Genomic DNA, 72,089 nt, shown 5'->3' on the forward strand with positions numbered 1-72,089 from the left:
ACCCTTTTTGAAGAGTGGAACTACTTTAGCCTTCCTCTAGTCTCTGGGGACTTCCCTCATGGTCGGAATGCATTTGAAAATTTGTGTCAAGAGTCCCTGCGATTTCCTGCTTCATCTCCCACAGCAGTCTTGGATGCAATTCATCCGGGCCGGGGGATTTAGTCAATTCTTAGGCAGACAGAGCCTCCAATTATATCCTAGTTTCTATGTCAAACTGTGCAACTGTTTCACAGTCCCTTTTCCTGAATTTTGTACCTATGTTCTCCTCTTCCACCACAAAGATCAAAGAAAAGTATTCATTCAACACCCTTCCAATACCCTACGGCTTCACACACAATTTTCTCCCTTGTTCCTGAATGGGCCCTACTCTTTCCCTGGTTAACCTCTCCCCTTTAATATCTTTATGAAATAGGTAAGGATTCTCCCTAGTCCTGTTTAGAAAAACCATTCTACAAATATCTTAGGGACAAAAGGGTGACTAGGGAGAGAGTAGGCTCCTTAAAGATCTTCAAAGCTGCCTATATGTGGAACAGCAGGAGTTGGGGAAGATGCTAAATGAGTATTTTGCAGCAGTGTTTACTGTGGAGAAGGATATGGAAGCTAGTGAACTTGGGAAAATAAATAGTGACGTCTTGAAAAATGTCCATATTACAGAGGAGGTGGTGGCTGGACATCTTAAAGCGCATAAAAATGGATAATTCCCCTGATAAATCACCTGATCAGGAGTACCCTAAAACATTTTGGAAAACAAGGGAAGAAATTACTGGGTCCCTTGTTGAGGTATTTGTATCACTGATAGCCACAGGCGAGGTGCCAGAGTACTGGAGCTTGGCTAACGTGGTGCCACTTTTAAAGGTAGAGAGAAACCAGTGAGCTATAGACTGGTGAGCCTGACGTCAGTGCTGGGCAACTTGGACTGAATCCTGAGGGACAGGACTTATGTGTATTTGGAGGGGTACGGACTGTTTGTGGATAGTCAATGTGGGCTTTGCATGTGGGAAATCGCGTTTCACTAACTCAATTGAGTTTTTTGAAGAAGTGATGAAGAGGATTGATGAAGGGCAGATGTGCTCAATATGGACTGCAGTCAGCCATTTGACACATATTCACATGGTAGACTATTAGCAGGGTTAGATCCCACGTGAAACTAGAAAGGGTTCTGAAAAGATTTACAATGATATTGCCAGGGTTTGAGCCATAGGGAGAGGCTGAAAAGGCTGGGGCTGTTTTCCCTGGAGCGTCGGAGGCTGAGGGGTGACCGTATTGGGGTTTATAAAATCATAAGGGGCATGGATAGGGTAAATAGACAAGGTCTTTTCCCCAGGATAGCAGAGTTCAAAATTAGAGGGCATAGGTTGAAGGTGAGAGGGAACAGATTCAAAGTGGACCTAGGGGCAAATTTTTCACTCAGAGGGTGGTGTGTGTATGGAGTGAACTGCCAGAGGAAATGGTGGAGAATGGTACAATTACAATGTTTAAAAGGCATCTGGGTGGGTACATGAATAGGAAGGGTTTAGGGGGATATGGGCCAAATGTTGGCGCATGGAACTAGATTAATTTAGGATATCTGGTCGGCATGGAGGAGTTGGACTGAAGAGTCTGTTTCCATGCTGTACATCTCAATGACTCGACATAGAAAGTAGTTAAGAAGGCATTTAGCATGCTTACCTTTATTGCTCAGACTTTTGAATATAAAAGTTGGAACATTAAGTTGAAATTGTACAGAGTGTTGGTGTGGTCTCTTCTGGAGTACTGTATCCCATTTCTGTTCTCTCTGTTATAGGAAGGATATTATTAAGCTTGACAGGGTTCAGGAGAGATCTACCAGGTTATTGCCAGGAACAGAGGGTAGTTAAAAGGAGAGGCTGGATAGGCTGGGATATTTTTCACTGGAGCATAGGAAATTGAGCGGTGACTTTATAGAGGTCAAAGGGACATAGGTAAGGTGAATGGTAGGTGTCTTTTCCCGAGGGTAGGGGATTTCAAGACTGGGGGACATATTTTTAAGGTGAGAGGAGAAAGATTTAAAATAGACACAAGAGACAATTCATTTTCTTTCTAAAAAAGATACTTAGTTAAGGACATGATTAGGAAATGTTTAGAGGGATATGAGCCAAGTGCAGGCAGGTGGGACCAGTGTAATTTGCAATTATGCTTGGCATGGACTTATTGGATGAAGGGTCTGTTTCCATACTATATGAATCTATGGCTCTATAACTGCACTGCCTAGGACAAGAAACTATAGAAAATTGTGAACACAGTCCAGACCATTATGCAAGCCAACCTTCCACCTATTAACTCCATCTACACTGCCTGATGCCTCAGAAAGGCAGCCAACATCATCAAAGACCCCTCCCACCCAGTTACAATCTCTTACAAGTTCCACCATCAGGCAGGAGATATAAAAGCTTAAATATATATACTAACAGGCTCAAGAACAGCTTAGACTTCTGAATAGACCTCTCTCTAATTTCAAATCTAATGTTGATCTTGTTTTGTGTGCACCTTCTTTGCAGCTGTAACTTTGTATTTCTTGCTGTGTTCTGTCACCCCCTAGATCCTTTATGTTATGATTTGCCTGTACTGCATGCAAAACAAAACATTTCACTGTACTTAGGTACACGTGTCAATAATAAATCAAATCAAATCAAATTTAAAGGCGATGTGAGGGAAAAACATTTTTAACCCAGGGGATGGTGAGAATCAAGAACTTATTGCCTGTAAGACAGGAACCCTCACAACATTGAAGAAGTATTCAGATATGCATTTGCCAAGGCTATGGGCCAAGTGCTGGAAAATGGCATTATAATAGTGAGGTGGTTGTTTTTGACTGGCTCAGATGCACTGGCCCAAAGGGCATTTTCTGCACTGTAGATCTGTAACTGTATTATTCTATGGCCTATTAATTTAAATATAATTTGACCAATAGTTTAAATTTATATCTCAAGTTTGAGGACAGAATTAGCAAACGGTGTACAAAAACTATTGAACCTACTGCCTGTCAGCCGAAACACAGGGAGCATTGGAGTTTACCTCCCACGTCCTACAGGGGGAGCTTGCAACTGCCCGAACATCCATTCTCAATGTTCTGAATTCCAAAGAGACTATTGAAAAAAGCTAGTAACCTTACCAAATCGGTGCAGAGAACTTTTTTTTTGGTTAGAGGAGGAGGATGGTGTTTTGGTAGTGTTTCGGGTAAAGCAACCTTCCAAATATATTACCTCACTTACTCAGCAGTCCCGTGCTCAGCATGTGCTCTGCCTATTCACAAGATTCACGAGTTATTAAAGGATTAATATACCTTCCTGGCAGCCTCCTGGTCCTTGCTCTCCCCGTTCCCACTGCTGCTGCAAAAATGGAGGCCCCTGATCCCACAAGATAAGTTTTTAAAGGATTAATTTACCTTCCCAGCTGCCCCTAGGTGCTCGCTCTCACTGTTCCTGTTGCTGCTGCAGAAATGGGGTAATTGGGAAACCTCAGTCAGTGATAAAACCTGCACCCTAAACACTCATTCCCACATTTGAGGAACCTTTTTCAAGGCTCTTAACTGATTGTGTAGGACCATTTCCTGAAACAAAATATAGTAATCGTAATGACCCTAATGGATGTCTTTACCAGATTTCCAGAGGCATTCCATTACAGAGTATCCTGGATAAAAGGATTATGTAAAAAATTACTCAAATGTTTCATTAGATGTAGGCTACCCACAGCGTTACAATTAGATCCAAGTTTTACATCAAGATTATTAAATGAAGTTATGAATAGTTTAGGTAAAATAATTCAAATCCACTGTGTACCATCCAGAACCACAGGGAGTGGTAGAACAGTAGCAGCAAATTTAAAAACCATTACTGTCCAGCAGATGGGGATAAAGGAACTCCATCCACACTTTTTGTAATTAGGGACGCACCAAATTTGGTCCATTTGAATTAGTTTTCAGGCATAAGGTAATTAAGGAGAAATTGGTGGCTCAGAGTTCAGAGACCACGTATTTGGACTACTTGTCAAATCTTAGGGAAAGATTAAAAAGAGTGGGTGACAGCCATACAGGAAGCAGACAAGAAATCAAACACTCACAATTTTGTGAGTGGAGATAAAATGTTAGTGTTCCTTCCAGTGACAGGTGAAAATTCAACAGCAAGGTTTGAAGAGCCTTATCAATTGGAAAGAAATTGAGTGAGGTGGATTATTTGATAATGTTGCCAGATATGTAAGCTTCTTACCACAGAGTCAGGAAAATTCCCAGGATATGCTTCCTGTAACACGGCAGTTGCCTGATTTACCACTGTTTTTTTTTATTCAGCCACAGTAGGAATCACTGAGCACAGATATTCACAATTTGTATAAATGATCTGGATGGGAGAACCAAATGAAACCTTTCCAAGTTTGCTGATGACACAACACTAGCTAGCTTTGTGAGAAGGCTGCAAGGTGATTTAGGCAAATCGAGGGAGTAGGTAAATAGATGGCAGATGCAGTACAACGTGGGATAAACGTGAACTTATACACTTCAGTGTGAAAAACAGAAAAGTATTATTTAAATGGTGACATACTGGGAAGTGTGGATGTATAAACTGATTTTGGTATCCTTGTACATCAGCCAATGGAAGTAAACAGGCAGATGCAGCAACTAATTAGGAAGGCAAGTGTTATATTGGCCTTCAGTTTAAGAGGATTTGAGTTCAGAAATAGGGATGTCTTACTGCAGTTATACAGGATCTTGGTGAGATTGCACTTTGAGTATTGCATGCAGTTTTGATCCCCCTTCCTAAGAAAGGAGGCACATCCCATGCATGAAGTGGAGAGTCACTAATCACTGCATTCCACAGGCTTATGAATTAAGTTGTAGCTAATTAGCCTAAATGTGTGGTTTCCTTAGACAATGTTGTAACAAAGAGTGATCAGTGTTCTCCCTTTTTTGCTTGCTGCGTGATCTGTACATAGAAGCAACTTCCAGAACCAGAAATCAATACCATAATCTGTGTTCACAAACCAATCACCGTGTGTAGAATGTTACAATGGCTATGCAACGTAAGTGTAATGTTGACAGTAACACATGGACAGAGCATGAATGCAATTAGAGGACATGTGGAAACATTGCAGTTAGCTGGCTTGGAATGCAACTGTCCAAAAGTGAATTCATGGAAGAGTAACTTACCTAGAACATATCATTGACCAAGGACAGGGTGGTCAAGCATAGGAAAAGTCAATGGTCCGATCAAAATCTCTTCTTGAAGCGAACTGGGAAATCATGAGATTTTTTACTAATCTGAGGTTCTGATTGGAAATTTATGTATAAACTCAAATCAATATTTGACCATTAACAAATTTGGGGACAGAAACAAGCAAAAAAGGGTAAGAAGGCAAAATTGCTATACAATCCCAAAGATTGCTGAAGGTGTCAGCATGGGTAGACAGGACGGTGTAGAAGGTACGAAAGATGCTTGACTTCATTTGCTGGGAAATAGAATATAGAAACAAGGACATTTGTTACAACTTTATAAAACATTGATTAGGCCAGAGGTGGAATATTGTGTACAGGTCTGGTCACCACACCATTGGAAGGACATGATAGCATTGGAAAGGGTGCAGCGGATTCACCAGGATGTTGCCTGGGTTGGAAAATCTCAGTTATGAGGCGAGACAAAATCAACTTAGTTTTTTCTTGGAGCAGGAGAAGCCAATGGGTGATCTGATTGAAGTATACAAAATTATGGGTGGCATAAATAAGGTGGCACCAATCTTCACAGTGCATGATACCAGCAACATACATAGGGCAGGGGTGAGTGTAGTGGAGGAGACTAAGGAGGCCGTATTGGGGAAGCTGAAAGGAGCTAAATGACACAGAACTAAAGACATTGTTGCTAACTTTGCAGATGTCACAAGGGTAGGTGGAGGGATAAGTAGCTCTGAGGAAGCAGGGAGGCTACAGAAGGACTTGGGCAGGCTAGGAATGGAACAATGTGGGAAAAAGTGAGGTCATGCACATTAATAGGAAGAATAAAGGAGTAGATTGTTTTTTAAATAGTGAAATGCTTCGGAAATCCAAAGCACAAAGGGACTTCGGACTTCTAGTTCAGGATGTTAAAGTTAACATGCAGGTTTAGGTGGTAGTTAAGAAGGCAAATGCAATGTTAGCATTCATTTTGAGAGAGCCAGAATACAAGAGCAGCGATGTACTCGATGGAGTTTAGAAGGATGAGGGGCTATCTGATTAAACCTTACAGAGGACTGAGAGACTTGCCCCACCACAGTGGACGTGGAGAAGATGCTTCCACTATTTGGTGAAACTATGACCTAAGAGTACAGCCTCAGTGAAGGGATGACCCTTTAAAACTGAGATGTCGAAGGATTTCTTCAGACAGAACGGGGTTAATCTGTGGAGCTTTTTGCCACAGAAGAGTTGTGGAGGCCAAGTCAATGAGTGTATTTAAGATTGCGATAGCTAAGTTCTTAATTAGTCAGGGGATTAAGAGAGATACGGGGATAAGACAGGAGAGTGGGATTGGGAAACGTATCAACACATTCAATTAATGATTGAATGGCTGAGGACACTTGATTGAATCGTCAAATGGCCTAATTCTGTTCCCATATCTTATAGTCTAATGTCATGGAAGTGCATTTAGAATCACTAGCCCTGGTTCTTGGGAATGAGGTGGGCCAAGCTGATCATACTGACATAATATTTAGGGGACAGTGATCGTTGTATAAAGTGTCATTCTTCGTGAAACATGAACAATTATTAGAGGATTTTGAGAATGTCAATATTGAGAGGTCATTTCTCTTTATGGGAGAGTCTTGGAAAAGAGAACATAATTTCAGAGTAGTATCACTCTGAGATAAGGAGAAACGTATTCGTCAGTGGATAACGAAACTGTGGAATTCTTTCAGAGCACTGGAGGCTAAATCATTAAGAATATTCATTGCTGAGATATGCAGATTTTTAATCAGGAAGGGATTCAGGGGATCAGTCATGAAAGTGGAATTGCAGATGATCGGGGGGGTTCAGCCATAATCTCACTGAATGGCAGTCAATTCAACGGGCTGAATTCTACCAGAACTCGACTTCTGTTCTTATGAAAGATATGGTTCAGGCAGCAGAATGTAAAGCAGCCTTTCAGAAGCTGTAGGTAATCGTATTAATTGAACCAGTCTTAACAAAACCTTTTAAAATACCAATTGATTCCAGTGACTTGAGGTAGGAATGGCTCTGACCTTTCAGTTGCTTACCATTTCAATTAAAGCGCCTCGAATTCACATGTTTCTGTCTGAGCTTGCAGCAGTGTTTCATCAACTCTCTAAGCAAGTTGAACAGCATCTCATTTCAAGTTAGACACTTTACAGCCCTTAGGACTCAGCATTGAGTTCAACAATACCATGGTACTGTTATGAGATGTGTCTTTCAGAGAGATTTGTTCTATCTTGCTTCTTTTGAAGTGGTCTGTTATAAACCTGACATTGAGTTGTCGGCTCCATGGAGTTGGGATTTAAAAAAAAAATATTATTCAGAGAAGCATGAGTGGGTGGAGTCAGGATCACACAGATTTTCATTTTTGCTTTCATTTTTGGAAGTTGGGGTTTAAAGCTGCTGGATACAGCTCTCTCTGCTGCTCGATTCATTCTTCTGGTTTTCTTCTTCTCCTGGACTGGAGGAAACAACAAATGGAAAAATCTGTTTTACTTAATTTGCCTTTGCCAAGGGTGTGTTTATGGGATGCTGCTACGTTGGAACAGTTATGAGTAGTAGATCAAATATATATTTTTTGTTAAGTATTTTGATAGAGTTGAAGATATACCTTTTTTATGTTTGTATTTTAACTATGTTGTAAGATTAAGTGTTTTGCTTAGTCTAATAGTTTGACCAATTGAATCACATCTGGAACACAGCAGCCTTATATTTAATTATAAATAACATACAAGGTAGTGTCTTGGCTATCTCCTTGACATACTTTGAGGGGGTTTTATCTGATCCATAACAGCATGAACACTCCTCAATTTCAAATGATCACCTACCCACTCCGCCCACCTCACATCTTACGTGTTTGGTTGGATTCGTTCTAGACAGATCTGACCCATTTTCTCATTTTCACACCTGTCATTATCATTTTTGTTGTATCTCATTCGCTCCTTTACCATGCCATTTGTCTTTTGCTCTGGACATCCTCGCCATCTACTCCACTCAGTCCTCCTCCCTTTATGTCAACAGCATAAAGACAATCCCTTAGCCAGCCCCTTTAATTTCTTAAGAAATCATACTGGACTCGGAATGTTAATTCTATTTCCCTCTGATGCTGCCAGGCCTGCTGCGTTTCTCCCGCTATTCCTCTTTTAATTTCAACTTTCGGCATCTACAATTTTTTGCTTTCAAGGGAAAAGTTGCTTTCAGAAACACTGAAAGGGCAAATGGAAGGTGGAAGATTGAGAATTGGCACATCCATAGTCTCAGATTCCTCCTCAAGAGTTGAAAGAAACCAGAAGAAAATTGAAGCGAAACATCTGTTCGGTGTCTGTAATCTGGACTGCTGGCTGAGCTATGCTTCACTATCATTTTTAAAATTCTGCCCACTCACAATATTTGTTTTGTCTTGGATCTTTTTATGTGTCTGTTTGTACGTTTATGGAACTTTTTGAAAAGGATAAAGTTTAAGTTATGATGAATTATAAGTTAATGATCCATGTTTCTTTTCTGCCATTAGTTAATATTTGTCTGCAATAGCTCAGTATTGAAAGCTGATGAATATTTTCTTTTCACCCAAGTTTGTCATTCAGGGGACTACCTGGGGGCTTTGTGGATTGAACAGAGAACAGTACAGCAAAGGAACAGGCCCTTTGACCCATAGTGTCTGTGCCAACCATGATGTCATTCTCAACAAATGCCCCAGTTGGAAAGATGCAGTAACAACAGCTGTCATACTGGGTAACATTAATTTCTCTAACATTGACTGGGCCTCCTTTAGACCAAGAAGGTTAGATGCTGCAGAACTTGTTAAGTGCATTGAAGAGAGTTTCTTGAAACAGTAAGTGGATAGGCCAACTAGACGAGGGGCCAGACTCGACCCTGTATTGGCTAATGAGCCGGGCAAGGTGACTGATCTTTCAGTGGGAGGCCATTTTGGAAACAGTGATCACAACATCATAAGTTTTAAGATCGCTGTGAATAAGGATAAGTGAGTACTTTGGAGTCTAAATTGAGGGAAGGCAAGTTACATCAGTATTTGGCAGGAGCTGGGGCATGGTAATTGGGAGGAGCTGTTATGGGGTAAGTCCATATTTGACAAGTGGTAATTGTTTAAAGCCCTGCTGACCAGTTCAGGATCAGCATGTTCCAGTAAGGAGGGAGGGCAAGGATGGCAAGGTAAGGTAACCTAAGATAACCAGGGAGAATGTGAATTTAGTCAAAAGGAAAAAGAAGCATATGTAAGGTTTAGGAAGCTCAGATTAGACAGGGCCCGTGAGAAACATAAAGAAGCAGGAAAGAACTCAAGCAGGGAATTAGAAGAGCAAAAAGGGGTGATAAAATGACCTTGGTAAGTAGGGTTTAAATGAATCCAAAGGCATTCTATACATAGAACATAGATCATTACAACACAGTACAGGCCCTTCAGCCCTCAATGTTGCACCGACCTGTGGAACCAATCTGAAGCCCATCTAACCTGCACTACTCCATTTACATCCATATACCTATCCAGTGACCATTTAAACATCCTTAAAGTTAGCAAGATTACTACTGTTGCAGGCAGGGTGTTCCACACCCCTACCACACTCTGAGTAAAGGAACTACCTCTGACATCTGTCCTACATCTATCATACATTAAAAACATGAGGGTAACTGGGGAGAAGGTAGAACCACTCAAGGATAAAGGAGGGAACTTGTGCTTGGAGGCAGTGGATGTGGATGAGATCCTAAATGAATATTTTGCATTGGTGTTCACCCAGGAGAAGGATATGGTGGCTACTGAGATTAGTGTGGAGCATGCTAATATGTTAGTGCATTTTGAGATCAAGAAGTGGTGTTGGGTCTGTTGAAGAGCATTAAGGTGGATTAGTCCCCAAAGCCCGATGGTATCTACCCCAGGTTAATTAGAGAGGTAAGAGAGAAGATAGCTGAGGCATGGACCAAGATCTGTGTATCCTTGCTAACCACTGGAGAGCTCCTAGAGAACTGATGAGTAGCTAGTGTCATTCCTCTGTCCAAAATGGGAAATAGAGATAATCCAGGAAACTATAGACTGGTGATTCTCACATCAGTAGTTGGGAAACTATTGGAGAGAATTCTTGGGGATAGGATTTACGTGCATTTGGAAAAAAATATGTCCTAACTAGGGACAGTCAGCGTGGCTTTGTGTGGGGCACATCACGTCTTACTAATGTGAATGAATTTTGGAGAGGTCATGAAGGTGATCGATGAGGGTAGAGCAGTGGAAGTTGCCTACATGGATTTTAGTAAGGCTTTCAGTAAGGTCCCTTATGGTAGGCTCATCCAGAAGATTAAGGTGCATGGGATCCAAGATGACTTGGCAGCATGGATTTAGAATTGGCTTGTCCACAGAAGGCAAAAGGTAGTGGTGGAAGGGTGTTTTTCTGGCTGGAAGTCTGTGACCAGTGCTCCGCAGGAATTCGTATTTGGACCTCTGCTGATGGGTGAGTTAGTAAGTTTGCAGACCATATAAAGATCAGTGGAGTTGTAGATACTGTAGAAGGTTGTCAAAGGATACAGCTGGATATAGATCATAGAACATAGAACAATACAGCACAGGACAGGCCCTTCGGCCCACGATGTTGTGCCGAACATTTGTCCTAGCTTAAGCACCCATCCATGTACCTATCCAATTGCCGCTTAAAGGTCACCAATGATTCTGACTCTGCCACTCCCACAGGCAGCGCATTCCATGCCCCCACCACTCTCTGGGTAAAGAACCTACCCCTGACATCTCCCCTATACCTTCCACCCTTCACCTTAAATTTATGTCCTCTTGTAACACTCTGTTGTACCCGGGGAAAAAGTTTCTGACTGTCTACTCTATCTATTCCTCTGATCATCTTATAAACCTCTATCAAGTCACCCCTCATCCTTCGCCGTTCCAATGAGAAAAGGCCTAGCACTCTCAACCTATCCTCGTACGACCTATTCTCCATTCCAGGCAACATCCTGGTAAATCTTCTCTGCACCCTCTCCAAAGCTTCCACATCTTTCCTAAAGTGAGGCGACCAGAACTGCACACAGTACTCCAAATGTGGCCTAACCAAAGTCCTGTAGGGCTGTAACATCACTTCACGACTCTTGAATTCAATCCCTCTGCTAATGAACGCTAAGTTGCAGATATGGGCGGAGAAATGGCAGATGGAATTTAATCCGGATAAGTGTGAGGTGCTGCACTTTAGGTGATCAAATGTTAAGGAAAAGTGTAGTGTTAATGGCAGGACCCTAAACAACATTGATGTTGAGGATCTTGGGATTCAAGTCCATAGCTTCCTTAAAGTGCAAGTAGATAGGGTGGTAAAGCAGGCATAAGGCATGCTTGTCTTTATTGGTCGGGAAATTGAGTTCAAGAGTCAGGATGTTACGTTGCAGCTTTATTAGACTTTGGTTAGGCCACATTTAGAGTATTGCTGATCACCACATTACAGGAAGGATGTGGAGGCTTTGGAGAGGACGTTTATCAGGATGCTGCCTGCATTTGAAAGCATCAGGTAGAAGGAGAGGCTAGAAAAACTCAGGTTGTTTTCTTTTGAAGCAGTGGAGGTTGAGGGGAGACTTGATAGAAGTCTCTAAAATTCTGAGATGCATAGATAGTGTTGAGTCAGAGTTTTGTTCCCCAGACATGAAGTGTCTAAAACGAGGGTTCATGCATTTAATGAGAGAGTTGGAAAGTTCAAAGGAAATGTGAAGGGTAAGTTTCTCATGCAGTGTGTGATAGAGAACAGGTTGCTAGGGGTGGTGTGGAGGCAGATACATTACGGGCATTTAAGGGATTTTTTGATAAGCACATGAACATGCAAGGAATGGAGAGACATCGACAGTGGGCAGGCAGTATGGATTAGTTTAATTTACTATCATGTTTGGCACAACATTGAGAGCTGAAGGACCTGTTTCTGTGCTGTACTGTTCTATGCCTGTATATGGTCTGTATCCCTTGATGTTCTTTGTTCATATGTCTGTTTAAATGCCTCTTAAATTTTGCTAGTGTACCTGGTTCTCCCACCTCCCCAGCTGTGTTTCTTCCAGGTATCTCTGTAAGAAAATCTTGTTCTGCACATCTCCTTTACACTTCTCCCCCCTGCCCTCACTGCAAAACTATGCCCCTTAATATTTGACACTTCCACCCTGGGTTTGACTAAACCTTACTATCCTTGTGATGATTCTGGGAATAGTACTACACCAGTGAATTATGACTTTGGCCATTTTCAAAAGATCAAAACTTTTGTCATGACTCAACTGGGAGAAGTGTGCCTTTAATCAAAGCACACGGTTTCACCAGCTGACACAATTGTGGAAATGCCCAATTAAGCCATTAAATAACCTATTTGCCTGACAGAAGATGAAGTGTTGGAAGTCTTAAAAAAAACATATAGGAGAAACCTCCAGGATCTGATCAACTATATCCCAGGATGTTGTAGCAAGTTAGGGATGAAATTGTAAGAGCCCGAGCAGAGATATTTGTATTATCTACAGTCACAGGGTGAGGTGCCGGAGAACTGGAGGGTTGCTAATATGCCATTAATTGAGAAAGGCTCTAAGGAGAAGCCTGAGAATTACAGAACTGTGAGTTTGACGCCAGTAAGTTGTTAGAGGGGATTCTGAGAGAAAGTATTTACATGCATTTGGTGAGGCTGGGACTGATTAGGGATAGGAGAAAGTGAGGACTGCAGATGCTGGATATCAGAGCTGAAAATGTGTTGCTGGAAAAGCGCAGCAGGTCAGACAGCATCCAAGGAGCAGGAGAATCGACGTTTCGGGCATGAGCCCTTCTTCAGGATGGCTCTGTGCCTGGAAAATCAGATCTCTCAAACTTGATTGAGGCTTTTGAGAACGTAACCAAAAAGATTGATGTTGAATACATGGACTTAAGTCATGCCTTTGACAAGGTTCTGTATAGTAAACTAATTAGTAAAGTTAGATCACATAGTGTTAAGGGAGAGAGTGGTAGTAGGTGGTTATTTTTTGGACTGGAGGCCTGTGTTCCACAGGGATTGGTGCTGATTTGCTTTGTTTGTAATTTAAATCAATGATTTCGATGAGAATTTAGGAGGCATGGTTATAAGTTTGTGGATAACACCAAAATTGGTTGGACAGTGGATAGTGAAAGAAGGTTATGTAAGATTACAAAGGGTTCTTGATGAATTAGGCCAATTGGCTGATGAGTGGCAGATGGAGTTTAATTTGGATAAATGCTAGATGTTGCAACTTGGTAAAACACACAAGGGGAGGACCTATACAGTTAATGGTAGAGCAGAGACCTAGGGTTCTGGCATATAGTTCTTTGAATGTTGCACCACAGGAAGACAGCGTGGTTAAGACAGCATTTAGCACGCTTGCTCAGATAATTGAGTATAGAGTTGGGATGTCATGTTGATGTTGCTCAGGACATTGGTGAGGCCACTTGTGTACAAATCTGGCTGTCCTGCAATAGGAATGATATTATTAAGTTGGAGAGGGCTCAAAAAAGCTTTATCATGATTTTGCCCGGACTGGAGAGTTTGAATTATAAGGATAGACTGGGACTGGGACTTGCCACTGGAGGTTGAGGGATGACCTCATAGAGGTTTTTAAAATCACGAAGGGGTATAGATAAGGTGAATAGCAAAGGTCTTCTCTCTGGGCTAGGTGAGTTCAAAAGTAGGGGATGTATTTTTTTTAAGGGAGCTGAAGGGCAATATCTTCACAGTGTGTGGAATGAACCATTAAGGGAAGTGGTAGGTGCAGGTAGAATTAAAACATTTAAAAGACACTTGGTAGATGAATAGGAAAGGTTTGGAAATATATGGGCCAAATGCAGGCGAAGTGGGACTAGTTTAATTTAGGATTAAGGCTGGCATGGATGTATTGGACTGAAGAGTCTATTTCTGTGCTGCATGACTATGTCAGAGCAAGGGAAGGATTATTAATCGACTAGAATGTGACACAAGTCCCCTCTCTCACCTTCCTGCCCGTGATAACTGTCGAGCTGTTAACACAAATTTGATCCTTTGAAAGTCTCAGAGTTACAGAAGGTTTGCTCACACATGGTCAGCGCTGGCAGGTGCTTCTCCCATGCCTCCGAAAATCAACAGGAGAGACAAAAACACAGAAGGGAGTGGAATTATGTAGAAAGGTGCATTTATTATTTGACAATTTACATTAGGTTTGGGTTTGATATCAAATAAAAAATTGAAATCACTCGGTTGGCTACCACATCGAAGATCCAACAAGTGATCCAAGTCAGCAGTGTAACATACCCTGAACAGTTCAGGGGGTTGGTCTCCAATAACAGGGGAGTTCAGAAACAGTGTGGAGAGCAGCTGCAAGTCACACTTTGCACAATATGGTCCAGAATTGTAGATAACAAGGAGATTGAGGGTTTAAGGGGAGAATGGGGCTGAGAAATGTATCAGCCACGATTGATGGGCTGAATGGCCTGATTTCTGCTCCTATGTCTTATAGTCTGACACAGACTGAGAGCGCGACAGCTGGGTTCTGACACAGACTGAGAGAGCGAGAGCTGAGCTTGGGCACAGACTGAGAGAGTGAGAGCTGGGTTCTGACACAGACTGAGAGAGCGAGAGCTGAGCTTGGGCACAGACTGAGAGAGTGAGAGCTGGGCTCTGAGGCAGACAGAGAGTGAGAGCTGGGCTCTGACACAGACTGAGAGAGTGAGAGCTGGGCTCTGACACAGACTGAGAGAGTGAGAGCTGGGCTCTGACACAGACTGAGAGAGTGAGAGCTGGGCTCTGACACAGACTGAGAGAGTGAGAGCTGGGCTCTGACACAGACTGAGAGAGTGAGAGCTGGGCTCTGACACAGACTGAGAGAGTGAGAGCTGGGCTCTGACACAGACTGAGAGAGTGAGAGCTGGGCTCTGACACAGACTGAGAGAGTGAGAGCTGGGCTCTGACACAGACTGAGAGAGTGAGAGCTGGGCTCTGACACAGACTGAGAGAGTGAGAGCTGGGCTCTGACACAGACTGAGAGAGTGAGAGCTGGGCTCTGACACAGACTGAGAGAGTGAGAGCTGGGCTCTGACACAGACTGAGAGAGTGAGAGCTGGGCTCTGACACAGACTGAGAGAGTGAGAGCTGGGCTCTGACACAGACTGAGAGAGTGAGAGCTGGGCTCTGACAGACTGAGAGAGTGAGAGCTGGGCTCTGACACAGACTGAGAGACCGCGAGATGGGCTCTGACACAGACTGAGAGACCGCGAGATGGGCTCTTTCTCTCAGTTTTAGGAAGAGGCACTCAACAGGATCTGTTGATGGTCCAAACTGTATATAATGCTGGTTAAGGAGGTGATTGAGAACAGCACAAATTACTTTTGAAGGCATTGGTGACAGGGCCCAGTTAACCCCAGTTGTAAAAATATATCTTCTGCCAAACTGGTAAATATTCCATCAATGGACCTGGAAGAGAGAAACAGGAGCATCATAGATCAAAAACATTGCTCTACGTGCTCCCAGACCCACACCCCTAGCACCCCTCATCCATCAGGCATGCTCCTCCCTGCTCCATTCTCAGGTTTGTGCTGGAAACCTCTGGGGGTTCCTGTTCACTTCCTCCCGCCTCTCTACACTGCTCCAGAGGTACAGACAAGAGGAGGAACAGTCACACAGGAGAAATACAAATGTACTCACGAGCCACCAGACTGACTCCAGGAACATAGTCAGCGAGGATCCGGAGTAGGAAGAGGATCTTAGTCCTGGAATGAGAAACACAGCAAGAAGTGAGGGAGAGGCAGCTATTGATGTAGACTGATAAATGTCAGCAGGGATCCAGATATCCCTCTGTGCCTGTGGACAGGGGTTCAGTTACCCGCTCCCCTCCCCCCTCGCAAGAGTCCTGTGGACAGGGGTTCAGTTACCCCCTCCCTCCCCCATCCCCAGAGTCCTGTGGACAGAGTTCAGTCCCCTCCCCCCCCCACCCCCAACCATCCCCAGAGTCCTGTGGACAGAGATCAGTTATTCCCCCCCCCCCCCCCCTCCCCCAGAGTCCTGTGGACAGGGATTCAGTTACCCTCCCTCCCCAGAGTTCTGTGGACAAGCGTTCAGTTACCCCCCCTTCCCTCTCCAGAGTGCTGTGGACAGGGGTTCAGGTCCCCCCCCCTCCCCAGAGTCCTCTGAACAAGGGTTCAGTTACCCTCCCTCCCCAGAGTCCTGTGGACAGGGGTTCAGTTACCCCCCCCTCCCCAGAGTCCTATGGACAGGGATTCAGTTACCTCCCCCCTTCCCTCCCCAGCGTCCTGTGGACAGAGTTCAGTTACCCCTCCCCTCCCCAATCCCCAGAGTCCTGTGGACAGGGGTTCAGTTACAAAGCAGTGCCCTGTATACAGGGTTCCAGATACCCCACAATGTTCTGGAGGCAGAGCTCCAGATATCCCCGAGTGTCAGAGGGCACTGGTGAGAAGTGACCAAGGTGGATTCTGGGACTAGTCGGCTCAGTCACCATAACTGAGAAGGGGTTAGCAGATATACATATGGCTGCTCAGGAACCATGTTTGCAGACTGCATGGGTAGTGCCTCGAGAGAGAGATGAAGTGCTTATTTTACCTGAGCCATCTTCACCTGGAGATCAAAGATGGACCACGTCCACAGGGACACCATGTACTAAGCTCTGGACAAGGGGAGAAAGAATGTACTCAATGTTGTCCTCATCCTGATGGCCACTGTTGTATGCCTGTATCAAGCTGTGCTTAGATCCTTGTCTACGCACCAAGTGTCACTATGAGCTACGTTTCTACCTGTCCTTGGTGTTATGAAGGATGGGTTTGGTCTTGATGTCATGGAACGCTCCAGTAATTGGACCATTCTGTACCACCTTTGTGGAAAAATGTGTAAAGGAAAACACCTTTGACCACAAGTTCAACAAAAAGTGGTCAGCACGTAATGTCTATGAGGGAGAAGAAGGGGCTGGAATCTGTCTGGTGGTTCTCTGAGCAGAATATCAAAACTATTTAGCAGAACGCCTCATCACCAGAACTTTCCAACAAGCACCAAGGCAGAGCTTGGCTGGTGGTGAGAAGGGCCATGCTGTGAGATCCTCCATGCACACCTGGGCTCTCTCCGCCCTTGAAGTGGCAGTGCTGGTGAAGAGACTATCACACAACTCCATCTGGAATGTGCCTTTGTAAAGAAGGTCTGCAGAGAGATGCGGTAGTTTCTGTCAAGATTCATCCAGAGCAATTCCATGAAGCAGGGCTGTGTGCTCTACGGGCTGTTCCCTGGGATGCATACCGGGCAAACATTGACTGTGCCTGGAGGACCATCAACTTGGTGAAAGACGCTCCTAGGTCTGCCCAAACCTTGGTCTTGCAGTGTAAAGAGTTGACCTCAGTTGGGTGTTGCAGGCTAGCACACTGCAAGATCCAGGACTATGTGCTGAGGGACGTACTAAAGCTTGGGACGCCTGGTGCCACGGTGAAGTGGGGCAAGACCACCATCTCAGGTATAGAGAGGGTCTGTTCAGTTATCAGACCCTCTCTTTGTGTCAATGTATGTAAATAGTGTGGACAATTGAGGCCTGTACAACAGCAGCAGGTGCTTCTAAACTGGAGAGGTAGCAATATCCGAGTAAATAAGAAATGTCTTTGAAATTTTGCAACTGCAGGGAATGTTAAATTCAAATGTTTGTTTTTCTTGATATGCAAAGCTGTACAGAACTGCTTTAGTACCTGTGAATGTACATAAAGACTTTTATGAATAAAGTATATTTTAGCAATTTAAAAGAATTATTACTTTTTGTCGTTGTGGTCTACTTGGAATAGAAAGCAGCAGTGAGGGGCCTAAGTTTGGTAACAACTGGGTATGGCTATGTAATCCGTCCCTGGATTATTGTCCACAGTTGATAAGGGTCACAGTGGCAGGAGAACTCGGCTCCGTGGAATGCTCCTCCTGCAATATGTGGGAAACCAGGGACCATTGTGACCACGTATGTGCATTCGGCTGCAGCTCCACATGCAGTGGCTGGAACTGTGGATCGATTCACTTTGCAGCATCCAGGAGGTTGAGAACATGGTTGATAGCACGCTAGTGAGCTGGTCATACTATTAGTAAGGCCTACACACAGAAATGTTGGGTAAACACCAGAAAGATGAATAAGTGTGAGAAGGCAGGTGGAGGTGTCTCTGTGGCTATTCCCTTCTCAAACAGGTATACCGTTTTGGATAGTGTTGGGGGGGGTGAAAAACTATCGAGGGAAAGGAGCAGGGGCATCACGATTGGCACTGCAGAGTGGGCCGAAGTGTAGGCGAGCAGTAGGTAAAAAGAGAACCTGTGGCACAGATAGGGGTATGCAAGAAAGACTCTGGCTGCAAGAAAGACTCCAGGATGGTGTTTCCTCCCTTGTGCCAGAGTCAAGAATGTCTCTGAGTGGGTACAGGACATTCTCAAAAAGGAGAGTGAGCAGTCAGAGTTCCATACTGTTACAAATGACATGGGCAGAACAAGAGAAGTGGTCCTGCAAAGGGAGTTGAGGGAGTTAGGTAGTAAATAGAAAAGCAGGACATCAAAGGTTATAATCTCAGGATTACTTCCTGCCAGTGAAATTAGCAGGAAGAAGACAGTACAGTTTAACACATGGTTAAAGAGCTGGTGTAGGAGGGAAGGCTTTAGGTATGTGAATCATTGGAATGTCTTTCTGGGCAACTGATGCCTGTACAAGAACAGCAAGTGCATCTAAACTGGAGGGGTACCAATATCCTGGCAGGAAGGTCTGCTAGTGCCACTTGGGAGTGTTTCAACTGGTGTGTCCGGAGAGACCCACAGCAGTAGGGCAACAAGCAAAATAACCAAGGAGTAATCTGAGACTAAGTCTAGGAAAGCTAAGAGGGAGAACAAGCTGGAACTTTGCAGAATGCAGTAGGCCTGGCAGTGTATTTATTTTTATGCAAGAAATATGACAGATGAACTTACAACTTGGTTAAATATATATTATACAATCCTGTAGCCATTACAGATTCTTGGTTGAGTGAGGGACAAGATCGGCTGCTTACCGTTCCCGGATTTCAATGTGTTGAGCGAGATAGATATGGGGAAGATGTGTTACTGATAAGGCAGAATATCACAGCCGTACTGAGGGAGGACCTCTTGGAGGCCTCATCCAGCGAGGCCTTATGGACAGATCTCAGGAATAGAAAAGGGTGCAATCACTTTGATGGGGTTATGCTACAGGCCTCCCAACAACGAGCAAGAGATAGAGGGACAGATGTGTGGGCACATTATGGAAAAATGTGAAAACAACAGGGTTGTTGACGTTGGGCATTTTAACTTCCTCTATACTGACTGGGACTCCCTTAGCACCAGAGGCTTGGATTGGGATGGAGGTTTAGGTATATCGAGAACAGGGTTTTGAAACTCTATGTGAATAGTCCAATTAGGGAAAAGGCCATGTTAGAGCTGGTATTGGGGAATGAGCCTGGTCAGGTGATTGAAATTTCAGTGGGGGAGCATTTCGGGAACAAGGACCATAATTCTGTAAGCTTAAGGTTGCGGATAAGGATAAGAATAGTCCTTAGGTGAAAGTATTAAATTGGGGGAAGATATTAGGCAACGTTATTAGACAAGAACTAGGGAATATAGCTGGTGGGGACAGCTGTTGAGGATAAATCTACATCTGGCAAGTGGGAATCCTTTAAAAGCTAGTTGATTACAGTTCAGCACCAGCATGTTCCTCTGAAAATGAAAGATAAGGGTGGCAAGATCCAAGAACTTTGGATGACAAGACAAATTGGAAGACAAGGAGGAGGAAACATAAGGATTAGGAAAGTGAAGACCGAAAGCCCTCAAATAAACAGAAAGGTAGCAGGAAAGATACCACCCAGTGTCCTGTAGACTGGGCTCCAGATGGAATGCTGTTCTTGGTCAACAGGGCTCAAGAGGAACCCAGTAAAGTGAAAACCTTCTCCAGTGCCCTGCAAAGAGGGGCCCAGCTCCACACCACAGCCCTAACACAGAAAGTGATGACTCACTCTGAGTAACGGTCGTAGAATGGAGATCGCAGTAAGTAGTACAGTAACAGGAAGGTCCTTCGACGCAGTTCAGCACGTTCAGTCTGTCTCATGTCCTTGGGATCCCGCATCAAACTCAAGCTGTGGGAAATACACCAGTTATAGATACATCACAATAAGTCAGTATAACTCTGACCCTGGTTAACAGGCCAGTGTGCTAGTGTCAGTATAACTCTCATCCCAGTCAACAGGACAGTGTCTTGGTGTCAGTATAACTCTGATCCCAGTTAACAGGTCTGTGCGCTGGTGTCAATATAGCTCTCATTCCGATCAACAGGTCAGCGTGTTGGTGGTCAGCGTAGCTCTGATCCCAGTTAACAAGTCGGTGCACTGGTGTCAGTAAAACTCTCGTTCTGATCAACAGGTCAGTGTGTTGGTGTCAGTCTAACTCAGATTCTGGTTTGTGTACTGGTGTCAATACAGCTCTCATTCTGTTTAACAAGTCAGTATGCTGGTGACAGTATAACCCTGACCCTGGGTCGCAGCTCAGTGCACTATACATCAACTCCACTCACACAGTTTGCATGTTGACTTTATTTCCTATGCCTACCACTCACCTTGCAATATCCACAATGCCAGAAAGGAGCCATGGCTTCCAGGATTTCTGTCCCCAAATTCCTAATGCCAGCACTGGGAGCTTGGGATAAGGAAGGTAACTCATTCTGGTTTATTTATACTCAGGTCTGGGAGAAGTGAGGAATAGCCTGTTCATATATGATCATGAAGAATATGAAACGCCTTTGCCTGTGGCTATGTGACAGATCTGAGAGGCTGATGGCTCCTACCTCTTCCTGTATATCAAGCCTGGGGTGCTGAACCGCCTCCTCCTAATCCTTGCATAAATATACCTCCAGCTGTTCTTTAGTAACAGCCTCCAGATTCTGAATGGCCACCTCCTGTTCCTGTGCCATGGGAAATAAACGACCTACTCCTGTTCCTATGTGAGTATCGAGGTGGTGAAGAGACTGCAGTGTAAACACCAAGGTTGAACAGCCTTCTGGCTCTTTAGTGTAGGATACAGTGCACCAGTGGGCGGGTGATGTACAGTGACTCTGCCAGTATTTCCTGCTGGGTGAGGATGGTTGGAGGGTGCTGGGTTCCTGCCTGTGAGATCCATTGTCTCTGTTCCTCTTGAGGACTCCCCCAGTGACGGAGCTGCAGGGCTGGAGCTGAAAGAACAATCTCAATGTTACCTTGTCCAATAGAGACTGCACAAACATCTCTTAACGCCAAACACCAACGGGTGAGTGCCACTCAGGTAGGCGGGGAGAGTTGCACTGCTGGAGGAGACACCTTCCAGAGGTCCAATCTGCACAGAAAACCATAAAGCTCCTGGGGTCCTGAAAAATGTTTACCTGCTACACTGACCCTCTGGCAAGGCAGCACTAGCTCAGTAGTTGTTGATAGCGAAGAGGATGGTCTCAGGCTAGTCTGACATCGATCAGCTGGTAAATTGGGCCAAGCAATGGTATATGGAAGTTAATCCTGGTAAGTGCGAGGTGATGCATTTTTGGAAATCGAACATGGGAATGATTTATAAAATAAATTGTCGGTCCCGAGGGAGTACTGGGGAACAAAAGCACCTTGGTGTACATGTCCATAGATCTTCAAAGGTGTCTGCTCAGCAAGAGTGGTGAAGAATGCTTGCCTTCATTAGCCAAGTATTGCTACAATTTTATAAAAACATTGCACAGGCCGTAGATGGGATAGCCGATGTGGAATGTCACCACGCTAGCGGAAGGACATGATTGCACTGGACGGAGTACACAAGAGATTCACCAGGAGGTTACCTAGATGGAAAGACTCAGTTACCAGAGACTGGATGGGCTGGATTTGTTTTCCCTGGAGCAAAAGAAGCTGAGGGGGAGTGTGATTGAGGTATACAGATTTATGAGAGTCATAGACAAGTTAGATCATGAGAATTATTTTCCCCATGGCAGATGTGTCTAAGACCTGAGGGTTAGGAGGTAATCTGAGGGAAGATATTTTCACCCGGAGATAGTAGAAATATGGAACGAGCTGCCTGAGAGGGTGGTGGAGGTAGATACTCTTGCAACATTTAAGCAGCAAGTGAACAGGCACTTAAAATGCCAGGGCATTGTAGGCTATAGACCAAGTGCAGGTAAATGGGATTTGTGTAGTTCACCAAGGGCCTGTTTCTATGCTATACAACTCTATAATCTTCTGAGAGGGGGCAGTACTGGACTTAACTTTAGGTATGCAGCATCCAAGGAGCAGGAGAATCGATGTTTCGGGCATAAGCCCTTCTTCAGGAATGAGGAAAGTGTGTCCAGCAGGCTAAGATAAAAGGTAGGGAGGTGGGACTTGGGGGAGGGACGTTGGAGATGCGATAGGTGGAAGGAGGTCAAGGTCAGGGTGATAGGCCAGAGTGGGGTGGGGGCGGAGAGGTCAGGAAGAAGATTGCAGGTTAGGAAGGCGGTGCTGAGTTCGAGGGATTTGACTGAGACAAGGTGGGGGCAGGGGAAATGAGGAAACTGGAGAAATCTGAGTTCATCCCTTGTGGTTGGAGAGTTCCTAGGCGGAAGATGAGGCGCTCTTCCTCCAACCGTCGTATTGCTATGGTCTGGTGATGGAGGAGTCCAAGGACCTGCATGTCCTTGGTGGAGTGGGAGGGGGAGTTGAAGTGTTGAGCCATGGGGTGGTTGGGTTGGTTGGTTCGGGTGTCCCAGAGGTGTTCTCTGAAACGTTCCGCAAGTAGGCGGCCTGTCTCCCCAATATAGAGGAGGCCACATCGGGTGCAGCGGATGCAATAAATGATGTGTGTGGAGGTGCAGGTGAATTTGTGGCGGATATGGAAGTATCCCTTGGGGCCTTGGAGGGAAGTAAGGGGGGAGGTGTGGGCGCAAGTTGGAGGAAGGCTTTTTACAAGGTCCCGCATGGGTCAGCCCATGGGATCCAAAGAAATTTGACAAACTGGAAACACAATTGGTTGAGCGGCAGGAAGCAGAGGGGTATTATTCAACTAGAAGTCTGAGTCCAGTGGAGTCACACAGGGATTAGTGTTGGGGCCCTTGCTGTTTGTGGCTTATATTAATGATTTAAAGTTGAATGGAGGACATTCGGTCAATAAGTTCAGAGACTATTCAAAAATTGATGAGCGGTAAATAATGAGAAGGATCGCCTTAGACGAACAAGAGGATATAGATGAGCTGGTCAGATGCAGTGATCAGTAGCAAATAGGATTCAATCTGGATAAATAGTGCGTTTGGACAGGACAAACATGATGAACGGTCAGAAACTGGGTAGCATACAGAGCTTGGCGGATGAAATTGTTAAGAAGGCATATAGGATACTTGCCTTTAATAGTTGAGGCATAGAATTTATGAGCAGGGAGGTTATGCTGGAATTGTATAAAATATTGGTGAGGCCACAGCTGGAGCGCTGTGTGCATTTCTGGAGTCCACATTTTAGGAGAAATGTGATAGCATTGGAGAGGGTGCAGAGAGGATGTTTCTTGGGCTGGAGACTTTCAGTTACAAAGAGAGATTGGATAGATTGGAGTTGTTTTCCCAAGATCAAAGGAGACAGAGATGGGACATGATTGAGATGTCGAAAATTATGAGGGGCACAGACAGGGTAAACAGGAAAAACCTTCTCCCCTTGATGGAGGGATCAATGCCCATTGATTGAAGGTAAGGGGCAGAGGTTTAGAGATGAGAAAAAATAATTCATCCAAAGGGTGGTGGGAATCTGGAGCTCACTGCGTCTCAGGGCAGTAGATGCAGGAATCCTAACAGTTAAGAAGTATTTAGATGTGCACTTGTGATGCCCAAGCATACAAGGCTCTGGGCCAAAGGCTGGAAAATGGGATTAGAATAGTTTTTGATCAGTGCAGAAGCAGTGGGCCAAAGGACCTTTTACTGTGCTGTAGACCTCTCTGACACCCTCCACCAGTGCAGCGCTCCCTCGGCACTGATCCTCTGGCAGTCCAGCGCTCTCCCAGCACTGACCCTCCGCCATTGCTGAACGCTCTCAGCACTGACCCTCCGCCATTGCAGTGCTTCCTCAGCACTGACCCTCTGCCAGTGCAGCGCTCCCTTGGCACTGACCCTCCGCTAGTGCAGCGCTACCTCGGCACTGACCCTCCGCCAGTGCAGCGCTACCTTGGCACTGACCCTCCGCCAGTGCAGCGCTTTCTCAGTGTTGTGTTTTAGTAAGAAGCTGATCGTCAGTTCATGTTCCTCAAGTGGGAAGTGGAACTGACGGCCACAATTAAGAGCTCACCCAATCAGCCGTGATTGGATTTCGATGAGTAACAGCGAACCAGATTGAAGGCAGACACATACACACTTTAGGAACTGGAAAAGATGAATCACTTACTACTGTTGAGCATCCTGACTACTCTCTTGGAACGCTGTCCTATGAAGGCAGTCGACGAAGACTGTGAGGATACTTCAGCCTCTGTCACATTGTCTGTGAAATGAGAGTTTGACGAGCTTGTGTTAAGTCCAACAATGCAGGGTGAGGAGGCAGCAGGTGAGGGGGGGGAACTGGCCGAGGTAGGGAAAGGCAGGTGGGATGTCGAGTTGGGTAAGTGGGAGCTGAGGCCACAGAGAGATCATGGGAGATGAGAACAGAGCAATGGATTGAGGGGAGAAGAGGGCATGAGAACTTTGGGGTGGCGGAGTAAGGACGGGTGCTTAGGAAGGTTGTTTGCAAAAAAGCAACAGGAAGGGGGCAGGTAGTGCTGAGCGCAGTGCCATGGAGGAGCAGAGGGAAAAGATTTCAGAGGGAGGGCAAGTGGCCCATGGAAGTGAGATGGGTCGCAGGGTTAGTGAACTCGCCTGTTTGTCTCCCTCATTATTTCCTCAGTAGTACCATGTTCCTCTCAACAGCTAGGGGCTGCTCTCTCACCTTCACTGCAGCTCCTGTGCAGGTGTCTCTCTCTGTCCAGTGGTGTAATTGGGGGAGAAGTCTGGATTCCAGCCTTATACCAGTGCAGCAGCAGAATCCTCAGGGTTGCTCTGAGAGAGAGAGAGAGAGAGCGAGAGGGAGAAAAAGAGAGAGAGAGAGAAAGGCCTTCTCTTGTCAAGAGATCAGTTACTAAAAATATAGGTCCATCAACTAAAGTACAGAGATTTGCGGCTGAGAGAAAGGGCAGGTTAGCCTGGACAGGAACTAGAAAGTGTGGATTGGGATGTTGGAATGAAGGAAGGAATCAGAGACGGGGAGCAAAGGGAATTTGGGTGTGGGTGATGTCCTGCTTTTATTTTTGGTAATGGTCACACACACTCAACTAACACTCGAACTGAATGGTTCTTCAAAAGCTGGTATTAGTATCAAATAAGCTGGTTTGGTTATATGTTAAAAATGTTACATGCATGATATTTTACAGAACTGCACTATGCCTTTATGAACTGCAGGCCATGTTAAATACCCATGTATGGTGCCAGCATTTTCTGTATTCCTTTCTGCACCGCCATACAAATAGTTGGCCAGTAGTCAACAGACAATTGACATCACGTTGCCAACCAAATTTCCAACAGTACGCAAGCCCTCAATTCCAGTTTATCTGCTAACACTGCTGTAATTCACAGCTGTTATGACTCACTGAGACAGTGCACTGTAAATCAAGCTCTACCGTTCCCAGGATTGTCATAAAAGTCAAGGATTATAAGAAGTATGAAGAGATTCCCCAATTTACCTGCTTTTCAGATCCAGGTTGACAGAAAGCATGAACCAGGTTTCTATACCTATCAAAAACTACTATTTATTAGAAGTAATTAGATTCCAGCTACAGGCAAACAGTGGCATATAACAGTGATAATTAGACCTGTAATCCCATTATAAACTCCCCTTTTACACACACACACACAGACACACACACCAAAACATGGGTTATGGACAAAGGGAAAAAGCAGAAAAACAGTTCTGTGGTTCTCATCAAAAGCTTTGTTAATATCATTCTTACCCTGGTCAGGACGCTGCTTCTCAGTCATCCTGCTCTGGATGCTCCACTGGTTTGCAATATGCCAAGGGTGGTTGTTTCACTTATAAGAGTTTCTGACCGAATAATTAAAAGTCACAGCTGACAGCAACTGCTGAAGGAAACGCAAAGTGTTTTCTTCAGGATTCAAATGGCTTCCTGCAGGGATCTGAGAGCACACTCCTGGCTGGTGGAGACCTGATGGCTTCTCTCTATCTTGTTCCCAGCCCCAATTTACCCAAGAACTAATCATATGATTTCACCACCAATAGTTGGCCAGTAGTCAACAGACAATTGACACCACGTTGCCAACCAAATTTCCAACAGTACGCAAGCCCTCAATTCCAGTTTATCTGCTAACACTGCTGTAATTCACAGCTGGCCGCCTAACGTGGATGCGGCCTTGAAGGGAGTGTATGAAGAGAGGAAGGGCACACTGAGGGACCTGCAATTCATTGGGACCTGAGGCATGTACGTTAAGTTGTGGATCTACTTCAAGGACCTGAACCACTGCTCCCCCTTCTACTTTCTGAAAAGGCAGCGAGGTGGGCAGCAGCTCCCTATGTTGCTGGCCATGACAGGGGTCTCAACTTGGATCAAGACAGTATTAATGCCCAGACTTCAGGCTATTACATGGCTCTTTTCTCAACAGATCCATCCTTTGAGGATGTTCACACAGAGTTCTGTGGAAGGACCTGCCATAGGCTGGCCTGGGGGATGCCAGGATGCTCGAAACTCAGACACTTTAGAGGCACCCTCACTTGGCTTTCGAGGGACCACCCAAGGTTGGACAGGCTGACCATGGAGTTCTGCAGGGCATTCTAAGACATCCTGGGAAAGCGATTACGTACAGGTCCTGGAGGAATGTTTTGCTGCTGCAGAGCTGTCCCTTTGACACAGGGAAGTCATTATCTTGCTGACAAAAAAGGGGCACCTTCGTTTACTTAAGAACTGGCGTCCAGTCTCCTTCCTCCACACGGATTACAAAATCCTCACCAGGGTGTTGTCTTCTTGCCTGGGATTTGTTATCTCCCCTGACCAGTTCTACATCATCCACAACAATATCCATCTGGTCTGGGACCTGATTCACCTTTCCCAGAGGACTAGTCTGTCGAGCGCTTTCCTGTCATGGAGTCATACACCATGGAAACAGACCCTTCGGTCCAACCAGTCTATGCTGACCATAATCCCAAACTAAACTAGACCCATATCCCTTCAAATATTTCTTATTCCATGTACCGACCCAAATTTATTTTAAATGTTGTAACTGTACCCATATCCACCACTTCCTCTGGAAGTTCATTCCACATATGAACTATGCTCTGTGTGAAATATTTGCTCCTTCTATCTTTTATAAATTTTCTTTTTCATCCACCTAAAAGAGCAGACAACTTCAAAACAAAGAACAAAACAGCACAGTCCCTTTGACCCTCCAAGCTTGCATCAACACATTTTGCCCTCCCACACTAAAACCGTCTTCACTTACATGATCCGTAACCCTCTATTCCCTTCCTGTTCATGTGTTCATTCAGGTGCTTCTTGAATGCTGCTATTGTATCTGCTTCCACCACCTCTGATAGTAGCACATCCCAGGCACTCACCAACATTTGTGTGAAAAACGTGCCTCGCACATCTCTTTTAAACTTTCTCCCCTGCACTTTTAACCTATGCTCGAAACGTTGACTCTTCTGCTTCTCGGATGCTTTCTGACTGGCTGTGCTTTTCCAGCGCCACACCTTTTGACTCTGATCTCCAGCATCTGCAGTCCTCACTTTCTCCTATTAATATGAACCATGTCAATCTGAGATGAGTACTTCACATCCATCTTTACTCAGGAGGAGGAGGATGCAAGTACAGAATCCAAGAATTGGAGATGCCGGTGTAGGACTGAGGTGTATAAAGTTAAAAATCACACAATACCAGGTTATAGTCCAACAGCTTTAATTGGAAGCACTAGCTTTTGGAGTGCTCCTCCTTCATTGTTCAGAATTCAAGAAAACATTCTTGAGCAGATTGATACAAGAAGCATGGAGGTTTTGGAGGATATAGAGGTGTAGGTTTGAACAAGTTGTTTCCTAGGCTGCTGTGGGACATGTGGAGGAAATACTGTAAAAGGGGCCCTGATCCAAATTTTCAAATTGTTTCAGACCACAGGGGAGGTGCCAGAGGACTGGAGGACAGCTAATTTGATCCCACTTTACAAGAAAGTTGGTAGAGATAGACCAGGGAACTACAAACCAGTGAGTCTAACATCATTAGTAGGGAAACTCTTAGAGAAAAATAGTGAAGAAGAAAATTAATCTTCATTTAGAGAGGCAAGGTTTGATCAGGGATAGTCAGAATGGTTTTGTTAGAGAGGTCACGCCTAACAAATCTGCTGGAATTTTTCGAGGAAGTGACCAAGTGATTGGATGAGGAAAGGATAGTTGATGTAGCTTAGATTGATTTCAGCAAGGTCTTTGACAAGATTCTACAGGGGAAACTGATTATGAAGATAAAAACACAAGGAATCGAGGGAAATTTGGCAACGTGGATCCAAAATTGGCTTAGTGACAGGAGACAGAGAATGCTGGTAGAAGGTTGCTTGTGTGACTGGAGCCTGGCATGCAGTGACATCCCACAGGGATCAGTGCTGGGTCCTTAATTGTTTGTGATATGCATAAATAATGTCAATAAGAATGTGGGAAGGATGATTAGTTAGTTTGTAGATGACAGAAACATTACCTGGATGGTTGACAATGCAAAGGAAGGTATTAGAGTACAGGAGGATATAAACAGATTGGTCAGATGGGCAGATGGAATTTAAAACGCTAAGTGTAAGGGTATTCACATTGGAAGAAGGAACAAGACAAGGGAATACATGATGAACAAGACACTAGGAAGCTCAGAACAATACAGGGATCTTGAGGTACTTATCCGCAGATCCTTGAAGGTGGCAGGACAGGATAATAGGATAGTTAAGATGGTATGCAAGACACTTGTCTTTACAGTTGAAACATAGACTGTATGAGCAGGGTGGTTACGTATGAGCTGTACAGAACTTTGGTTAGGCCACAGCTGGAACATTATGTGCAGTTCTGGTCACTAGACTCCTGGAAGGATTTGACTGAACCGGAGGGTTGCTGAGGAGATTCACCTGGGATGGATCATCTCAACAATGTAAAGAGACTGGATAAAGTGAGGGTGTTTTCTTTGGAGAAAAAGGTTTAGGGGAGACTGGATTGAGGGGCATGGTCAGGATGAAGAGAAAGCAGTGACACTCGACAAAGATACACTTTGATGAAGGTGGGGGTGAAAGTGCCTGGAGGAGTTCTGGACAGAATAGATAGGGGGAAACACTCTTGTCAACAAAGGATTGAAAACCAGAGGTCACAGATTTAAAGTGCTTTGCAAAAGAAACAAATGCAAGATGAGAAAAATAGCTTTTTCACAGTCAGTCAACCATTAGAGTCTGAAATGCACTGCTTGGTAATGTGGTGGAGACTGACATTCTCTTTGAGATACAGCCATACAGCCACTCTGAGAGTCTGCACATTCCAAGTAGCATGCTGACACATTCACTTCCAGTTTCCTCAGCCACTGCTACATACGAACCTCAGAGCTCTACACTGCAGCTGGGGAAATTACAGAGTACACAGCCTGAGACATGGCTCAATTGAGGCATTCAAGAGGGCACTGGATGACTAATTAATTCAAAATAATACACATGTCTATGGGGCAAAAGCAAGAAATTGCCAGAAAGTTCAAGTATTCAGAGTAGATGCAGACACAATGGACTGAATGACCTCCTTCCACACCATCACCACTGTAACCCTGTGAACTTAAATATTTGTCGATTCTCCTGCTCCTCAGATGCTGCCTGACCTGCTGTGCTTTTCCAGCACCACACTCGCGACTCTAATCTCCAGCATCTGCAGTCCTCACTTTTGCCTTCAAGGACTGTAGAACCTTGGCATCTTTATTTTTTAACTAGATGCTCCCCATTAACTTTGAACCTATACAATGCTTGACAACATGTCTCCAAAATTTCTCTCAGGGCTAGCACACAATAAAATTCCCCTTCTTTGTACTCAAAAATGACCCGATAATTGGCTGTTGAAGGGCTGTAACTGATATCAAGTAACTACATCTTCATTAGAGAGAACCTGTACTGAGAAGATGATCAAATCTCAGAGGTGGTCCATTAAGGAAGCCGACATTTTGGACGGGGGTTTCTCTTCATCATCTGATCAGGTTGAGGGGCAGAACATTGCATGTAGGATTGGATGCAGGAGGGAAAGGGAGCAGGAACACACTGGAACTGAGTGCTGGGGTATGGCTTGTTCAGAGCAGCCCTCTAAGTCACGGAGGTAAAAGGGTTAACAGGCCAACCACAGCTGGTCTAGCAAAATGCCAGGTTTCCACAGAGTCATAGAGATGTACAGCATGGAAACAGACCCTTCTGTCCAATCTGTCCATGCCGACCAGATATCCCAATCCAATCTAGTCCCACCTGCCAGCACCCGGCCCATATCCGTCCAAACTCTTCCTATTCATATACCCATCCAAATGCCTTCTAAATGTTACAATTGTACCAGCCTCCACCACTTCCTCTGGCAGCTCATTTCAGACACGTAACACCCTCTGCTTGAAAATGTTTCCCCTTAGGTCTCTTTTACATCTTTACCCTCTCACCCTAAACCTGTGCCCTCTAGTTCTGGACTCCCCCACCCCAGGGAAGAGACTTTGTCTATTTATCCTATCCATGCCCCTCATAATTTTGTAAACCTCTATATTGTCACCCCTCAGCCTCCGACACTCCAGGGAAAACAGCCCCAGCCTGTTTTCCTTTTAGCTCAAATCCTCCAACCCTGGTAACATCCTTGTAAATCTTTTCTGAACCCATTCAAGTTTCACAACATTTTTCCGATAGGAAGGAGACCAGAATCGCACAAAATATTCCAACAGTGGCCTAACCAATGACCTGTACAGCTGCAACATGACCTCCCAACTCCTGTACTCAATACTCTGACCAATAAAGGAAAGCATACCAAACGCCTTCTTCACTATCCTATCTACCTGTGACTCCACTTTCAAGGATCTATGAACCTGCACTCCAAAGTCTCTTTGTTTTTGCAGGAGGTGTCAGGAAGTGAGCTGGGAGTAGGGACAGCAGACAAGGATCCAACTGAAATTCGGGGCAGGACACTTACTTGGCTAATTGGATGAGAATAATCACCAGCCAACGACACTTCTCACCCCAGAACTTGGCCGAGCACATCTCAGTGAAAACCTCTAAATGTTCCAAAACTGTCAACCACGTCATCAACCGCTGTTGAGTGCCAGACTGGGGTGGAAATAAAAAGGCAGTGAATGCACACAAACACAGACATAGTCTCCAAGCACTAGTTATTTGCAGACACAGGCATGGACGCCAAACACTGGTCAGTGCAGGCACAGGCACGGGCAGAGTCTCCGAACTCTGGTCAGTGTAGGCACAGACACAGTTCCTGAAGACCGGTCAGTGCAGGCACAGTCACAGTTCTTAAATGCCAATCAGTGCAGACACTGATACAGACCCTGAACACCAGTCAGTGCAGGCACAGTCCCTGAGCAACAGTCAGTGCAGAAACAGATAGTCCCTCAGCATCAGTCGGTGTGGCACAGACACTGTCCCTGAACACAAGTGAGTGTGGTGGCACGGTGACTCAGTGGTTCGCACTGCGGCCTCACAGTGGCAGGGACCCGGGTTCGATTCCAGCCTCGGGCGACTGTGTGTCTGGAGCTTGCACATTCTCCCAGTGTCTGTGTGGGTTTTCTCCGGGGTGCTCTGGTTTCCTCCCACAGTCCAAAGATGTCCAGATGAGGTGAATTGGCTGAACTAAGTTGTCCGTAGTGTTCAGGGATATGTAATTTAGGTGCATTAGTCAGGGGAATGGGTCTGGGGGGGGGGGGGGGGGGATACTCTTTGAAGGGTTGGTGTTGACTTGTTGGGCCAAATGGCCTGTTTCTCCACTGAAGGGGAAAGTGGAGACACAGATATCGTCCCTGAACACAAGTCAGTGCAGACAGATACATATGTCTTTTTATAGATGGAATCCCTACAGTTGTGAAACAGGCCCTTTGGCCCAACAAGATGACACTGACGCTTTGAAGAGTAACCCACCCAGATCCATTCCCCTACTCTATTGCCCTACATTTACCCTGACTAATGCACCTAGCCTACACATCCCTGAGCACTATGGGTAATTTAGCATGGCCAACTAACCTAATCTGCACATGTTTGGATTGTGGGAGGAAACCAGAGCACCCGAAAGAAACCACACAGACACAGGGACAATGTGCAAACTCCACACAGACAGTCGCCCAAGGGTGGAATTGAACCCGGGTCTCTGGAGCTGTGAAGCAGCAGTGTTAATCACTGAGCCACAGTGCTGCCCCAAGAGTAACAAGAGTAACAAAAAGATGGGGTACTAGGCTAATGGTCGGATACTTGGTAGTGTGGATGAGCAGAGGGATCTTGGTGTCCATGTACACAGATCTTTGAAAGTTGCCACCCAGGTAAATAGTGCGATGAAGAAGGCATATGGCGTACTGGCTTTTATTGGTAGAGGAATTGAGTTCCAGAGTACTGAGGTCATGTTGCAGTTGTATAAGACTCTGGTGCGGTCGCATCTGGAGTATTGTGTGCAGTTTTGGTCGCCATACTATAGGAAGGATGTGGAGGCACTGGAACGGGTGCAGAGGAGGTTTACCAGGATGTTGCCTGGTATGGTAGGAAGATCGTATGAGGAAAGGCTGAGGCACTTGGGGTTGTTTTCATTGGAGAAAAGAAGGTGTAGGGGTGACTTGATAGAGGTGTACAAGATGATTAGGGGTTTAGATAGGGTTGACCGTGAGAACCTTTTTCCACGTATGGAGTCAGCTATTACGAGGGGGCATAGCTTTAAATTAAGGGGTGGTAGGTATAGGACAGATGTTAGGGGTAGGTTCTTTACTCAGCGAGTCGTGAGTTCATGGAATGCCCTGCCAGTAGCAGTGGTGGACTCTCCCTCTTTATGGGCATTTAAGCGGGCATTGGATAGGCATATGGAGGATAGTGAGCTAGTGTAGGTTAGGTGGGCTTGGATCGGCGCAACATCGAGGGCCAAAGGGCCTGTACTGCGCTGTATTCTTCTATGTTCTATATAATTTATGTGAACCTAATGGGCGGGTTCAGGGGTTTTTTATATATTGAATAACAGATACATGGGAGTGAGTTACGGTCCAGAATGCAGTTGAGATGTTTCGGTGGTTTATATATAGAATAATAGATCTCTGGAATCTAACTGATGGGTTGCGGCAGTTAATATAGGGAGTAAATTATATCCAGAAATAAGTTACAGATCGGAATCTAATTAAAGGCAGAAAATGTGGGTGAAAGTCATCAGGCCAAGCAGTAGCTGTGGAGAGAGAAGCAAAGCTGATGCTTGACTCTTCTTCAAATCCAAAACAGTTGGAAGATGGTGGCTTTCGAACTTTTGACAGATGTAGAAGAGAAGCAGATAGTGTGGATAGCCAGTGCAAGAGACAAAAGTGTTATTAATTGGAGTGAAAGTTAAATAGAGACATTGGAACACTGCAGTCGAACAGAAACAGTAGCTCAAGACAAAGGTGATTTACTGAGATGGCAATAACTTAAACATCGGAGTGAATCCCATGAAGAGTATAAGAAAGGCCTTCTGTGATGCTGAGAACTAATGGAGCTAAAGGTCTCAGGCTTGCATCCTAAAAGAGGTTGCTGTAGAGATCGTGGATTCACTGGTTATAATTTTCCAAAATCCTTGCATTCTGAACATGTACTGGAGGATTGGAAAACTGCCAATGTGACATCTGTGTTAGAAAAAATGTTGGAATCAATTATTAAGTACGAAATAGCAACACATTTGGAAAATCATAAGCAGGGGCAGCACAGCTCACTGAAAGTGAAATCGTTTGTTTCTAACTTAGTTGAGTTTTTTTGAGGAAGTCTCAACCAAAGTAGACAGTAGCAAATCAATAGATGCTTTGTATTTGGACTTCTAGAAGGCATTTGAGAAGGTCCCTCAATAAGGTTAAGACTTAAGAGCCAATGGTGTTGGAGGTAGGATACTGGCATAGAGAATTGGCTAATGGGGAGGAAACAGCATGTGGGGATAAGGGATTCCTTTTCAGGTTGGCAACGAGTATCCAGTGGGATTTCATAGACATCAGTGGTGGGACTTATAGTTCATTGACTTGGAGGAATGAAGCAGATGTACTGTAGCCAAATTTGCAGACAACACAAAATGAGTGGAAAGACAAGTTGCCAAGAGGGATATAAACAGTTTACAGAAATATTGATAGGCTAAAAATTGGTAAATGAAGTATAATTTGGTAAAATTTGAAGTTGTTCATTTTGGAAGGGAAAATAAAAGAACAGACTATTTTATCAAAAGAGAAAAACTGCAAAAAGGGGTTCCTGTATACAAAACACAGGAAGTTAGCACACAGTGGCTCAGTGGTTAGCACTGCTGTGTTATAGCGCCAGGGACCCGGGTTCGATTCCTGCCTCGGGTGACTGTCTGTGTGCAGTTTGTGCATTCTCCCTGTGTCTGCGTGGGTTTCCTCCAGTTTCCTCCCACAATCCAGGTGAATTGGCCATGTTAAATTGCCCATAGTGTGAGCTGTATTAGTCAGGGGTAAATATACGATAGAGGAATTAGTCTGGGTGGGTTACCCTTCGGGGGTGGGGGGTGGACTTGTTGGGCCGAAGGGCCTGTGTCCATACTGTAGGAAATCTAAACAGGTGCAGCAGGTAATTAGGAAGGCTAATGGAATGTGGGTTGAAACTTTATTGCTGGAACAGCACAGCAGGTCAGGCAGCATCCAGGGAACAGGAGATTCGACGTTTCGGGCACAGGCCCTTCTTCAGGAATGAGCAGAGAGTGTTCAGCAGGAGAAGATAAAAGGTAGGGAGGAGGGACTTGGAGGAGGGGCGTTGGAAATGTGATAGGTGGAAAGAGGTCAAGGTGAGGGTGATAGGTCGGAGTAGGATGGGGGCGGAGAGGTCAAGAAGAAGACTGCAGGTCAGGAAGGCGGTGCCAGGCTGGAGGGATTCGGCTGAGACAAGGTGGGGGGAGGGGGGATGAAGAAACTGGTGAAGTCCAAGTTCATCCCCTGTGGTTGGAGGGTTCCCAGTCGGAAGATAAGACGCTCCTCGTCCGACCGTCGCGTTGTTGTGGTTTGGCGGTGGATGAGTCCAATGACCTGCATATCCTCGGTGGAGTGGGAGGGGGAGTTGAAATGCTGTGCTACAGGGTGGTTGGGTTGGTTCGTCCGGGTGGCCCAGAGGTGCTCTCTGAATCGCTCCGCAAGTAGGCGGCCTGTCTCCCCAATATAGAGGAGGCCACACCGGCTGCAGCGGATGCAGTAGATGATGTGGGTGGAGGTGCAGGTGAATCTGTGGCGGATATGGAAGTTTCCTTTGGGGCCTTGGAGAGAAGTGAGGGGGGAGGTGTGGGCGCAAGTGTTGCACCTCCTGCGGTTGCAAGGGAAGGTGCCGGGAGTGGAGGTTGGGTCGGTGGGGGGTGTGGATCTGACAAGGGAGTCGCGGAGGGAGTGGTCTCTACGGAAAGCTGATAGGGGAGGGGAGGGAAATATATCCTTGGTGCTGGGGTCTGTTTGGAGGTGGCGGACGTGACGGCGGATGATGCGCTGTACATGGAGATTGGTGGGGTGGTAGGTGAGGACCAGTGGGGTTCTATCCTGGTGGCGGTTGGAGGGGCGGGGCTCAAGGGCGGAGGAGCGGGAAGTGGAGGAGATGCGGTGGAGGGCACCGTCGACCACGTCGGGGGGGAAATTGCGGTCCTTGAAGAAGGAGGCCATCTGTGTTGTACGTATTTTGAACTGGTCCTCCTGGGAGCAGATGCGGCGGAGACGAAGGAATTGGGAGAATGGGATGGCATTTTTACAGGGGGCAGGATGGGAGGAGGTGTAGTCCAGGTAGCTGTGGGAGTCGGTTGGTTTGTAGTAGATGTCCGTGTTGATTCGGTCGCCTGAGATAGAAACAGAAAGGTCTAGGAAGGGGAGGGAGGAGTCCGAGACTGTCCATGTGAATTTGAGGTCGGGGTGGAAGGTGTTCGTGTAGTGGATGAACTGTTCAACCTCCTCGTGGGAGCATGAGGTAACGCCGATACAGTCCCTTGGAATGTGGAATGTGGGCCCTTATTTCAAGGGGGTTGGAGTATAAGGAGTGGGGGGGATGTCTTATTGCAATTATTCAAAGCACTGGTGAGATTAAATCTGGAGTACTGAGAACAGGTTTGATCCCCTTCTTGAAGAAAATTGATTACTTAATTCGAGGCAGTTCAGGGTAAGTTCACCAGAATGATCCCCAGTATGGAGGGATTGTCTTAAGAACAAAGGTTAAGCAGGTTAGAACTCCTCATTGGAGTTTGGAAGAATGAGGGTGATCTCATTGAAATATATCCGATTCTTAAGGGGCTGAACTCTGCTTCCCTCCCCCATCAAACTTGTTTTCCTCTGAACGCTTTGTTCTCTCAAGGCCAAGCCCGGTCTTGGTCACAAACGTGCTGATAAGAGTCAGGCATGCCAACCCCTACCCAGCAGAGGCTGAGCACCAACTCTCAGACACATCTTCCTATTCCTTCCACCCCAACAACCATGACCTCACCATTGAACATCAAGCTGTTGTTTCCAGGACTGACACTGACAACATCTCCTCCACAGATCTCCCGTCCATACCTTCCACACAACCCACTTCAACTGCCTTCCCAAAATCCATAAATGAGATTGCCATGGAAGACCATCATTTCAGCCTGTTCCTGATTCTCACTGAATTCATTTCATCCCAACCTGACTCAACATTCCCCTCCCCCCCGCCCATTCTCTCCCTACTTACATTTCTGATCCTGCTGAGACTTGACAGCAGTTCCACAATTTCTGATTTTCTGGCCCAAGCTACCTCTTCATGCTCATCCCCACCACGATAGTCTGAAAGCTGTCTGCGTCCTCCTTAAAAAGAGGCCCAACAGTCCCCATTGACCGTCATCCGCCTTCACCTAACTCAGCTAGTTTTCACCTTGAACAAATTCTCCTTTAACGCATCTCACTTTCTCCCAAAGGACAGTGTCCAAAGCCACTAGCATCCACATGTGGACTATATGTTGTTGCAATCCACTTTCTCCAGTACATTGATGGATGTCACCAGTGCCACCGTCTTCCCTCGTCCAGATTTGAAAAAAATCATCAGTATTGCTTTTAATTTCCATCCTTCTCTCACTTCCACTTGGTCCATCTTTGGCTCTTTCCTCTCCTTCCTTGATCTGAAGATAGGCTGTCAACCAGTATTAATTACAAATGCTAAATAAAAACCGAAAGAACTGCAGATACCATAAATCAGAAATAAAAAAAAGTTGCTGGAAAAGCTCAGCAGGTCTGGCAGCATCTGTAAAGGGAAATCAGAATTAACATTTCGGGTCCAGTGACCTTTCCTCAGAACTGCTGGACCTGATTTCTTAACTCTGATTTCTCTGCACAGATGCTGCCAGACCTGCTGAGCTTTTCCAGCAATGTCTGCTTTTGTTTCATTATAAATGCACTGACTCTCACTGTTAACCGTGACTACACTTCCTCACACCCGGTCTTCTGCAAGGACACCATTGTGACACCAACTTCCCTTCCGCTGATGATCTGATGATGCTACTTGGGGTGCCTCTGATATTACCTCCTTTTCCTTCAGCCGAGGACTTCCCTCCATTGTGATTGTTAATGTCTCCAGCTGTATCTGAACCATCTCCCATGCTTCTGCTCAGATATCTTATTTCCTCACCCAGAACCATATCTCCCACTAGGTTCCTCTTGTCCTCACTTTCCACCCCACTAGTCTTAGCATTCAGAGGATCATCCTCCATTATTTCCACCACTTCCAGCAGGATGCCACCACGAAATTCACCTTCCCCCTCCCCTCCACTGTTAGCATTCTGAGGGACTGTTCCCTACAAAACACCCAGTCCACTCCTGCATCATTCCTAACATTTCCTCAGTCCCCTCAGGACACCTTCCCACACAAATCTCAGGTGTAACCTCCTCCTCCTCCCTCCTCACTGTCCAAGGTCTCAAACACAACTCCAAGTGAAGCAGCATTTCACTTGTACTTCCTTCAATCTAGTCTACTTTGGTGAGATCAAATGCAACTGCGTGAGAACTGTGTGGAACACTTGCGTGACATGTGCAGGAATGACCCTGACCTTCCAATTGCTCTTATGCTAATACTTTTGTCCTGGGCCGGCTGCCAAGTGTCAACGAAACAAAACACAAGCTCAAGGAACACCGCTTCATTTCCTACTTAAGCACTTTATAACCTTATGGATTCGTCACTTGAATTTCACCACCTCAGAGCCTGATCTCATGGCATTTGTCTTCCATTTTTCTGCATTCTTCTCCTCCGTGCCCCAATACCCTATCTTATTTGTGCCTTGCTTACTTTCTCACAGCAGTCAGTGCACATTTACCCCTTTCACACCTTAATCTACAACTACTTTACATCTCTACTTCTCTTCCACCACAATTAACAACCCGTTTGTCTTTTGCACTAAGCACCGCATCATATATTCCCCTCACTTCCCCACAGCCTCTGTCAAATGTATGAAACCATCATTTTCCAATCCCTTTCAGCTTTGAAGAGTCATACTGGACTTGAAATGTAGATGCAGCCAGACTTACTGAGTTTCTCCTGTAATTGTTTTACAATTCCTGTATCTGCACTATTTTGTGTATATCTAATGGAAGGATTCACGTGGCTAAATGTAGGATAAGAGATACCCAGGAGTGAGTTACAGACTGGAATCTAATTGAGAGGCTTTGCGCATGTATATATAGAATACTAATTACCCGGGAGCGACTTCCAAACTTGAAATCGAATGGGAATGTTCAGTGTGGTTTATAAACAGAATAAAATATATCTGGATGGGAGAGATAGCCAGTGTTTAAATCCTAAATATCAGGATATTTTTTACAATAGCTATGCATGAGAAGGGGCTGGTGTTTGTGTTTTGGCTTTCGTCCTGCATGTCAGTGGTCAAACGTCCCTCCTGAAGTAGTACTTACCACCAGCGGTGTTGGAGCAACACCTTTCCTGAGGATTCCATCATTGACCAGCACCAGCAAATTGGATGCAGAGTACACTGTCGAGTGGAGAGAAACCCATGTGAAATAATGATACCAGACAGAACAAGCAAAAACTGAACTGTAAAGAACTGTTCTGCAGTCCTCACTTTCTCCTAGTTGATAAACAATCATCCAATCCCCACTTCAGCAATACAATAGGCAAATCCTGCCCTATACACTTTTCAATGTGAACAACAAGGTATTGTGGTCTGAGCACACTGCCATGCAAAACCGCACTATATCCTTTCCATTTCATTTCAGGCCTGTTTCCGAACCACCTCTCTCTCACTCCACACGAGTTCCTTTACACAAACAACCATATTACAATGCACCTCAACCCCTACCACTTCCGGTCAGTGCCGAGAGCATCACAGGCATTAAGTCACACTACCTCATGGAATTCCCAAGTCTATCTACTTGAATCTCTCATGCAGCCCCTTGTCCAAGAAACCAAGGGTATGTTCAGCAGGGATCAGGAATTGTCAGAAGTTAATCCCCAATCACAGGCACCTGGCTCTGTGATCAGCAGAATGTTCTCAATACCTGGGCACCTCATCTGTATGTGATCAGCATACTGTCCTCAATAAAGAGACAAGCTGTATAGCTGTGATCAGCAGACTGTCCTCAGTACCTATGCACCCAGCCTGTCTGTGATCAGCAGACTGCACTAACTACCTATAGGCCTTGTCCATAGTGATCCGCAGACTGTCCTCAATGCAGAGACACTCCACCTAGCTGAATTTAGCAGACCATTCACAGTTTAGGGACACCATGTCTGCTTGTTGTCAGCAGAACGTCCTTAGTTCCCTCATACAACTTGCGTGTTAAGCAAACTGTCCTCAGTATCTGTATAGCCTGCTTGTCTGTGTTCAACAAACTCTACTCAGTACGTGTACACCTTGTCTGTCTATGATCAGCATACTGTCCTCAGCAGCTGTTCATTGTCTGCCTGTGATCAGCAGACTGCACTCAATATCTGGCAAAATTGAGGACTGCTGATGCTGGAATCAGAGTGGGCAGCACGGTGGTTAGCACTGCTGCCTCACAGTGGGTTCAATTCCCGCCTCAGGCGACTCTCTGTGTGGAGTTTGTACATTCTCCCCATGTCTGCGTGGGTTTCCTCCGGGTGCTCCGGTTTCCTCCCACAATCCAAAAGTGTGCAGGTTAGGTGAATTGGCCGAGCTAAATTGCCCGTAGTGTTAGGTAAGGGGTAAATGTAGGAGAATGGGTCTGGGTGGGTTGCGCTTCGGCGGGTTGGTGGGGACTTGTTGGACCGAAGGGCCTGTTTCCACACTGTAAATAATCTGTAATCTGTAGGTCTAGATTACAGTGGTGCTGGAAAAGCATAGCAGGTCAGGCAGCATCCGAGAAGCAGGAAAATAGACGTTTTGGGCAAAAGCCCTTCAGGCTTTTCCAGCACCCCTCTAATCTAGACTTTGCACTCAATATCTGTAGACTCCTTCTGCCTGTGATCAGCAGACTGCGTTCAAAACCTTTACACGCTTTCCACCTGTGAGCAACAGACTGCTCTCAATACCTGTACACTCCTCCTGTCTGTGATCAGCAACTGCATTTTATACTTAACAATAAAAACAAAGGACTATGGATGCTGGAAATCAGAAACAACATCAGAAATTGCATGAAAAACTCAGCATTCTGGCAGCATCTGTGGAGAGAAAGCAGAGTTACCATTTCAGGTCTAGTAACAGCGCAATTTCACATTTTGTTTCTGCATTTTATGCCTGTATACTCCTTCTGTCTGTGACTAGCAGACTGTCGTCAGTATAGGTATAGTTCAGCTGTGATATTTCTACGGATTGTAATTAAACTTCTCAATGCTACTGTAAATATTGCACTCCCTTACACCCACTCCCGGTTCCACTTCTTTATACATACCAAGCTCAGAGAGTTCATGAGAATCTGCAAACCGCCCTGTAAAAGAAAGGAGAGACTCTGTCACTTTAATCCTGCCAGTGACCGAACTCAGCGATGTTTCCTGTCTCCCAGACTCCCTGCCAAGGTCAGATCAAGATTCACGACAAGGGAGAGCAGGGAATTGAAATGCAGAATTGTGCACTGAAAAGGAACATTTAAGAAAAGGTGATTGGAATCTGACACAATGTCACATTATGTTTAAAAGTGATGTTGCAAAGTTTGAAAATAGGTCTGAAGCTGAAACAAAGTCAGTTTGCGAGGTTCAGAGGGGTTGCTGGCTGAAAAATGCTGGGGAGATTCAGTCAAAATGCTGGTGGATAATCAATAGTAAACATTTTTAAAAATGTGTAATTCTCAACAAATATTAATTCACTTCCAGAAAATTCTGCAACTAAAATAGCCCAACAGTGACTAAAGAGTTAAAAGGAATTTACAATGTTGTCAAAAGAATAGAAGGTTTCAAATAGATAAAGAACCAGACCGACAAACTGCCGCAAAAGACAAAGCAGTTTTCAAGAGTTGAGAGAAGCAGGCAAGGAGAAAGGAAAAGGTTTGCCAAGTCCCTTACAGGCAGAACAATGAGAGCTAATAATCAGAGACTGGTTACAGTGCAAGAGGCCATCTGGCTCATGATATATATGCTGCCCCTGTGCAAGAAGGTGGTCATTCTGCATGGTGTCATTCTCCTGTCTTCTCTGTGTAACATTGCTCATTCTTCCTTTTCAGATAACCTTCTAATTCCCATTTGAATGGTTCATTTAGACCCGCCTCCACTACAATCTCAGGCAGTGCATTGTAGATCTTAACCACTCACTGTGTGAAGAACCGTAAGACAACGAACAGTACAGCAGGGTCGAGACAGTGTGGTGCTGGAAAAGCACAGCAGGTCAGGCAGCATCTGAGGAGCAGGAGAATCAACATTTCGGGTAAAAACCCTTCATCAGGAATCAGGGAACAGGCCCTTTGGCCCACTAAGACTGCGCCAAGGCATAATGCTTTGCTGAAGTAAAAGCCTTTTGCCACTATGCAGTGTGTATTCCTCTATCCCCTGCCTATTCATATGTCTGTCAAAATGCCTCTTAAATGTTGCTATTGTATTCGCTGCCTTCACCACCATCTCTGGCTGCACGTTCCAGGCATTTATCACTCATTGTATAATAAACTTGCCTCTCATACCTCCATTAAACTTACCCCCTTTTACCTTATCTTAGCAATTGACATTTTTACCCTGGGGAAAAAAAAGACTCTGCTACCCATTCCGTCCATGGTTCTTATCATTTTGCAAACTTCTAACAGGTTATAAGACCACAAGACCATAAGACATAGGAGCAGAAATTAGGCCATTCAGCCTATCGGGTCTGCTCCACCATTCAACATTGCTGATAAATTTCTCGACCCCATTCTCTCGCTTTCTCCCTGTACCCTCTTGATCCGCATGAACATATCTATCACTGTCTTAAATATACTCAATGACCTGGCCTCCACGGCCTTTTGTGGCAATGAATTCCACAGATTCCCCACTCACTGGCCAATGACGTTTCTCCTTATCTCTGTTCTAAAAGGTCTTCCCTTTACTCTAAGGCTGTGCCCTCGGATCCTAGTCTCTCCTACCAATGGAAACATCTTCCCAACATCTACCTTGTCCAGACCATTCAGTATTCTGTAAGTTTCGATTAGATGCCTCCTCATCCTTCTAAACTCCATCGAGTATAAACCCAGAGTCCTCAAACGTTCCTCATGTGTTAAGCTTTTCATTCCTGGGACCATTCTCGTGAACCTCTGAACACAGGCCAGGGACAGTACATCCTTCTGGAGATACGAGGCCCAAAACTGTGCATAATTCTCCAACTGTGGTCTGACCAGAGCCTCAGAGAGCCATAGAAGTACATCCTTGCTTTTGCCTTGGAGCAATCTTCGAGGGTTCCTCATGCTTTGACATTGAGGTGAAAGCAAACCAAGTTTGTTCAATCACTCCTCATAGCTATTACCCTCCATACCAGGCAACATCCTGATAAACCATTTCTGTACACTCTCCAAAGCCTCCACATTCTTCTTATAGTATGGCAATCAGAATTGTAAGCAATATTTTAAATGTGGTCTAACGAAAGTTCTACACAGCTGCAACGTGACTTGCCACTTTTATACTCTATGCCCCGACTGATGAAGGCATGCGTGCTACGTGCTCGGGAGACACCACCTTTCCTGCACAAAGCCATGCCGCTTATTGCTAAATAAGTCCATATTTTTTCCAAATGTGAGAAATTCCTATCCCCAAGAAACTTCTCCAGTAATTTCCCCAACACTGACACAAGATTCACTGGCCTGTAGTTTCTCGAATTATCCCTGTTGCTCTTCCCAAACAAAGGAACAATTCTCCAGTCCTCTAGGACCTCTTCTTTAAATAAAGAGGATATAAGGAGCTAAGCAATTTCCTCACCTGCCACCCTCAGCATTCTGGGATAGAACCCCTCAGATCCTGGGGACTTGTCTACCTCAATGCTTTTTAAAACACCCAACACTACCTCCTTTAATATAACGACATGCCCGAGAACAGCAACGTACTCCTCTTGATACTCACCATCCTGCATGTCCTTCTCCTCACCCACATCCTCCAGCTCCACGCATAACTTTCCTCATTTGTCCCTGAGTGGGCTTAATTTTTCCTTAGCTACCCAAGACGTTGCAGCAGAAGAAAGTCATTCAGCCCCTTGCGTCTGCTCCACCTGTCATGGTCCATCTTACAATCCTCAACTCCACTTTCCTGCTTTACTTCATAACCCTCGATTTCCTGACGGATCAGAAATGGTGCATCTCAGCCTTGAATATAGGTAAGGACCCAACCTCTACAGTCCTCTTCAGGTGAAGAATACCAGAATCATGACACTCAAAAATATTCCGCCTCATCTCTAGCCTTACATGAGAGACCACTTACTTTGGGATTATGCTCTGTGATACTACACCTACTCTACACAAGGAGAAACAACATCTCCACATCTATCCTGTTGAACCCCTTTCAGAGTTTGTTTCATTAAGGTCTCCTCTCACCCTTCCAAACTTCACTGAGTCCAAGCCCAACCTACCCAACGCTCCTCATAAGAAAGTCATTCCAAACCTGGTATCAGCTGAGTGAACCTTCTCTGGACTGCCTCCAATACTATCATATATTTCCTTAAAGGAACCAAGCCTGTTCACAGTATTCCACTCAAGTTTGACTCATACCTTGTACAATTTTAGCAAGACCTCTCCATTTTAAATCTCCATTCCCTTTGACATAAAGGCCAACATTCCATTTGCCTTCCCTATTAGCTATTGTTTTCCCTCATGTCGTCATTGCTTCTTTTGTTAGTCACCTTCCACCTTCAGGTTCTCCAACCTTCCCACCAATAGGAATCGTCTTCTCTATTTATTTCCTTGCACTCTCTGCCCCATTAATAAAACCCAGGATACTGTATGCTTTATTAACCACGGTCTCAACGTTCCTGTCCTTCAATTACTAAAGAGACACACACCCAGCTTGCTGAGCTCTTGCAGTTCCTTTAGTATTGTACCTTTGAGTTTATCCTGTCTCTCCATGTTCTTTCTACCCAAAGACATTACCTCACACTTCTCTGCACTGAAATTCATGTCCCATCTATACACTCACTTCATCAACTTGTCAATGTCTTTTTAAAGTTCTATACTGTCTTCCTCTCAGTTTATAATTCTTCCATATTTCATGACATATGAACAGACCAAGGAGCAAGAGGAGGCCACTCGACCCTCGAGCCTGCTCTGCCATTCAATAAGATCTTGACTGATCTGATTTTAACCTCAATCCTACAATCCTGTATATCCCTGATAATCTTCCCTCCTATTGGTAATCAAAACTACCCCTGCCATAATTAAAGATTCTGTATCAACTACCTTTTTCCAAAGATGCTCAACCCTCAGCAATGTTTTCCTCATCTGTGTCAAATGGGCTACCCGTTATTTTTTAACTATGACCTCTCGCTCTAGCTCTAGATTCTCCCACAAGAGGAAAGAATCCTTTCCATATCCACCCAGTCAAGTCCCCTCACCTCTGACTTACTCTAAACTCAATAAGATACAGGCCTAACCCACTTAGCCTTTCCACACAATGCAATCCATTCATTTGGGGAACTCCACGACAAACCTTCTTCCAGCCTGAGAAATATCCATTCACCATTCCTTTCCATTTCCTATCACCTGACCAGTTCCATATCCATTTTGTAAGCAGTGAAAGAGGAAATGGCTGAGGTGTCAAACCTCTCTCATAACTTGTGGAAATGCAGGGTCAAATAAGAATGTGAAAGTTAAATCATATGAAGAAAATACGCTGGGAAGAAATAATTAACTTAAAAGTGATGCATTCCCAGCCTTTATTTTACATTTTTAAAAAGGCAGTTGCAGAGGTAGGGGAAATGCATTTTGATCTTCCCGAATGTCTGGACTTAAGCAAATCCCACGGATTCAAAGGCGACTCTTCAAACATATTAATCCTAAAAGGTTAGTGAAGGATAGAGTGCGGCCCAAAAGGAACAAACAGGACAAGCTTCTCGCTGAAACAAAGGGTATAGCAGAGGCATAAAATTAATATCTTACTTCTGTCTTACCCAAATATTGTCAAGGGCCTAGTTGAAAACATGGGTGTTGAGCAACTGAGTAGTACAGTGATAGAAGAGGTGCTAAAAAGACTGGCAGCACTCCAAGTAGAAAACTCACCAGGTCAAAATGGGAAGCATCCTAGATCATAGAATCTCTCCAGTGTGGAAGCAGGCCATGTGGCCCATTGATTCCACACTGACCCTCTGAAGAGTGTCCCACATAGACCAACACCACCCCCTCCTCCCAAAGCCTTATAACCCTGCATTTCCCATGACTAATCCACCTAGCCTGCATGTCCCTAGATACTATGGGCAATTTAGCATGGCCAATCCACCTAACCTGCACATCATTGGATTGTGGGAAGACACCCACGCAGACACAGTGAGCATGTGCCAATGTGTACAGACAGTCACCCAAGGCTGGAATCGAATCCCTAGTGCACTGAGGCAGCAGGGCTAACCAAAGGAGCCACTGTGCTGCTCCTGACTTGCTGAGAGAGGTAAGGAAACAAATCGCAGAGCCCCTCAGAAATTTTCTGGGCCTCTCTGAACATTATTATTTTCAGGGGACAGGAAGGACTGCAAATGTGACACTGCTGTTAAAGAAAGGGTCAAAGGGTAACCCAAGAAAGTACAAATTTGAAAGCTTGATGTCAGTCTCAACAGTGAGAAAACTGATGGAGGCCATAATATGGGATAAGATAAACATACACTTAGAGAAAAATAAGTTAATACTAAACAGTCGACATGGCTTTGTCAAGGGCAGGTCATGTCTGACAAACTGAGTTTTTTAACAAGATGACACAAGCAATGGATGAGGATGGTGCTCTGGATGTTGGCTATTTGGACTTGCAGAAAGCATTTGCTATGGGGCTAATTAGGAATTTTTGATATTGATGAGTCCTTGGAAGCACGGATTCGAAGTTGGCTAAAGGACTGGAAATTGAGGGTAGGTATAGATGGATATTTCTCAGATTGGGAACAAGTTGAAAGTGGCGTTCCCCAGGAAACGTTGTTGTTACCCTTGGTTTTTCTGATTTACATAAATGATTTAGAGATAGGTGTTGGGGCAAAACCTCTAAATTTGCAGATGTTCCTAAGCTAGGGAGAATAGTAAATTATGAGGATGACGTTGAGTGACTTCAGAGAGACACTGACAAGTTGGACAAATGGGCAGAAACCTTGTAGATAAATTTCAAATGTACTGTAATGCATTTTGGTAGAAGAAACATGGAGAAACAATACAAGCTCAATGGGACAACCTTGAAGAGAGTACAGGAGCCGAGGGACCTTGGGGTTCACATGCATAATTCCCTGAGGGTGGCCAGACAAGTTGAACCAGTTGTTAAGAAGGGTTCATAAATAGAGGCACTGAGTATAAAAGCAAGGAAATGATTATAGGCCAGTGATCCTCACATTGGTGATCGGGAAATTATTGGAAAAGATTCTCAGGGACAAGATCTATATGGACTTAAAATAGACAGAATGGCTTTGTACGGGGAGGTCACACTTCACTAAATTGATCGAGTTTTTTAAGGATGTGACAATGATTGATGAGGTAAAAGTCGTTTATGCTGTCTACATTGACTTCAGTAAAGCCTCTGACAAGGTCCTTCATAGCAGACTGGTACAAAGGTGAAGTCACATGGTCTCAGGGGTGAGCTGGCAAAATGGATACAGAACTAGCTTAGTCATAGAAGATACAGGGCAGCAATGGAAGGATGCTTTTTGGAATGCAGGGCAGCAACTAGTGGTGTTCCACAGAGATCAGTGCTGGGACCTCTGCTGTCTGTGGTCTACATAAATGATTTGGAGGAAAACATGGCTGGTCAAATTTGTACGTTTGCCGACGATACAAAGATTGATGGAGTTGTGGATAGTGAGGAGAATTGTCAGAGGATATAGCAGGATATAGATCAGTTGGTGGCAGGTAGAGTTTAATCTGGACAAATGTGAGGTGATGCATTTTGGAAGGTCAAGTACAGCTGGAAATTATACAGTGAGTGGCAGAGACTTTAGGAGTATTGATATACAGAGAGATCTGAATGTGCAGTAGAGAAAATGTAGTGAAAAAAGGCCTATGACGTGCTTGCCTTCATTAGAAGGGGCATTGAGTATAAGGATAGACAAGATTAGAATGGCGCTGGAAAAGCACAGCAAGCCAGGCAGCATCCGAGAAGTAGGAAAATCAATGTTTCGGGCAGGAGCCCTTCCTGCTCCTCGGATGCTGCCAGGTTTGCTGCGCTTTTCCAGCGCCATTCTATTCTTGACTCTGGTCTCCAGCATCTGCAGTCCTCACTTTCGCCTAAGATAAATTTTGCTGCAGCTTTATAGAATTTTAATTATCCCATACTTCCAATATTACTTACTGTTCTGGCCACCACACTGGCAGAAGGATGTGGATGTTTGGGCAGGGTACAGAAAAGGTTTACCAGGATGTTGCGTGGTATGGGGGATTTTAGCTATGAAGAAAGGTTGGATAGACTGGGTTTGTTTTCACTCGACTTCAGGATGTTGAGGGGGTGACCTGAAGAAGTTTAGAAGATTGTGAAAGGCATGGATAGAGTGGAAAGTAAGAGGCTTTTTCCCAGGGTGAATGGGTCACAGATTCAAGGTGCAGGGGGAGTTTAAAAATGCGAGGCACATCTTTGACACAAAGGGTGGTGAGTGCCTGGAATGTGCTGCTAGAGGAAGAGATGGACAGCAGACGCAATAACAGCATTCAAAAGGCACCTAAATGATTATGTGAATAGGAAGGGAATAGAGGGATATAGATCCTGTAAGTGAAGACAGTTTTAGAACGGAAGAGCAAAATGTGTCAGCACAGGCTCGGAGGGCCAAAGGGCCTGTTCCTGTGCTGTATTGTCCTTTGTTTGATGTTATACACTTACAAATCATTGGTCAAATCACATTTGGAGTGTTGTGATCAGTTCTGGAACCCTGGCTAGACTGAAAGGGAGATTTACAAGAATGATACCAGAATGAGAGTTTTTATTCAGAGAATGGTTAGGATTTGGAATGCATTGTCTGGGTGAGTAGTGGAGGTGGTTTCAAAAGGGATATATCTTTGAAAGTGATGAATTAAGATAGCTACAGAGATACAGCTGGAGAACAGATTTAGCAGAGTAGCTCTTACGGGAGCTGGTGAAGACAAAACGGGTTGAATGACCTCCCTGTGTAATGTAAAATTCTACAACTGTGATGGTACAGTCCTTCCAGAAGAGGGCGAAAGACAGAAATTTCTAAAGAGTATGTTGCATTTTAAAAGTTTTTCAGAGTATATCAAGGTCATTAGTAGCGGAGCTAATAAAGGGAGGAGAGTATCTGAAGCAGTTTTGGGAGAGAACACCTAAACATAGCCCCACTCACCTACTCTGCTGTAAGATAGGAGATCACAGGCAGAGTAAGGGGGAACAATTCCTCCCCCTCTCACTGAACTATTGAGATCATGTCTCATTTGGGAGGGTTTTTGACTGAGAATGTACGCAGGGAAAGAGTTGAGTTTTGAGTTTTGTGAAACAAGAGGTTCAACCCAGCATGACTAAGATCAGATAAGATCTTGCAGTTAACAATGGGGTGCGGGACGCAAGGGTAATGGGTCAGCAAGGTGGAAAAGCATTCATATGTAGAGCCATTTAACAATATTGGAAGCATTCAGTATGTAAGGTCAGTTTAACAAGCTGAAAATTATTCATTGTGTGAAGCCAGTTAAAGTAATGAACATTCATTGTGTAACAGCAGAGGGCTTAATCTTTACTGTGACACCCAATAAGAAATGAGCAGTCACCTTGTTGGGTGTTTACTATAGGCCCCCCAATAGCAGCAGAGATGTAGAGAAACAGCTTGGGAAACAGATTTTGGAAAGGTGCAGAAGCCACAGGGTAGTAAGTCATGGGCGATTTCAACTTCCCAAATATTGATTGGAAGCTCTTTAGATCAAGTAGATTGGACGGGGCGGTGTTTGTGCAGAGTGTCCAGGAAACTTTTCTAACTCAGTATGTAGATTGTCCGACCAGAGGGGAGGCCATATTGGATTTGGTACTTGGTAACGAACCAGGACAAGTGATGGGCTTGTTAGTGGGTGAGCATTTTGGTAACGGTGACCACAATTCTGTGACTTTCACCTTGGTTATGGAGAGAGATAGGTGCATGCAACAGGGTAGGTTTTACAATCGGGGGAAGGGTAAATACGATGCTGCAAGACAGGATCTGAGGAGCATAAGTTGGGAGCATAGGATGTCAGGGAAGGATGTCGTTGAAATGTGGAACTTTTTCAAGGAACAGATACGACGTGTCCTTGATATGTATGTACCTGTCAGGCAGGAAAGAGATGGGTCGTGTGAGGGAACCTTGGTTGACGAGGGAGGTTGAATGTCTTGTAAAGAGGAAGAAGGAGGCTTACATAAGGTTGAGGAAACAAGGTTCAGACAGAGCGTTGGAGGGATACAGGATAGCCAGGAGGGAGCTGAAGAAAGAGATTAGGAGAGCTAAGAGAGGGCATGAAAAATCTTTGGCGGGTAGGATCAAGGATAACCCCAAGGCCTTTTATCCGTATGTGAGAAACATGAGAATGACGAGAACGAGGGTAGGTCCGATCAAGGACAGTAGTGGGAGACTGTGTATTGAGTCGGAAGAGATAGGAGAGGTCTTGAATGAGTACTTTTCTTCAGTATTTACAAATGAGAGGGACCGTATTGTTGAAGAGAAGAGTACGAAACAGACTGGTAAGCTAGAGGAGATACTTGTTAGGAAGGAAGATGTGTTGGGCATTTTGAAAAACTTGAGGATAGACAAGTCCCCGGGCCTGACGGGATATATCCTAGGATTATGTGGGAAGCAAGAGAGGAAATTACAGAGCCGTTGGCAATGATCTTTTCGTCTTTGCTGTCAACAGGGGTGGTACCAGGGGACTGGAGAGTGGCGAATGTTGTGCCCCTGTTCAAAAAAGGGAATAGGGATAACCCCGGGAATTACAGGCCAGTTAGTCTTACTTCGGTGGTAGGCAAAGTAATGGAAAGGGTACTGAGGGATAGGATTTATAGTATCTGGAAAGCCACTGCTTGATTAGGGACAGCCAGCACGGATTTGTGAGGGGTAGGTAGTGTACATGGATTTTAGTAAGGCATTTGATAAGGTTCCCCATGGTAGGCTTATGCGGAAAGTCAGGAGGCATGGGATAGAGGGAAATTTGGCCAGTTGGATAGAGAACTGGCTAACTGGTCGAAGTCAGAGAGTGGTGGTAGATGGTAAATATTCAGCCTGGAGCCCAGTTACAAGTGGAGTTCCGCAGGGATCAGTTCTGGGTCCTCTGCTGTTTGTAATTTTTATTAATGACTTGGATGAGGGAGTCAAAGGGTGGGTCAGTAAATTTGCAGATGATACGAAGATTGGTGGAGATGATAGTGAGGAGGGCTGTTATCGGCTGCAAAGGGACTTAGATATGATGCAGAGCTGGGCTGAGGAGTGGCAGATGGAGTTCAACCCTGCCAAGTGTGAGGTTGTCCATTTTGGAAGGACAAATAAGAATGCGGAATACAGGGTTAACGGTAGGGTTCTTAGTAAGGTGGAGGAGCAGAGGGATCTTGGGGTCTATGTTCATAGCTCTTTGAAAGTTGCCACTCAGGTGGAAAGAGCTTGTAAGAAGGCCTATGGTGTATTAGCAGAGGGATTGAATTCAAGAGTCGTGAGGTGATGTTGCAGCTGTACAGGACCTTGGTAAGGCCACATTTGGAGTACTGTGTGCAGTTCTGGTCGCCTCACTTTAGGAAAGATGTGGAAGCTTTGGAGAGGGTGCAGAGGAGATTTACCAGGATGTTGCCTGGAATGGAGAATAGGTCGTACGAGGATAGGTTGAGAATGCTAGGCCTTTTCTAATTGGAAAGGCGAAGGATGAGGGGTGACTTGATAGAGATTTATAAGATGATCAGGGGAATAGATAGAGTAGACAGTCAGAGACTTTTTCCCCGGGTACAACAGAGTGTTACAAGGGGACATAAATTTAAGGTGAAGGGTGGAAGGTATAGGGGAGATGTCAGGGGTGGGTTCTTTACCCAGAGAGTGGTGGGGGCATGGAATGCGCTGCCTGTGGGAGTGGCAGAGTCAGAATCATTGGTGACCTTTAAGTGGCAATTGGATAGGTACATGGATAGGTGCTTAAACTAGGACAAATGTTCGGCACATCATCGTGGGCCGAAGGGCCTGTTCTGTGCTGTATTGTTCTATGTTCTAATCAATACGTATGTTGCCTTATCTGGATGATCCTCCCTGTAAAATGACTATATAATTCATTAAGAAACTGCTGTTCAAGAGAAAAGACCGAGAACTCGTGTCTCTGTGCACGTGCGCGATCGTTCTCTCTCCCTCCAGGGCCCTGTATAAAGATGAAAGAGGTAGAGCCATATTATGTATTGGAGAGATTTGCTTTGACTAACGCGGGGGAAATGGGATGGCATGACAAGCTGGAGAATCTTTCTGATCCAATATTATATAAGCCACACTTAACATGTAGCTCTCCAGACCAAGTGCAGAGCAGATATGGAGAGGCACAGAGCAAAAAGGGGAGGGGGACATAACAGGATGTATATGAGGGGCATGTCTGGCCCATGATGACATACTCCACACAAATCAAGAGTGTAGTGCTGGAAAAGCATAGCAGGTCAGGCAGCAACCGAGGTGCAGGAGAATCAACATTTTGGGCAAAAGCCCTTCGTCAGGAAATAATCCACATGAAGCTAACTAGCAACCAAAAGAGTATAAGAAGATATTATGGGGGATATTGCAAATCCTCGTTATCCACGAAATCATGAACCTGCGTAGCCGTGTCAATAAAATAATTAACAGCAAAAATCAACATCTGCAGACTAAAATCACATCCCCGATTGTTAACGTTGAAAATCACAAAACACCAGGTTATAGAGTCACAGAGATGTACAGCACGGAAACAGACCCTTCGGTCCAACCCGTCCATGCCGACCAGATATCCCAACCCAATCTAGTCCCACCTGCCAGCACCCGGCCCATATCCCTCCAAACCCTTCCTGTTCATATACCCATCCAGGTGCCTTTTAAATGCTGCAATTGTACCAGCCTCCACCACATCCTCCCACACACGTACCACCCTCTATATAGAAAAGTTGCCCCTTCGGGTCCCCCTCGTCAGGTGATTGTGGACAGTAAGATTGTAAACCTGTTGGACTATAACCTGGTGTTGTGTGAGATTATTTTTTTTAAACTTTGTTACACACCAGCCCAGCACCGGCATCTCCGAATCACGATTTGTAACCTAATTTTTTTTTTTAAAAAAACAAGCTTCGAACTCGCGAATTACATTATTCTCGGGAGCTCTCAGCAATACAGCCCTCGGGGGTAGTGAGTATATGAAGGGTGTATGGAAGGGGCACATGTTTTGACCGGAAGTGATATTGGGCGGCGGGCGGATATGAGGTGACACTGATGGTCGGCCATGGGGGAGGGGAGGGTGTATGAAGTGAAGGGTATTTCTGACCCGCAATGATGTAGGACACACTCCGCACCGAGCCCTCGAGCTGCGCGGCCGCCCCTGGGTTCCTTGTGACGTAATCTCGGTACCGCAGCACCAACCGCCTCGTCGCGTCCGCCATGACAGCCTCGACCCTAACCGTAACCGTCCCCCGCCCCCCGCGGGACACTTCCGCTTCCGGGGGGGGGCACTCCGGTCCCAACAACGCGCATGCGCCTCCGCCGGCAGCGCGCCGGTCGTCCTTTAGTCGGCATCCAGTGTGTGACCTCCAGTGACCCAGTGACGCGGCACTGACCTCCACTGTCACCCCCAGCCCCCCAGTGACCTACACTGTAACCCCCATCCCCCTCCAGTAACGAGGCACTGACCTCCACTGTAGCCCCCATCCCCCTCTAGTGACCCAGTGGCAAGGCACTGCCCTCCACTGTAACCCACAACCCCTCTAGTGACGAGGCATTGACCTCCACTGTAACCCCTATCCCCCTCCAATGGCGAGGCACATACCTACACTGTAACCCCATCCCCCTCCAGTGACCCAGTGACGAGGCATTGACCTACACTGTAACCCCCATCCCCCTCCAGTGACCCAGTGACGAGGCACATACCTACACTGTAACCCCATCCCCCTCCAGTGACCCAGTGACGAGGCACTGACCTACACTGTAACCCCCATCCCCCTCCAGTGACCCAGTGACGAGGCACATACCTACACTGTAACCCCATCCCCCTCCAGTGACCCAGTGACGAGGCACTGACCTACACTGTAACCCCCATCCCCCTCCAGTGACCCAGTGACGAGGCACTGACCTACACTGTAACCCCCATCCCCCTCCAGTGACCCAGTGACGAGGCACTGACCTACACTGTAACCCCCATCCCCCTCCAGTGACGAGGCACTGACCTCCACTGTAACCCCATCCCCCTCCAGTGACCCAGTGACGAGGCACTGACCTACACTGTAACCCCCATCCCCCTCCAGTGACGAGGCACTGACCTCCACTGTAACCCCATCCCCCTCCAGTGACCCAGTGACGAGGCACTGACCTACACTGTAACCCCCATCCCCCTCCAGTGACCCAGTGACGAGGCACTGACCTCCACTGTAACCCCATCCCCCTCCAGTGACCCAGTGGAGAGGCATTGACCTCCACTGTAACCCCCATCCCCCTTCAGTGTGAGGCACTGATCTATGCTGTAACCCCATCCCCCTCCAGTGACCTCCACTGTAACTCCCATCCCCCTCTAGTGACCCTGTGGTGCGGCACTGCCCTCCACTATAACCCCAACAACCCCCCTCCAGTGACCCAGTGGTGAGGCACTGACCTCCACTGTAACCCACTCCCCCCTCCAGTGACCCAGTGGAGAGGCACTGACCTCCACTGTAACCCACTCCCCCCTCCAGTGACCCAGTGGAGAGGCACTGACCTCCACTGTAACCCACTCCCCCCTCCAGTGACCCAGTGGAGAGGCACTGACCTATACTGTAACCCCCATCCCCCTCCAGTGACCCAGTGGTGCGGCACTGCCCTCCACTGTAACCCCCACGTCCCCCCTCCAGTGACCCAGTGGTGTGGCACTGCCCTCCACTGTAACCTCCACGCCCCCCTCCAGTGACCCAGTGGCGAGGCACTGCCCTCCACTGTAACCCACAGCCCCCCCCGCTCCCCAGTGTCTGATCACCAACCCCACGACCAATGTGTGAGCCCTTCACCCCATCTGCAATCAAAAAGCAGATCCTTGAATTAAATAAATTAGCACAGTCAGCGTATGTTCTATGTTCTATAATGAGGTTGAGGCCAAAGGAGTTCCTAAGTGTTATTATCTTAAGAAATGAGTGCTAATGGGGAAGTAAAAGCCCTGTCATAGTACCACAGATAAAAAATGATCGCTTGTACATCAGGTACTGCCTCGTTATTGGGTTCTTTCCAAGACCAGTGACCAAGACGGAGATGGGCAGGAGTCTGAAAGGTTGTCTTTATTGAAAGAACTTCTTAGTACACCTTTGAGCTTAAGTTAAATTTACTGTGAGCAGACGTGGCTTTGTATACAGCATTGCAACTGATACTTGTGTGCAAAGCTTGTTTATCTTGTGGTTATCTGTCCCTACTATATAAACTGAGGTTTTATTTACAGGAGTATTTACTTATTCTATCTCTCTTACACAGTTAGCATGACTCACAGAGCATTTGCTGTCATGTGCCCCTTGTGTCGTCCACGTTAACCGTATCATCCATGTGAACCTGATCATATTTGCTGTCACGTGCTACATATTCAGTGAACTACCTTTTAGTTACGACCATCCACAACTCCCTGCTCTTTGATTCTTTCAAAGCACACTAACGAACCACAATCTTTAAACATAGGAGCCGAGCAATTTCTTTTGTGTCAGAGAACCAGACTGAACGGAATGAATTTTACCCAGCATCGAGCTCTTAATACAAGCAGAGGAGCATTGCAAAAGGATATATATGACAATTAAAATAAATAGTAAGATTATTATGCCTTGGACAATGGAAGTGCCCAAGGATCCTAACCATCTGGTAGTCCAACTCCAAAGGATGTTTTCTGGGGGGCTATTTGAGGTGGTCAGCCTCTTTAATGATGTCATCCACAAAGTTGGTAACATTCTCCAAATTGTCAGGGATGCAAGTGCAGCATTCTTTCCCCAATGAGTGCACATGTGCCTCCTTTTTCAAAGAGTAGCCAGTTTAGAGCCATTTGGGTTTTGTAAGGCAATTATGCAATGGCTGCCATTTTGGCAGTGATTTTATCAAAGGCCTGAGCTGTATCAGTGGCTATCTGTTCCAGGGCAGCAACCATTTTGTGAGATTCCCTGGCCAACCTCGCAGTGGGAGAAACAGAATAGAAAAGAATTGTTCGACTTCAATGATGGCACGCTTGTGCATGGTAAAGTGGATTTCGGCTAGTTTAGTAACGTGACCCATAAACGGGACAACATAAGCAAGATAACAAGAGCTTGTCCTTGAGGGGGGAATCCAGGAGTACACCTTGTGGCCACAAGCAAAATAAATATTAGATTAGATTCCCTACAGTGTGGAAACAGGCCTTTCAGCCCAACAAGTCCACACCGACCCGCCGAAGAGCAACCCATTCCCCTACATCTACCTCTTCACCTAACACTACGGGCAATTTAGCATGGCCAATTCACCTGACCTGCACATCTTTGGACTGTGGGAGGAAACCAGAGCACCCGGAGGAAACCCACGCAGACACGGGGAGAATGTGCCAACTCCACACAGACAGTTGCCCGAGGCAGGAATTGAACCCGGGTCTCTGGTGCTGTGAGGCAGCAGTGCTAACCACTGTACCGCCATTGTTAAAGAGGTAAAATGGGTAATAATTTCAGGGAACCAATTTTGGTGAAAAGTGCCTTTATGTTTGGCTTTGCCTAATGTTTGACTATTGGAGCCTTTGTGAGGAGAGAGCCGTTACAAGTCCCTTTGGTCAGAAAGGATTTGGAAAACTTTTCCTGGAGGGGAAAAATAGAGGCATTGGGAGCATCTGCTGGCTCCCATTGGTGATCCCTTTGCCTGAATTGCAGTACTGGTGAGACAGATAGGGGCCTTCCTTCATACAAAATGTTGGTCAGTGTAACAGAAGGGGGAGAGGAGGTGGTGTGATAGTCTGGTTGGTACCATTTGTCGAAGGCCGAGAAAGGGAGCCTGCAGAGCGCCACTCTTGCGTTAGTTGTTGTAGTGATAACCGTACAGCGACTAGCTTCGGTCTGTGAACCCTCCCAATCTCTGGGCCGCGAACTGTTCTGTTTCAGCATCTGCCCCACCACTTTGGAAGCATTGAAGGGGAATGGTCGTAATGGAATTCTATCTTTGGAGTGGGTCGGAGTATGGGTACGCACTATGTGGCTGAATGGGCCACTCAAAATGATGACTTTATGATGGATTTAACAAGAATGGATAATGACTAAGGCAGCTGAAAATGTGTCGCTGGAAAAGCGCAGCAGGTCAGGCAGCATCCAAGGAGCAGGAGAATCGACGTTTCAGGCATGAGCCCTTCTTCAGGATTCCTGAAGAAGGGCTCATGCCTGAAACGTCGATTCTCCTGTTCCTTGGATGCTGCCTGACCTGCTCCGCTTTTCCAGCAACACATTTTCAGCTCTGATCTCCAGCATCTGCAGTCCTCACTTTCTCCTAGAATGACTAAGGCATGCTGGGAAACTAAGGCAAACCTTGACCAAAGTGACTGTGCTAATAAAGATGCTGCAGAATCCAGACAGGTGGCAGCTACCAACATACAGTTTGCAACTGCAGACCCTACAATCCACACCCGAATTTGGGTTTGAATAGAGTCAACGGGATATCATCCTCAGGGCGATTGAAAACATTGGGGTGTGTAGCAGACATGGGGACTCCTCACACCCATATTTGGAGGGGGCTACATGTGCTCAGCACCTCCAGGAATGTATGCCTAAGGACCACCCTACTAATGATATGCCAACGCCTGGTTGGCTCTGATCAATCAAGCCTGATTGATCCAGTGGTGAATGGTAAAGCCCTCCCAAAAGGGCACAAAGACTTTCGAATGTAAGAATGGCTGCAACACTGTGCTCAGCACAGTAACTCAAGACAAACAGCCAAAAACAGGAGGCACCACGAGGAGAAGACCAGATGATCATCGCCATGTGGATCAAGGCCAAGAGCTAGTGTGGTGGTACATGATCATCCAGAGTTAAGTTAAAGCACAAGGTAGATTTGTAGTGTAAATCATTAGTTTATAGTGCACTTTGTTGTTATAGTATTAATTATGCCAAATTAATGAATATTATTGTTTATTATTATTAAGAGCTGAAATCAGTTCTTTTACTGGATACAAAAGTGTTGTGTAGCAGGTGCAACAGATGGGACTTTGATAAGAAGTGACTTTGCCACTCAGATCAAATCCCATGGAACCTAATATTCCTAGAGATTTTGCCTGAGCCGGTTGTTAAGAGGACAGCTGTCCCATGCGAAGGCCAGGGATTCAAGTAAATCAAAGGGAGTAGAAAAGGAATAAACTGAACTGTTCCTTAAAGGATAAAAGCCAACAGGTGTTCACTCCAGATCAAGCAAACAAGGAAATGATGTCACCACAGGAAATGACAGCACCAATCCAAATAGAAATAAATAGAAAGCAGGCGACCCCACCAGTGCTTCATTCGGAGGCTCACTGAAGATGTTACCTGGTATGGTGATGAAACGTCGGAAAACGAACCTTGCAGCTCAGTGACCAAACCTACATCCAAAACCTCAAAACCTGCCAAAAAGCAAACAACTGTTGCCCTTGTGTGTGTCTATGGGATCCTTAGTGGGATAGGTCTGGTAAAACACCGAAAGTTGGTGGAGACCTGGTGAGATTAGGACTGGAACATAGCTGTACCCTCAGTCTGATCCACCCACTGTACCTCGGAGTTTAATTGAAAATGGCAGAGAAAGGCCCCAGAGTAGAGGGAAACCAAACTGAGGCAGTACATTGTTAAGAAAAAGTGGCCCATCTGGGCAGAATTTTATTGCAATGATGAAACGGGACCAGGATCCTTCGGACAAAAGTACTGAGAAGATTTTAGCAGAACACAGGAGAAGCGGGTTTCCAACCTTGAGAAGGGGTCACAGCAATAATGTGCTGTCTAGGACAGTTATTAGAGACAGAACAGGAACTAAAAACCGTCCATAAGGAACAAGAACGTACAAAAAAGGAAATCACAGAGTTAAAGCTGAAAACTGAGCTCAGGGACAGAGCAACCTCGCAAAGCTATTACACCTGGGGCAATTCTAAACCCAGCATGAAAGAGCGTACGGAGATGCGCAGCACACAGGGTCAACTAAAGAGGTCGCTGAGAAGGAAGTGAGGCAATTGAGAAATAAATGTGCAGATTTGCAAGCAGCAGTAAGGGTAATGTACCAGGCAGATAGGGAAAAGAGACAGGTAGTCGCAGACCACACTAAGTGCCCGCGGGAGATTGAGAAGTGAAAAGCCCAACTCTCAATCTGCAATGGAATAAAGTGCGCATATGGGGAAGTTACAGAGGAAGGAGAAGAACAGGAGATAGATAGGGATGAGCTCAAGGAAGATGTGCAGCAGTATGCCATGTACACTACCTTTCCAGAGGAGTCAACTTCTGCAACAACCCCAGTCCCCAGCCTGTCACAATGAACCTGGAAAGACAGATTGGGGATGCCAAAGCACCAGCAATCACATATACAGTGCCACAGTTAGCAGAAATCGCGAAAAAGGTTCCAGATTTTGAACCATTGGCCGATCCATTGACATTCTTTGAAAGGGTCAGGCAGCAGAAGGTTTTACATGAGTTAGACCCGAGAGAAGTAGTAAAGGTCATTGTAATGTGTCTAAGCCAGTCCATGCAATCTGCAATCCCAGCCCCACTAAATTAGGGGGTGGAACCCTCACCGATATGAAAAAAGCGATCCTAAAAGCAATTGGGTAAAATAAGGGAGAGTAGAATCATAGAATCCCTACAGTGTGGAAACAGGCCTTTTGGCCCAACAAGTCCACACCGACCCTCCAAAGAGTAACCTACCCAGAACAATTCCCCTACTTATATTTGCCCCTAAGTAATGCATCTAACCTACACATCCCTGAACACTTATGGACAATTTAGCATGGCCAATTCACCCGAACCTGCACATCTTTGGACTGTGGGAGGAAACCGGAGCACCCGGAGGAAACCCGCGCAGACACGCGGAGAATGTGCAAACTCCACACAGTCAGTTGCTGCTGGCGTTTTGAGGCAGCAGTGCCAACCACTGAACCACAATCATTCCTCATGAAGGGCTTATGCCCGATCGTCGATTCTTCTGCTCCGCAGATGCTGCCTAACCTGCTGTGCTTCTCCAGCACCACACTTTCCGACTCTGATCTCCAGCATCTGCAGTCCTCACATTAAAGGACATCCTGTCAAAGAAGTGGGAGCACCTGACAGCCTTTTCTGGCCGCTTACAGGAATCCATGGAGACTTAAAATTGGGTCACTTATCCAAGGCTGACTCAGCGAAGTGGGCTAGGACTTTAGTTTCCCATGACACCTAAGAGAGCAGGAAGGCATATATGAATTTCGATCCCCCAGAGCCAGGTCACAATGAGGTATGGGCTCTGAGGGGAATGTCCCAGATGTGGGAGGAAAAATCCATGAATTAAACAGGAGCAAAGTAGAGAAAGGAGGGAAAATGCTTCCTTTCCGAACCAGTGTCTGGTGTGGAGGAATGAAGGAAGAGGGGAGAATTCTTACCAAAGGAACCTGGTTCTACCTTACACAGCCACGGGGAGAGATAGAGGTGCACAGCAGGGGAACACACGGCAGCCAGTGCGATGCTCCCACTGCAGGCTCACAGGACACTCTGCGTGAGAATGTAGAGCTCATGTGTGGCAGCCACAAGGACCACCGACTGCAGTGGGACCCAGAGGTGATAGAGGGAGTCACCAATTCCTGTTGGAAGGCCCAATGTGGCAGGCCGTGGTCCATGCTGTGAACACTAGCCAACCCATGTACCCCACCCCTCTCTCCCAACCTACAAGGCATCTGTATGACAGTGTCAGGCTCTGCCTCCCCAGTATGGGTCTGCAACACCAAGTGGGATAGTGTAGGTGGACCACTCGTCAATGGTGAGGTGGGACACCATTCTATAGAATTTATTTGGGATACTGGAAGTTCCAGCGCAATCCTGAACACCTCGAGATTTAATGATCAACACACATATGAATTCTGTGTTACGATCGAGCCCTCCACAATCACCTGATGAAGGAGCGTCGCTCCAAAAGCTAGCATGCTTCCAATTAAACCTGTTGGACTATAACCTGGTGTTGTGTGATTTTTAACTTTGAACACACATTAATATATGTATTAGGTATACAATTCCTACGGTGTGGAAACACACCCTTTGGCCCAACAAGTCCACACTGAACCTCTGAAGAGTAACCCACCCAGACTAATTCCTCTATCCTATTACTCTACATTTCCCATGACTAATGCACCTAAACCTACACATCCCTGAACACTGTATTTACCATGACAATTTAGCATGGCCAATTCACCTGACCTGCACACCTTTGGATTGGCGGAGCACCCAGAGGAAACCCACGCAAGACACAGGGAAAATGTGCAAACTCCACACAGACAGTCACCTGAGGCTGGAATCAAACTTGGGTCCCTGGCGCTGTGAGGCAGCAGTGCCAACCACTGAGCCACCATTGCCGCTCCCAATTTTGGATGTCATTGCCCTAGAACAAAATGACAAGAACAAGCATGATTCCTGAAACATCCTCTCAGTCAGACCACCCTCCTGACAAAATGTATACTCTTCCATCACTGCCACCGACTGCAACTTCAATGTCCGGGGAATCCCGACACATGAAATCACTCAATGAAAGACCCTCTCATGAATTGGAACGACTCGCTCGTGACTAACAACACGGACATGTAACACACTCCCACCTGCCAACAGGCTAGACCCGACACGACTCCCGATAACCCACTGACAGATAGGGAAAATCAAACATCCCTGACTCACTATAACTCAGACCCCTCACAACATACCTGCACTATGGGCATGTGACATTACAAAAAGGCTAGTATGGACGACAGAAAAACAGCCTCAGACTGCCAAATGGTAATTCCAGGTGTCACCACTAGAGGGAATGACAGGACGTGAACATGGGCACCCGGTGGATTCAGTGTTGCCCTGTCCCCCAGGCACGGAGAATTCACAACACACTGATGAGCCTCTGCTGGATGTGTATCTGACAAATGCACTCATTCACTAATGCGGGTGATGAAACAGCTCCTGACAGGCACCCAAGGTGAGATACAACAGTTTCTGATGGTCCAAACTTACATACATCTCACATATCTTTCAACTCTTATTCCTGAACATAGTGATGGAATTAAACAGGCTGCAATTCTTCTGTTTTCCGCTCATTTTCACTATATTTTAATTATTGGTCATAATGACTACCGTTTCATCTTATATTTAATCATTGGTCACAACGACTGCCTTGTCTCAGTCTTTCTCTGCTGATTGCATCACTTAAATTTAAATATTTGGTCAGATTCTGCACATCATGTCATGAGATCATCTTCATCTTCACTTACATTTAAATCATTGGTTGTGATGACCCCCTCGTTCCAGGTTTTCCTGACCACTTCAAGGTCAGGTTGTTTAACCCATTCTCACCTCTACCACTAGAAAGCGAGGTTGGAGTTTGCCAGGCCTCAAAACCCGACTTAACATTCCACATGGGTTCACAGTCCTGTGTTTCTTGTTTATTTTTAATTTAAGACAAGTAAGGGAGGGTTAGGGCACATGCATTACACTAGGCCAAAACTACAGAGGAACCTCGATTATCCGAATATCAATTATCCAAATTTTGGATTATCTGAAGGAGATCTCAAGGTCCTGATAGAAATATTACATAAAAGAGGCGGTTCAACAATAATTGTGTCTTTTGCTTACAGTGATTAAAAGTGAACATGGCTCACTGAAATGCTGCCGAGAACAGTCCTGGACATCGATGGGAACCCACGCACCGTCTACAAATGACTGACCTTCTGCCCTCTCTCTCTCTCTCCCCACACTTTCACTGGAGTTCTGCAGAGGGGTGTACCCTTAACCACCCCCCCCCCCCCCCCCCCCCCCCCCCGCTTCCCCAGATAATCTCTCTAATATTGTCCTGTACAGGGCAAAGGTGGAACCTGTCAAAAAGTTGTGTGTGTGTGCACGTGTGTGCCATTTTGACACTCACCCCGCCAAAGGCAGCAGCAAACTTACTGTTGGTGTCCAGTCTGGCTGTCTCAGAGAGGGGGGAGGACGGGGATGGAGGGTGGCCTGGTCGGATGGGGGGGGGGCGTGGCTGGGGTGCAGGTGTTGCGGGTGGGAGGGAGCAAATGGACAGTGGGGGGGGCACACGGGTCGGACAGTGGGGCAGAGTTGGATGGGCTTGGGGGCGGACGGGCAGCGGTGTGGGGGCAGACGTGTCAATCCCATTGAACTGAGTTGGGGATGAGGGGTGGCTTCAGCAATGCTGCAGGTCCCTTACACACAAGGGTCCGCCTGCTCAGAAAAAAACCCTGAGACAGCGAGAGGGAGCAAGGCAGGCAGAGCGAGGAATAAGGAAACTTCAGAAAACTCCGAGCCCCAGAGGAGAGGCATTGAATCAATTAACTGAATAATCAATTATTCGAAAGAAATACTGCCTGCCCATCTAGTTTGGAAAATTAAGGTTCCTCTGTATTCATAAATTAGACAAAAATAACAATGGAAACAACCTTGATCTCTCCCCAGGAGAGACTGAAATGACTGCCTGAAATGCAAACAAGGTATACCTCATCGGGTCGTCATTGTCATCAGGAATAACTGAGCAGACCAAGATAAGTATTTGTTAGCCTAGTAAATATTAGTTATTCTATTGTTTGTATAAAATATTGTCCCGGTTTATGATACTTATTCAATTTTCATGTGAATTTTTTTGTCTTATTTGTATTTGTTTATTTCTCCAATGTCTTATTCATTTTAATTTACCACGATTGCTTGATCAGCCGTTAAGTACAAGTCTTTTTAATTTCCATTTATATACAGTTTGCTATGCTATTGGGTAGAATATTCTCTGGTATTCTTCAGTATTATGATGTCCGTTTTGTTTTATGATGTTGGGTTTTTGTATCTGTTTCTTTCTCCAGTGTCTTACTTATTTTAATTTACTTTGGTTGCCTATCAGCCTTTCGGTGGGATTTTCAACAGTAATACCTGTAAGAGTTTAACTGTTTAAGTAAATGTGGTGCTTTGCTTGAGCCTGGATAATTATGTAGTCACTGCACAGAGATTGGTCTTTGATTAAATGATCCATCATGCTTTGCGTTCAGGATCAAGAGGAGGGACTGTGGCCAGATGGGCCACTCAAAATGATGACTTTATGATGCATTTAACAAGAATGGACAATGAATAAGGCATGCTGGGAAATTAAAGCAAGCCTTGAACAAAGTGACTGTGCTAATAACCATGCTGCAGAATCCAGACAGGCTGCAGCTGCCAACAGATGGTATGCAATCAACCGGTAGCTGCAATACACACCCGAATTTGGGTTTGAATAGAGCCAATGGAATATCATCCTCAGGGTGATCTGAAACATCAGGGTGTGTACCAGACATGGGAATGCCTCACACGTGTATTTGGAGGTGGCTACGTGCACCCAGCATCTTCAGGAATGGATGCCCAAGGACCACTCTACCATTGACATGGTTTGGTTGATCAATCGGGATGACCGAGCCTGATTGATCCATTGGTGAACAGTGAAGACCCTCCTAAAAGGACCTGAAGACTTTTGGGTATAAGAATGGCCGTAACACCATGCTCAGCGCGGTAACTTGAGACCAACCACCAAGAAGAGAAGATACCTCTGAGACTACCAGGAGAAGACCAGTTGATCATCGCCATGTGGATCAAGGCCAAGATCTAGTGTGATGGTAAATGATCATCCAGAGTTAAGTTGAAGCACAGGATAGATTTGTAGTGCGGATCATTAATGTCTTTGTTGTTATAGTATTAATTGTGTAAAATAAAAGAATATTATTGTTTATTATTATGAAGTTCTTTTGCTGGGTATAAGAAGTAAACACACTTATACCAACATCTAACAACTGGACACATTATTCCTAGAGCTGAAAATGTGTTGCTGGAAAAGCGCAGCAGGTCAGGCAGCATCCAAGGAACAGGAGAATCGACTTTTCGGGCATAAGCATCTGCAGTCTTCACTTTCTCCTCGCACATTATTCCTAGAGGCATAAGTATATGAAAGATAGAGGAAAGTGTTTACATCAAGTTCTTGCTTAGGTACATTACCATTAGAAACAAGACAAAAAGATGCGAGTAACAGATTTCTCACCAATGACTTCATATTTTGATGTTATGAGTAGTCCTTTTTATGTGGGACACATAGATCCAAGCGTTCTTGCCATGGACTTTAACAGTGGATTGTGTTGTCAGCAGAACTTGGTATGGATCTTTCCACTTGGCGCCCAAAGATTCTTTATGCACTTTCTTAATTTAGATCCAGGTACCAGGAATTAGGTCTTGTCCTCTGTCCGGGGGACTTCCTCAAGCTGCTGACATCTGCAGAGCTCACAGCTGTGGTTAGATCTTGACAATATTGGAGTAAAGAGTCACTTAACAGGTGGTAGTCAGCAATACGTAGTTTGATGCCTCATACCTGATGACGGGCTTATGCCTGAAACGTCGATTCTTCTGCTCCTTGGGATGCTGCCTGCTTTTCCAGCAACACACTCTAGACTCTGATCCCCAGCATCTGCAGTTCTCACTTTCTCGTAGTCTGATGGTACTGGGTAAGGACATAGGTTGTCCTGTTACGACTTCCAAGGGACTGAGGCTCGTAATCCTATTGGGAGTCATCCATTTACAGTGCTGCACAAGACCAGAGGTAGAGCTTGCTGCTAAGGCAGGTCTTCCTGATGAGACTTTGCCAACCTCTGGTTAAGACTGGTATTGGAATGCTCCACCTGCCCTGAAGACTGGGGATGATTTGGACAGTGTAGATCCCATTTAATCCCTAGTAGCCTGCAGACTTGCTGATATACTGCACCTCTGAAGTGGGTGCCTTGGTACTAGGGAGACCCCATCGAGGTATATCATCTTTACAGAAGGTTTTGGCAGTGTGGTTAGCAGTGGCCCACCTAGCGAGAGAGGCCTCCAACCACCTCGAGAATTTGTCCATTATAACTAGGACCTCTGAGTATCCCTGACGTTTTGGTAAGAACATATAACCAACCTGCAGGTGTTGGAAGGGGCCCGTGGGGGCTGAGAGTCTCAACCAGGCATCATGGTTGTGGGCCCAGCGGTTATTCTTTTGACAAGTCATGCTTCTTCACACTGACTGCGTGTGTCTTTGAAATCCCCTTACCCACCAATTTCTCTGAAACCTGGCCGTCGTCTGTGGGGGTCCTAGATGTCTCCAGGAATGGGTCTGTTGGGCCAAAAGAGGCAACTGCGCTTATGGTACTTCTGGTTTATTAGTTTCCCTCTGTCTCCAAATCCCATCCTAACTCAATCCTTCAATCCTGATTCAAACCATGTGCACTTCTTGAGAGCAATGCTTTTGCATTTTTTAAAAAAATCTTGCAGTTTATTAACTGTTGTCTGTAATGCCCCTATTAGGGGTTTGTGTGGGATACGGGCTACTGCATTTCAGGCTGCCTGGTCAGCCAGGGCATTGCCCCAGGTCTCCATGGAGTTCCCTTTGGCATGGGCTTTACACTTACGGATTGATACCTTCTGCCATACCTGGATGGCATTAAACAGGCTACGGACTTCATTTCAATTTTTAATGCAGGTACCTGCTGCCTTGTTTTTGCCAGAAGGGGCCAAACTCATGGGCTATACCAAAAGCAGCTCTGGAGTTGGTGTAAATGTTAGCCGTTTTCCCCTTGGCCATTCTACATGCTTTGGTATATGCCCTTAATTCAGCTGTCTGAGCGGAGGTACCCAGTGGCAAACTGCCCTGGGCCAGGACCTCATGCAGAGTCGTGACTGTCCACTCAGCCTTTCAGATCCTGTTTTCTACAAAGGAGGAGCCATCTGGAAAGAGGAACAGACCCAGGTTTTGTAAAGGTTCTCCTGAAGCACGAGCTGCTTCGTCAGGCTGCTGTAATATCTCTACACAGTCATGTTCCCTGTCAGTGTCACCACTCTCCCTCCTTTTGGTCCTGTGAGATTGGCAACAACGTGGCCAGGTTAACAGGATCGGCTCGTACAAGATGGAGATTAGGAGCCTCCAAACGTGTGGTCTAGCGGGTCTATCGAGCGGCTGTAACCTAGGGGTCACAGTTCATAGAGAGCGCAGCACGTACTCTCACAGCACGGACATTTAAGGGTTAATTTTTGATCAAGGACAGTAGACGCTGTGGCTTTAATTGAGCAGCAGGTGGCTTCCATCGTTCTTAAACAACGCCTCCATCCCAATGCCACAGGATCAAATCCAAGATGGAGGACGGGAAACAAATTGTGGCTGTAAGAGCTGCTCTTTGTTTTGAGGTATTTTAGGTGTTGGAGGTGATTTCCTCAAATTCCAGGAGCAGTAATTACTGTTTTATGAGCTGTTGCATTGTTTTGGAACTTTGAGAAAAAAAGTCAAAACAACGGCACTTTGAAAAGGGAGAAAGACAGACGAAAGGCAGCGACCACATGGTCAGTGAGGGAGAGATGGAAAGAAACCTACACTGCTAACTGACTCAGCAGAGAATCATCCCTGTTACTGCCTTTGCTGTTTGAGTTCATGTATCTCGGGACATCGGAGTGTGTCTGGGAAAAGTTAACAAACATCGAAATTCACAGCTATCCGTGAAGGAACCTGTGTGGGAGAGCTCACAGCACAGGAACAGATAAGTGCATAGTTTTTAATGTGTAACCTTGCTGTAAGTCTACAGTAGTTAGGAGAGTGGTTCTTATGTTTTATTGAAATCTGTCTATTGATTACGTTTTAAAAATATAAACCATAAGTACTAAGTTAGCCTGGAGCACTTTTTTTAGAGCAATAAGATGGTGCTATTTTCTGGGTTTGTAGATTGTAAAGGAGCAGAGATGGCCTCTAGTAGGGAAATGTGCTCTTCTTGTCGGATGTGAGAGTTTAGGGAGAGTTTCCACATTACTGATGATTATGTCAGTAGGAAGTGTCTTTGGTTGCGAATCGTATCAGATGGCATGGATAGTTTGGAGTGACAGTTAGAGGCAATGAGGAATTTATAAGAGCAAGGGGGTGTGATGAATGGCAGTTATAGGATGGGAGAAAAGCCCCAGATACAATCAGGTAGATGGGTTAACTCCAGGAAAGCTACGAGGGGAGGCAGGTAGTGCAGAAGTCTTCTGTGGCTACCCCCATTTCAAACAAGTATGCTGTTTTAGAAAATGTAGGGACTCTCAGGGAAAGGTAGCACGAACAGCCAAGGTTCTGGTATTGAGACAGGCTCTAATGTAATGAGGGGTACGTCGGGTTCCATGTGATTGATGGGGATGGGGACTCTCTAGTCTGAGGCACAGACAGACGTTTCTGTGGCCAGCAACAAAAAAATCAAAATGGTGTGTTACCTCCCTGGTGCCAGGATCAAGGATGTCTCAGAGAGGATGCAGAATGTTCTCAAAGGGGAGAGGGACCAGCAGGCCATCATTGTACACGTTGGTACCAACGACATAGGAAGGGAAGAGGATGAGATTTTGAATGTAGAATATAGAAATTTAGGCAGGAATTTAAAAAGGAGGTCCTAGAGAGTAGTAATATCAGGATCACTCCCGGGGCTATGAGTTAGTGAGGGTAAGAATAGGAGGATAGAGAGATGAATGCCTGGCTGAGGAGCTGGTGTATGGGAGAAGGGTTCACATTTTTGAATCATTGGAATCTCTTCTGGGGTAGAAGTGACCTATACAAGAAGGATGAGTTGTACCTGAATTGGAAGGGAACTAATATACTGGCAGGGAGATTTGCTAGAACTGCTCAGGAGGATTTAAACTAGTAAGGTCCGGGGGTGTGGGCACCCAGGGAGCTAGCGAGGACAAATTTCAATCTGAGACTGGTACAGTTCGGAAATGAAGTAAGTCAAACAGTCAGGGCAGGAAGCAACAAAGCAGAGAACAAGGTAGGCCTGATAAATTAAACTGCATTTACTTCAATGCAAGAGGCCTACCAAGGAAGGCAGATGAGCTCAGGGCATGGTTAGGAACATGGGACTGGGATATCATAGCAACTACAGAAACATGCATCAGGGAATGGACAGGACTGGCAGCTTAATGTTCCAGGATACAAATGCTACAGGAAGGATAGAAAGGGGAGGGGAGGGGGACAGGAGAGGAGGGGGAGTGGTGCTTTTGATAAGGGATAGTATTACAGCTGTACTTAGGGAGAATATTCCTGGGAATAAATGCAGGGAAGTTATGGAACTGAGAAATAAGAAAGGGATGATCACCTTATTAAGATTGTATTATAGACCCCCCCAATAGTCAGCAGGAAATTGAGAAACAAATTTGTGAGGAGATTTCAGTTATTTGTAAGAATAGTAGGAGATTTTAACTTTCCAAACATAGACTGGGACTGCCATAGTGTTAGATGGAGAAGAATTTGTGAAGTGTGTACAAGAAAATTTTCTGATTCAGTATGTGGATGTACCTACTAGAGCAGGTGCAAAACTTGACCTACTCTTGGGAAATAAGGCAGGGCAGGTGACTGAGGTGTCATTGGGGAAGCACTTTGGGGACAGTGACCATAATTCTATTAGTTTTAAAATAGTGATGGAAAATGATAGACTGAATGTAAAAGTTGAAGTTCTAAATTGGAGAAAGGCTAATTTTGATGGTATTAGGCAAGAACTTTCAAAAGCTGATTGGGGACAGATGTTTGCAGGTAAAGGAATGGCTGGAAAATGGGAAGCCTTAAAAAATGAGGTAACGAAAGTCCAGAGACAGTATATTCCTGTTAGGGTGAAAGGAAAGGCTGGTAGGTATAGGGAATGCTGGATGACTTGAGAAATTGAGGTTTTGGTGAGTAAAAAGAAGGAAACATATGTCAGTATTGACAGGAGAGATTGAATAAATCCTTATAAGTGTATAAAGGAAGTAGGAATATACTTAAAAGGGAAATCAGGAGGTAAAAAGGGGACATGAGATAGCTTTGGTAAATAGGATTAAGGAGAATCCAAAAGGTTTTCATAAATACATTAAGGATAAAAGGGTAACTAGGGAGAGAATAGGGCCCCTCAAAGATCGGCAAGGCAGCGTATGTATGGAGCCGCAGGAGATGGGGCAGATACTAAATGAGTATTTTGCATCAGTGTTTACTGTGGAGAAGGACATGAAAGAATTAGAATGTGGGGAAATAGATGGTGACATCTTCAAAAAATGTTCATATTACAGAGGAGGATGTGCTGAATGTTTAGAAACGCATAGAAACGCATAATCCCCAGGACCTGATCAGGTGTACCCTAGAACTCTGTGGGAAGCTAGGGAAGTGATTGCTGGGCCCCTTGCTGAGATATTTGTATCATCGATAGTCACAGGTGAGATGCCAGAAGACTGGAGGTTGGCTAATGTGGTGCCACTATTTAAGAAAGCTGGTAAGGAAAAGCCAGAGCACTATGTACTGGTGAGCTTGACATCGGTGGTGGGCAAGTTGTTGAAGAGAATCCTGAGGGACAGGATTTACATGTATGGAAAGGCAAGGACTGATTAGGGATGGTCAGCATGGCTTTGTGCATGGGAAATCATGTCTCACAAACTTGATTGAGTTTTTTGAAATAGTAACGAAGAGGATTGATGAGGGCAGAGCGGTGGATGTGATCTATATGGACTTCAGTAAGGCTTCCGACAAGGTTCCCTATAGGAGACTGGTTAGCAAGGTTAGATCTCATGGAATGCAGGGAGAACTAGCCACTTGGATACAAAATTGGCTCGAAGGTAGAAGACAGAGGATGGTGGTGCAGGATTGTTTTTCAGACTGGAGGCCTGTGACCAGTGGAGTGCTACAAGGATCGATGCTGGGTCCACTACTTGTTGTCATTTATATAAATGATTTGGATGTGAATATAGGAGGTACAGTTAGTAAATTTTCAGATAACACCAAAATTAGAGGTGCAGTGGACAGCGAAGAAGGTTACCTCAGATCACAATGGGATTTGATCAGATGGGCCAATGGGCTGAGGAGTGGCAAATGGAATTTCATTTGGATAAATGCGAGGTGCTGCATTTTGGCAAAGCAAATCAGAGCAGGACTTATACACTTAATAGTAAGGACCTAGGGAGTGTTGCTGAACAAAGAGACCTTGGAGTGCAGACTCATAGTTCCTTGAAAGTTGAGTCACAGGTAGATAAGATAGTGAAGAAGGTGTTTGATATGCTTTCCTTTATTGGTCAGAGCATTGAATATAGGAGTTGGGAGGTCATGTTGCGGCTGTACAGGACATTGGTTAGGCCACTTTTGGAATATTGCGTGCAATTCCAGTCTTCTTCCTATCGAAGGATGTTGTGAAATTTGAAAGGGTTCAGTAAAGATTTACAAGGATATTGCCAGGGTTGAAGGATTTGAGCTATAGGGAGAGGCTGAACAGGCTGGGGCTGTTTTACCTTGAGCATATGAGTCTTTGGGGTGACCTTACAGAGGTTTATAAAATCATGAGGGGTGTGGACAGGATAAATAGACAAAGTCTTTTCCCTGGGGTGGGTGAGTCCAGAACTAGAGGGCAGAGGTTTAGGGAGAGAGGGGAAAGATATAAAAGGGACCTAAGGGGCAACTTTTTTGCACAGAGGGTGTTGTGTGTATGGAATGCGCTGCCAGAGGAAGTGGTGGAGGCTGGTACAATTGCAACATTTAAGAGGCATCTGGATGGGTATATGAAGAGGAAGGGTTTGGAGTGATATGAGCCAAGTGCTGAAATGGGACTAGATTAGGTTGGGATATCTGGTCGGCATGGACATGTTAGACCGATGGGTCCGTTTCATGCTGTACATCTCTATGACTCTAAGTCGGACAGAATAGTAACCAATAGGCCATTGTTTATTACTGTGCTCTTGGGTCAAAACAGCTTTTATGTAATCGTCCTTTTTGTGCACATGGAGGGTGAAAGGTCGACCATTATCGGGGATGCCCAAAGCCGGGCCGGAACAAAGACCATTTTTAAGTTTCTGGAAAAAGGAGTGCTGCTCATGGGAAAACAAGACAGTGTCCTTGGAA

General features: G+C 45.5%; 1 protein-coding gene across 2 annotated transcripts; it reads right to left on the reverse strand.

Annotated features, from left to right (window-relative positions):
- Positions 1 to 4,278: 4,278 nt before the first annotated feature.
- Positions 4,279 to 53,481, reverse strand: pex16 (peroxisomal biogenesis factor 16). 2 transcript variants are annotated; one of them, XM_043706328.2, is made up of 11 exons: positions 53,350 to 53,481; positions 41,203 to 41,238; positions 39,247 to 39,323; positions 31,332 to 31,465; positions 25,068 to 25,177; positions 24,534 to 24,626; positions 21,212 to 21,361; positions 20,750 to 20,822; positions 20,154 to 20,273; positions 15,826 to 15,890; positions 4,279 to 7,646 (listed from the first exon to the last, which is right to left on the reverse strand). In XM_043706328.2, exons 1-11 carry the CDS (start codon positions 53,462 to 53,464, stop codon positions 7,387 to 7,389), a joined length of 1,233 nt encoding a protein of 410 aa, XP_043562263.2. In that variant the 5' UTR covers positions 53,465 to 53,481; the 3' UTR covers positions 4,279 to 7,386. The 2 variants fall into 2 exon arrangements, with proteins under 2 accessions (XP_043562263.2, XP_043562265.2); XM_043706330.2 differs by lacking the exon at positions 4,279 to 7,646 and adding an exon at positions 14,301 to 15,594.
- Positions 53,482 to 72,089: the final 18,608 nt, after the last annotated feature.

The sequence above is a fragment of the Chiloscyllium plagiosum genome, unplaced genomic scaffold (genome assembly GCF_037043375.1).
Source record: "Chiloscyllium plagiosum isolate Xiang-an unplaced genomic scaffold, Cpla_swu_hap1 HiC_scaffold_18, whole genome shotgun sequence".
Lineage (NCBI taxonomy): Eukaryota > Metazoa > Chordata > Chondrichthyes > Orectolobiformes > Hemiscylliidae > Chiloscyllium > Chiloscyllium plagiosum.

Excerpts from the sequence above, each read along its gene's own strand:
- pex16 (XM_043706328.2), bottom strand. The coding sequence starts at position 53,464 with ATGGCGGACGCGACGAGGCGGTTGGTGCTGCGGTACCGAGATTACGTC. Across the intron at positions 25,178-31,331 it reads ATTCTCATCCAATTAGCCAA|AGCAACCCTGAGGATTCTGC; the intron begins GTAAGTGTCCTG and ends TCTCTCTCTCAG. Across the intron at positions 24,627-25,067 it reads GCACAGGAGCTGCAGTGAAG|ACAATGTGACAGAGGCTGAA; the intron begins GTGAGAGAGCAG and ends CTCATTTCACAG.